The sequence below is a fragment of the Lonchura striata genome, chromosome Z, assembly GCF_046129695.1.
Source record: "Lonchura striata isolate bLonStr1 chromosome Z, bLonStr1.mat, whole genome shotgun sequence".
Classification (NCBI taxonomy): domain Eukaryota; kingdom Metazoa; phylum Chordata; class Aves; order Passeriformes; family Estrildidae; genus Lonchura; species Lonchura striata.
In genome coordinates, this window is record NC_134642.1 from 66,138,774 (window position 1) to 66,210,862 (window position 72,089).

Consider the following 72,089-nt stretch of genomic DNA (forward strand, 5'->3'; position numbering starts at 1 on the left):
TTTGGTTTGAGCAGCTTTGCCACAGAGCTGTGCACACAAGTCCTACCTTCTCACAACAATTCTCATGCTTTCCTTCTGATGTTATTCCATAGGAAGGTATGTGAACCAGTCACTTCCCTGGCACAGGAACTTTTTTGGGTTCATAGGGCAAGATTTTTGTATAACGAAATGAGTGTAGAATGACAAAAAGGAGAGAAAAATACCAGGTTAATTAAATACAGTCAAATGCCACACAGGCTTCATTGCTTTGCTGAAAAAAAGCCCTGCTAAAAAAATCAAAGCACCAGTAAAATTCCACCATTTTACTAGGTGAGCAGTTCTCTGTTTTTCTAGTCTTGTTTATATACTAGTGATGAAAGCCATTATTTCATTGATGATCTAGATGCTAGAGCATGATGGGTTCTTGGCAGCATGTGCTGGTGGAGTGATAGCCACCCCTGAAGGGGCAGTGCCAGGCAGCATGTCATCCTCCTGCACAGGCTGGAGGTAGAGTGTAAGGGCAGGAGACTCCTGAACAAATCACTCAGGGCTCACCCTGCAGCCCAGTTTCGCTGGTCACCACCTACCCCCTTCAGCAAGAATGCACAAGCATCAGACTGATGCCTTGTGAAGGTTGACCTAGGACAGACTAGATGGAGTCAAAGAATAAAGTAGGTATTTATTAGAAGGCCTCAATGTACACACCTTGGGCAGTACAAGAGCCCAGCCAGGGCTACACCCAAGAGGAACCCAAAATGGTCACAAAATGGACGACTGGTCACAAGGTCCCATACTTTTATAAGTTCTGGTCCATTAGCATATTGGAGTTAATTGTCCAATTATAGCTTTAGGTTATGAAGTCCCATCTCTCTTATTTTTTTCTCTTCAGTCCACGTTGTTTATGCTCTTTGGGCCTGAGATTTGGATCAGTTGTCCTTTGTCCCCAGCTAGAGAAGGAATTATTTTGTCTGGCTACTGTGTGAAGAGAGCTTACTATCCCCTAATACGAAGCTCAGAACTACACACTAAAGCAGCATAGAATCTAAAAAATATGAAAGCTAAAACCTGAGGCATCATTTCTCCTCTTTAGAGGCTTGACAAGCCTTTACCTTGTTGAGTCTCTATTCTAAATACTTGCTTATAATGGATGTTTAATAACTAACTAACAATAGTAAATAATCAATATAAACATCTAATAATAAACATCTAACAACACATAAATATCTAATAGTAAATAAGCATCTAATACTAGATAAATATCTAATATCAGTAAATACCTAACAGTAAATGTCTAATAATAGATAAATATCTAATAATATTAATACTAAACAATAGTAAACAGTAATAAACATGTAACAACAGTAATGCCTTGCACAGTCGCGTATCATGCAAAGAATAATGATTATTGTGGACAGTTCTTTGGGCACAGAAGAGGAATAATTTAAAACAGGTCTTCATTGTCATTAGTCTCTCCTTTTACAGTTGTTTCAGGAGCAGAATCTTTCTTAACTCTGGAGTAGTGAATCCAGGGTCCTTTGCCAGCAACTTTGACTGGGGTGATGGTGCTGGCAGAACTTGAAATGGTCCTCTCCTCTTAGTTGGTAGAGAATCACTGTCCAAACACTTAGTATAAACCAGTCTCCAGGTTGGAAGGGATGTGCAGATGTGTCCAGTCCTATGGGTCTGGATAGTACAATGTATTTCTGGAGCTTCTGCAAAGTGGAACCTAAAGCCATTAGATATTTCTACAAATCAAATTTCCCTTCCATGTGAATTTGAGCTGGAATATGTGAAATCTGCTATGGCCTGCCATAGAGTATTCCATAGGGACTAATGTTATCCCTTTGCCTTGGTTATATGTGGATTCTCAGTAAAGCTATAGGCAAGGCCTGAACCCATGTAATGGATGTTTCCTGATACATTTTGCTAATTTTTCTTTTGGGAGTCCCATTAATATGTTCAACTTTACCACTCAAGACTCCAAAGTCTTTTACTTTGGAGTGATTACCTCTGGAGTAATTGCTGACACCTTACCTCCATGCCTGATTTTGTCACTGGGATTGGAGTGTTTCATACTGCAAGCTTGTGGGAAACTTTGGAGCAACTTCACTTAGTTCCAGTGGACTTCTTACTTTCCACACATGAGCTGCTGTTATTTATTATTATCATCATCAACAACAGCAACAATGTAAAACAAGTCTTTGTGTTTTGCAAATCCATACCTTCCTGAAGAGCCAACATGTTTTTTCCTTCTCTTGCATTTTTTCCTTCTCTTAAATAGGATTAAAAGGAAACATTGTAGGATTGTCTTGTTAAAATATAGAGTGTTCATTCTATCTTTTTCTCAAGAGGCTGTTCTTACATATGCAGAACCATTTATTACAGGTGAACAGTCAGCTGGCAAATGCAGAAAAAATTCCCAGAAAAGATACAGGACTGACAATGAAGAGCATTGAAATCCTTTATCTACAGACCAGAGATGATGAATGCTTTCAGCTACTTCTGCATGTCACAGCCCCTTGGTAGCCCCATGTAATGTGCCACATGAACATGACACAGACTAAAAAAATTAGAACCAAAGCCATTTATCAACAATGTCAAATGTTCACATCAGCTAAGTAACATCACAACCTGTTGCCGGGGTTAGCCCTGCAGCCAGCAACAAATACACCTACAGCCACAGGAAACTGAAGGCTCAAAACCTCTTCTTTATTAAAATCTATCTTTAAAATCTAATTATTCTTATTTAGCTCACATTTTGCAGAACACAGAGTGTATAAGAAATTGTTTATTTTGTAAACCTATAAATATGCAAAGTACTGAAATGGTACAAATCTAAATTTAAAAAATCTTTTTGCTTTGATAAATCAGTCTTTAAAATTATTTGGTTAAGGAGCTGATTAAAAGTACAGAAGTATAAGGCTCTTAGTAATTGGACTCTCAACTTTGATCAGTCAGATACAAAAGTATTCTCATTTTAATAATGATGTTTACTTAATTATACTTAATTAAATATATTTCAATTAACATGCTTAATTATTCTTAATACAAAAAGTAATTCTGCTCCCTTCATCAATGTATATATTTAAGTCACTTTAAATTATATATGCAAGGAGATGTTGCCACTGCATTTTCCAGTCAATTCCAAGAGAAACTGACAGCACAAATGGATTGCCTTCACCTTTTAGTGTATATTTACTTTTGTAGCCAAAGGCTCTTATTTTTCTCACAATATGAACTTGTTGAATGTGGACCATTTGGCAGTATAAAGCATATACAGTGCAATGGCTAAAAATGATCCCAGCAACTTTACCTAAGTGAAAATTTGAGTCTGAGCACTGGTATTTTTGGTTCCTTCTTGGGGTGACGAAGAAATAATGAAAATTAAAACAAAGATTCAGAGTCAACCAATTATTTTACATTTCAGTGATAAGTCCCCTCTTTTGGACCACTGAGATTAGCCATGTAGATCTACTTTCTCACCAGAGGTCTATCAGTATATTCACACATCAATGAAAATGAAAATATGTGAAAAATTATTTGAAATAATTAAAAAATTAATTTTTATCTTTGAAAGTTTGGCTGTGAGGTTTATAATTCTTTCACTTCTAAGATCTTTGTCCTGAAAAGATGGTCATCTATGTTTAGAGTGATTTAACAAGGGCTTTTTCTGAGCTGTAAATTTCAAAGCAATGCACAAGAAGCTAGCAATTAATATTGATGCAATGGCATGTTCTAGGTGCAGCACTAAGTTTCTAGAACAGTTTTGTCAGCATTCCTACATAACAACTTCATTCTTTACTGTGAGTGGTGAGGAACTGGCAGTGCCAGAGAAGCCTTGGGTGCCCCAGTCCCTTTAAGTCCATGCCTATGTTGGATGGGGCTTGGAGCAACCTGGTCCAGTGGAAAGTGTTCTTGCCCCTGGCATGGGTGTGCAATGAGATGAGCTTTAAGGTCCTTTCCAAACCAAATCATTCTACTGTAGCAATAAAGCCCCACTTCTCACCTGATTTCCCTCCTCCTGTACTTATTTTTGTCATTCTTTTTTAACAAAACAGCTTAGAGGACCCAGGCAAAGCAGCCAAGACAGGCTTAACTGAAAAGAGAACTTAAAGGGAAGAAGAAGACATGTCTGCTACAGCCATAACCCAGCTGTGCACTCTGAATCTCTCAAAACTAGATGAAGGGAGTTAAATTATCTCAGAAGATGATGGGTTTGACCCTCATGCAGGGAGACATACACATCCTCTCAGCATTACCACCATGACATTCATAAGCACTGATGAATAGCTCAGTGGGGGAATGAACCCTCTATCAATCAAGTCCTGCAGCTGGGCCACAGCTCAGCAGCTTTCAGAAGGGATTTTTTTTTCCCTGGGAAGTAAAGTCTGGAAACAAACTACAGATACATGAGATGGCAGCATTTTTCTGCATTCAGAGGGAAGAAGTGGGTGGTAGATGGAAGAGAGAGCACTACATCAAGAGCTAATCTTTCTGGTTTTCTGTGTTATATACACAATCCTGCACATACATACATAGGAAGGGATCAGAGTTCAAAAGAAGGTGTGGTTAAAATGTAATAAGATGCAGAGGAGTCAACTGCTGTACTGCCCAAAGATGCTAGCAATGGCAACAAAGGAAGGAACAAGATTTAGGGGAAACATTCCTGGAACAGGCAGAGATACCCTATGGTAATGATGCTTCTAAATGGTAATGATGCTTCTAAATTCTCAGAAAGGAGGGTATGATGAAAACTTAAAGCTATGAAAGGATGAGGAATGCCTCTGGTGATGTGGAGTAACCTGTCACCCTTAAGAGGACAAACAGTAGAAAATAATTTTGACAGAAGGGAGAAAAGGTGATGGAAGAAGGCCCCTTGAAGTTGAAAGAAGGTCCCTTGAGATTGTACTTTGTACAACCTGTGAAATCATGTTGTTGGAAGCTCCAAAGTGGCCCTAAAGAAGATTAATTACTCTGATTTGTTGGAATAAATTCTAAGAGAGAACCTGGTACAGCCAGAACAAGATTTTGCAATGAATGCATCTGCCCACCATCCTCAGCAGAGAGCACACGAATCTGAGAGAAAAAATACCTGCAGCATGTCTCCTATTGTTGCACTTTCTCTGCCACCAGTTCCAGTACAGACCTTTTTTGTTGTCCTTGATGATGTATCACATGAATTCCCACCTGTCCTGACATCACTTTTTCCTTGTCTCACCAGGATTTGCACTCATGCTACACCATGTTGTGTTTCCGTGGTGGGAATTCAAATTTCCAGTACTATGGGTGCAGCCAGGGCACAGAGTAGGCATGTGTTGACTGAATGGTGGGTAAACTGCACACCACAGTAAAGGACAATGTGCCTTTGTTGCCTTCCAAGTGTCAAATTACTCAACTTCACTTAAGGGTCTGAGAGCACTTTGAGTGGGGCTCTTAGCAAGCTTCCTCACCACCTAGCTGCAACACTTCAAACCTCCTGGTATTTGTAACTTCACTACTAGAATTTCTTAAATTTTATGTGTCTGTGTGTGTGTGTGTGTGTGTGTGTGTGTCTGTGTGTGTGTGTGTAAGACTGCATAATTGTGTTTGACTTACTGTCACTTTTCTCTTTAACACTCCTCTTTGCCCTAAAACGTCAGATGTATCCATGGCAACAACTCAAAACCAGTCTGCCAGGCTTACCAACAGTATTTCAAAATGATAGCTATACAGGATATGGCATATCTGTATTAATTCACAAATGCATTCTTAGTATAAAAGCTCTAAATAGGAAAATTTAAAGATGCATTACTATGGATAGACCTGAGTGAATACTAGTACAAATTTTACATTAATACTGTTGATACTTTTTTTTATTTTTCCCTTGTGTGAATGTTCCCATCAACTTTGAAGGAAACAAAGTGCTGCCACTTGCCTCCAGGCAGCTAGCCCTTGAGAAAACAAACTCACATCTCCAAACAGGCAAACATAAGGTTAGGGAGGTAGGACTAGATCACCCTGCCAGTGATCCTTTGCAACCTTACTGTGGTTCTGTTTATGATCTAGGGTTTACACTCATTCAGAAGACAAAACACAATTTGAAGCACAACTGAGAAGATGTTGAATTTCAGAAGTTAAAAACAACACATGAAAAAAAAGACAGGGATCATTCCAAATGCGTAATGCTGAAAAAAAGTCAAATTTTTGCAACAAACTTAGTGTAAATTTGTTAGCAAATGTTACTTTATTCTGTGTAATACTGACTAGAAAATCCACATTGATAGGATTTGTGGATGCTAGTTATTTCAAGGCAGAACATCTGTATTATAAATCCACAGTTTCAAGGTATTCCTACCTGACTAGGATGGACAACTGAAATTGCTGAGCAAATGAAACTTTTCCTCATATTGCCTTTCAAAATGAGATGAAAAAATTGAGGGAAAGACATGATTTACACTCAAAATATCCAAACCACACTACCACATACTGATGTTTCTCTACTATTTCTCTACAATTCCTAAGAAAACTTTGAATAGGAAAATAACTTTATGTCCTGGATAGTTAGTAAGAAAGTGACAACTTCAGGTTTCTATGTTTGGTTGTTTTTTGGGGTTTTTTTTTTGTTTTGTTTTGGGTTTTTTTTGTTTTGTTTTGGTTTTTTTTGTTTTTGTTTTTTTTTAACTATAAATTAAATTTTTTTAAACTCATTTTTGTAAACCGTTTAGTTGTCAGATATGTGAGGGTAAAATACACTCTATTTTTCCACAGCAAGGGGGTGATGCCCCTTTCACATGAATACTGTCACCACCAAGATTGGGGTATGGTGGTGGAGCTGCACTGATCCCCCTCCCTTTTGCCTGGCCTGGCTGAGACCATGGGATGCTGCTGCTCACTGGAAATATTTATATAAGCTGAGGGAGACTTATAGCAATAGCACCAACATGAAGATGGGGAAAAGAATCAGGAAAAATTACAAGACCATTTACATGTTGTTCATACAACCTTGCTAAGAGCCCTACAAAACTCATTACAACACTGCTGGAATCACTAACAAAGTGAAGGACTTTACAAAACCTGTAGCTTTTCAATAACTGAATTGCTCTGTACCACTTTTGCTCCAAACACTCATACTCCATAAAGTCTCTTTCAACCACTGCAGATTTATAAAAGGAATTTTTGAATTGTCAATTCAATTCCGTCAATCGGAGTTGTGGTTGGCTCTGTAAATGGTTCTGTATTTTTCTCCTATAAATTTTGCTATTCACCAAATAAAAGAGTGGATTATAGGATGCAATAAAAAAGAAAGAAATTACTTTTCTGGATTTAAAAAAAAATCAGGTATCTTTTGCAACATTGTCTAAGCTACTGTGAATTCTTTTTCTTCAGTTAATATTCACTTCAAGAGCAAAAAACCTCAAAACATGAAGGGGTTGGACAATCTTCAGAGATTTTCCTTTAGTATTGAAAAAGTTTTATGGTCAGGAGAAGATGTACACTTGAAGCATGTTGTGCCAGGAACTGAAAATATATTAGAAAATACGTTAAGCTTGCCACTATTTTCTATCACACCACACAGCAGAGAGCAGCACTGAATTGTCTAGATCAGTCATTCTTAACTTGGAAGTTGTGCGAATAAGGGTTATCTCAGTTTAGCTACTAAAACAAAAGAATATTTGTGTGTGGGAGGAAAAATTTCAGAATAATTCAAAAGGACAGGAAAATTTATTCAATTAAGAAATCAATTACAAAAACATCCAAAACTCTAATAAAAATCAAATAATTAGAAAATACAGGTTTCACTACAGTTATTAATTTTATTCAAAAATATCTTAGTTCCTTGAAGAGAGTGGTCCTTTGGATTTTGATTTTAAGAAAACACCACTTCCTCTAGTGCTCCTCACTGATGAAGTATAAACTTATCTTCCCAAGAAAACACATTTCTGCATTGTTCCAAAAATCCTCCTGTCTCTGCCCCAGGAAGAGGCCTGAAGAGCCTGCTGATTATCTGCTGAAGCTGATTATCATGCAGTGGCACAGTCTGGTATATAAGCAATCCCACACTTAAAACACGCGAAAAACCAGAGCAATATGCAAGGGAGATAAATGAATACATTGATAGAACTGGATGCACAAACTTCTTTCTTTTATCTTGTTTCCACCCCTATAGCCCTCCCTGCCTTTTTTTTTTTTTTAAATCTTTCTTCCCTCCCCTCCGCTCCTACCAACTTAATTCATCAGAAAATCTAGGTCAGCACAAATTAACAAGGTGACCCAGCTGCAAACTAAATGGGTAAAACAGCAAGAAGTGAGGTAGCTGTTAGGGCATATGCCCCAGAATTCAAATTGCTAGGGAGCAGGTTCATGCAGCTCTAACCAATTCTTGAATGTGCTTGCTCTTGGTTTTTACAAGTGAGTTTAAAACCACATATTCAACACTAATTTCTGGAATATATTTTGAATCAAACAACATAATAAACCAGTCACTAAACTGCAAAAAACTTCAAATTAAGTTTCGTGTCTTTTTCAAATTAATCAAAAACCATCCCTTTTGATTCAGCAGGGACTAAGAGAGCATCTGTCTTGGTTTGAAAGACAGGTGTCAGCTAAGGAAGGCAGGAGCCTTCCTTGGAATGGAAAATGTAAACCTCTTCCCTCCAAATTATTGTAATTTTGAGATAAGGGGCTCTGAGACAAAAATATGGGGAAAAGGAGTAAAAATTTCCCACACATGTAGTCTGTAAAATATGTATATTTCTCAGTGAAACACAAATATATAAAAAAAAAAAAAGGCAAAAAAACCAAAACAAACAAACAAACAAAAAAATCCCAAAAACTGCTGCCAGAACATGCCAATTCTCTTCAAGAGTAAGAAAAAGTATGGGATAAAGGAAGACCGGAACAGGAATCTTGAAGAAGGAAAATGCTGGCAACAGTAAACTACATAACATTCCTCAAGAGTTCAAAACCAGTTCTGTGAAAAGGAACCACATGTGCTACATGGAACTACTAAAATAACTCTCATGTAGTGATCTCATACCCATCTTGGTCCAGAGCATAAAAGGGGAACTTGCTGCCTCCTAGATTGCTCCTCATCCTTGGGGCAATATCCAGCCCTCATGTAAAGGATGACTGTTCACAGGGAAATGAAGAATTCAATTGTGATTTGCAATGGGCTAAACACTGCTACATCTAAATCCAGTATCAAAGTGCTTCTACTTAACCAGCAGAAGACCAGCTGGACACATGCCCAAGAGAAACGTCTTAGCAAAACAAAATCAAGGCATCCACAAATATTTAAGAACGCACTCTGAGGTGGAAAGGCTTGAACACTTCACTCTGTAAAACTCTCTCTCCATGTTTCTAACCATGTAATGGTCTAACATTTACACACTAAAACTATTTAGTCTTGTACCTCACAATTGGTGGGTTACCAAATGTTCAGGATACAGAAGGATGGGGTCAGCGGTGATTAAAAGAAGGTTTATTGCAAAATCAGTCTCATGGAAGGATGAGACTGTAAGGTTGTTACATCTAAAACCATTGCATCAGAAGCCATTCTAATTCTAGCTATGGCTTTTGTAAATTTCTTTTCCAATCAGCTTCTCCCAAAGCTCGCTAGCATCTTCATAAATCAGTCGCTAATTGCTACGTCTTACAAATTTGCTACAATGCATATTTTTATATTCAATCATATAATCTACAGAAACTTATTGCTGTATCTTCTACTTTTTACCAACTCTATAACAAGTTCTGGTTTTAGACTTGAAAACTATTATTTTGCTTTAAAAAATTTATTTGTTTACACGAGGTATATTTCTACTTGCTTAAAACATTTCTGCTTAAACTACAAACCTTTATTCTTATTTTGTGCTTGTTTCACTATTCTATTTTAAAACTTCAAGCCTTCTCCAAGGTCCTAGGACAAACACTGTATCCATCTCTATCTCTGAACTTGTATGTTTGAGGCCTTGGGAACTCTGTGCTTTCATTCCCCACACATTGCTAGTTCAGATTCATTGCAATATTGCTTGTTCAGGAAACTCAATGGAAAAACCTTTTAATTGAGTGACCTGCTAGAAGTATATTAAAGTGATGTCATGATTTTAAAATTTCTTTAAGGAAAGGTCATTTGCATAGTGATAATTTTTCACATGCAAGACCAGTGGCTTTTTTCAGCATTCAGATTCCACCTCTTTCTTCCCACCTTACATTTAATTTCTACACCCAGTAGTAGACAGGTTAAAGAGACACCACACCCATGAAATATAGTCAAGTAACTTTAAAAGAGTTTAAAACATGGTTTAAAAGCTAATTTTATTTTTTAAGTCTATGAGGCACTTATATGATGTCATTTTCTCAGATGTAAGATATATATATTACACTGTATATATATCTATATCTATAAATATACATACATACACATGTGTATATATATATACATAATATATATGGATATATATTGTACGTTGTCATTTTCTCAGATGTGTATACATGTCTCCCAATAAAGCCTTTGCCAAAAATGAATCCTTTATTCTTCTTTGTAGTTGAATCAAAAGGTACAGAAGATAGACGGAAAACCAAAATTGTAGAGACTGAATGCAAATTGAGGAAATACATTTTATTTAAGTGACATATCCTGCCCACTTCAAAACTTACTCTTCAGTATTTCAGGTTGATGTTTACATACCTAATTTATTTGTTAAAAAGCAGAAATACTACTAAATCCACTTGAGCAAAGAAACCAACTTTCAGGGTACTTCTGTCCTGCTAAAGAGCTGCTCTATTTAGCATAGTTTGGCATCGCAGGCATCAGCAGCTGACCTTTGGGCACATTTAATTCTATGTAATGTGCATCACAGATACTGCCTTCTTGGCAAATGCTGCCTTCCTTGGTACAGCTCTGCAATGGAGAGAAAATAAGCTTTTTGTGTTGATTAGCAAGTTAAAAGAACACAGATTGAAAGCACTGTGTTAATTAAAATCTGGAAAAATAATGGTAAAGCATGACTGAAAGTAACTATTAATTCTGTAATAAAAATCCTTTTTCTGTGAGTTTAGAATAACTGTGTTTTGTATAAATGCAAACATCAAGAACTTACAGAGCTGACAGAGATTAGAGGTTTTCACAAAAGGCAGCAAGCCTGGACTTAATACAGTTTCCCAAAATGATAAATTCATGCTGTGGAGTGACTTAGGTATGTTTTAAATCTTGCAACAGCTCTTTCTCTAAAATGTCTAAGAAATGTGACTTTTGTAGTTGGAGTCAAGAGAGGTGATAATAGTCAAGAGAGGTAAATAATAGTGGACAGAAGAAGTAGTAACATGGAAGGAGAAAAATCAGTGCAAGAAGAAAGCTGCATTCCTTTCATAACCAAACTCAAAACAAAAGCAGACAAACAGCATACAAATAAGAAGAAGCACAAAAAGAATCTACCACATGAAGACAGGGAAAAAGCCAAGAAAGCTGAGAATATCTAAGGGACAACAGAAATAAGAAGGAAAATTTACAGGTGTCATTTATGATGGAAATAAAACAAATAAGCTGCTATGATGCCAGGATGATTTTTTGCCTTTTCTTTTATATACCTTTTATATAAGTTTCATGAATCCTCAGTATTCTTATATGCATACTTGTAATTCCTTAAGTCTGATAACAGCATAGTCCTAGTATTTTGTTAGGCCAGGAGAACACCCTAAAGGCTTTGTAGTAGGAGGCAAAAAAACCCCTACACTAACTTGAGAAACCAAGGACCCCTCTAGAACATATCCTATAAACTAGAGATTTGGCCCATCTAGGAGGGTATTCCTTAGAAAAAGGAGTATCATGCCATTCATCCACGCCTTCCATTGGGGCATGGGTCTATAAATTGTACATGTGTTCTGTCATGTATGTGTTTTTCAGCACATCCCACCTTGGTGAAATGGTGCACCATAAAGATCATTATTAAAACACTACGTAAAAAACCCCTTATTCCCTTAAACCATGTCTGGCTTTCAATTTTTTCAGACCAGGAAGAGGCATTAGCTGGAATACTCTTGTTTGTTTTTCAAAATGGTAGGCTAGGATACAGGAAAAAAGAGTAGGAAATATTAAGACTAATTAAATGTAAGACATAATCAGGAATGCTTGAGGAAGTCACTGGGTACCATGAAGTTGGTGGTTATATCTCAAAATATACAAATATAAATAAACTTACATACAATGCATGTGTGCATGCACTTCTGTGATGGCAATTCATTTCAGTGTTTTCTTTAAGATCTTGGGGATTGGACTAGGTGACCCTTAAAGGTCCATTTTAACACAAAATATTCTATGTTTGTAAGATCCTAGTATGTTGCTATAGAAAACAACAACAAAAAGTTAAAATTAGTTTTAATTGAAGTAACTTTGATGCATTGCAGAAATGGATTAAAATCAGTATTTCTTTAAAAAGAAACACAACAAAGTGCTAAGTACTACATTTAATAAAAATGAAAACACATACACATACAAAAAACGGGGAAACAATTGTTTTGCAAATAGCACTGCCTAAAAGGAGTTGAGAATTATCAAATATCCAGGTTAAGAATCAGAGTTGTAAAGTTGCAAAACAAGTAAAGTTAATTGTGATTTGCATAAATAAGGCTGCCTAATTAGCACTTGAGAGGTTATTATCTTGGGGGGATAGCATAAGGGGTGGGATGAAAAGACCATGAACACAGTACTATTTTGTATGAGTATATAGAGGGTAAGTAATAGTTTTGTAAATCTGTAATTATAGATTCATGGAGCATTTGTTCATTCAGGAGCATTTGTTCCTGGTGGACCCTTTGTGGGAGAGGATGACAAAGGTATGGGATGCAAAGAGAAATGGTAATCATGTGCCTGGGCTGCCTGGCCCACTGTGTCTGTGGGAGTACACACCTGGCACCTTTGGAGGTTGCTCCACTACTCCTCAGCTAAAAACTGAACTCAATGGAGCTGAATTCAGCAGCACTTAGAAAATGAATTTTCATAGAAAGTCTGCCTTTTAAGATATCATGGTCTTTAGACAGAACAAAACTTCTGTATTCCTTTATATTTATTTTCAAATTTATATTACCTTTTTACTAGATGCCAGCAAAATTTTAAAATCTTTTGCCACTAAAACTTTTTGAAAGCATTAAAAGCAATACAGTATAAAAAAATGATGATGCATAGTCTGTTAAAGAAAATAGATTTGTGCCTTTAGTGTGGCAAACCAGGCACAGTTTTGCCAATCCAAAAGTTCCAAAATTCCAATCCTAAGAATAGAAATTTATTAAATAGTGTTTTATTTATTGGTCCCTGGTACCCTAGTTTTCCCAGGTTTTCACACGAAAGTTAATACACACCACCTCATCCTGCAGTTTTACAGTATTAGTCCTACGTGTTCTGCAGTACACAATATCATCTCCAGCTTGCCTCTTGTGTTTTTTAGTAGCACTCATTCCTCATATCGAGGAAGATCTCTAGCAGTATGCATTGAAATGACAGATAACCACATCACATTTTCCTGCGGAAAACAGTTCCCTGTCAAGAATAACTGTTTTCATTTTGTAAATTGCAGCCCAAATTCCTTGATGTATAACTCAGCTGGTATCCCTTCCCCTGTTCCTTTTCCCAATTCTGTGAGCTCATGCTGTTCTGTGAAATGGCAGCAACAGCTTAATCCCACTCCATGAAAAAAGAGGAAATGGCAACCCAGAAAAGATACAGATGTTAGGGCTAAAGATTTTTGTATTTTACTCTTCTTGTCAGGCTGATACCAAGATTTCACTTCAAAGAAAAAAACAGGTTATATGACCAAATATTGAAGGTCTGTCCTCTTCACAATATAACCTAAATGAATGGGAAGCAAATAGACATTGCTGATGCTTGGAGACCAGCCTAACTCCAACAAAGAGTCTGGATTCTTTTACTTTCTGACAATGCACAAATTCTACACAGTAATTTCTGTATATCCATAGAAATGCCAGCTTTGGGAAATCATACAAATTTTATACTTGTTGAAAAGTTGCTGACAGTTGAGAGGAATGTGAGAGGTTGGTTATCCAGAACCACTGAAAATAGCTTGTAAATAATAATTCATTCTCATAATTCAGAGAGAAAAATTCTTTATTTTCCTGTCTGCTTTAAAGGTAGACACATCATACTCCCATTTCATGAAGTGAAAAGCTGACCTTCCCTCAGACTCATCAGTGCTGCACCTCCTGGAAAGCAAAACTCTAATCTCAACTCCAAAATTAAGCATAAATACTACTTTCTTTAATATGGATTTAGATGGAACACAAATATTCCTGTAAGAGAGGGATTTTCTGATGCATTTCATGGTCCACCAGGTAATAGCCTATTAAGGATGCTAGCAATAATTGTGTTGCACATTCTTTGAAAATTTGTCATAAAATCCAAATTAAACCAGCAACATCTTCAACATTTTCTCAGACCTACCTAGACCAGACAGCACAAGTCAAGGTACCAGATGCTTACCCTTTTGTCTGGAGGATAGTTACAGGCTTTCTTCTCCCACTGCACATACTCAGCTAAAATAAAAATTTCAAGAAATTGAGTACTCCCTATGGAACTGCACTGAATCATACATGTTTGCACATGAGAGCAGAGGTCAGCTGAAGACCTTTTAAGTCCTTAGAGCTACACAGCGTGGACCTGGTGGATTCAAAAGCAAGATTTCGTGGGACCCTTGAAACCCAAGGCTTGCTTTCATTCCAGAAGCATACTGCCAAGGCTTTCACTGTTATATTTTGGGCTAAACCATTCTACAGCAAAATCCAAGGGATTGTGGATTCTAAAGCCAGTGTGAAGCTTCAGGCTGGAAGGAAAAGCAGAAGGTTAAACTGCCTTCTGAGACATAAGCAGATCTCCCACTATGGTTCTGTTCTTTCCTCTTAACCATCACATTAAACCTCACCATTGTTACACTTTCAGAAAGGGGTCCCACAGCCAAATGCCTTGGAGACTTTCAAATCCCCATCTCAAATGGCTCTTCTCAGCACCACATCACACTTTGCTTCTGCAACACAATTGATGGCTATTGCTGAAGGGGTCTTTGGTACCACTTTGGGTTAGGCTAAAGAAGGATGTTTTCTCATGGATTTTTTTTTTTTTTTTTTTTTTTAAAGCTATGGAACTATTTGAGCAATTTTGGCATCATTCACCTGCATCTGTTGCACACATGGAAAGAAAATGTATGCGTAACTAAATCTGACATTCCAAACAAATTCAAATATTAAGTATACTCTTTCTCAGTGCTGCCAAGATTAAACAAATAGGAGAGACCATGTAATACTTTTAAATACATTTCTTTTTATAAGAAGCAAACACAACCCCTTTCTTAGTGATTTCCTACTAGGAAGGGCAACAGTCAAGAAGTGCAAAACCTAGAATTTCCTTCACTTACCATGGTATACAGCCAATCTTTCTCTTGACATGGTTCAAAACTTTAAATAGTGAAATACACAAAAATGAAAATACCCATATGAAATCTCAAATGGTTCTCTGTGATTAAACTGCCGTTCACATGAATAAGACACTACCTGCATTTAGACTCAAAAAATGCAGCAGAATAAATGGCCTACTCTATCATTTCTAAAAGAAGTAAGCAATTTCAGCCTAGTAGAGAAACTGATAAGAAGCCTGGTTATTACATGCTCTTTGGAGATTCTGCAAGTTGATAAAGAGTAGTATATATCACAAAAAGTAGGAAAAAAAGCACACTGGTAGACAATAAACATTTATTGATCTTTGGCTTTAGAAATTGTCTTATTTTATGGATATGGGAAATACTATATAAAATAATGGAAGGATTTTTTTAGTTCTTTACAGTGTACAAGTGCAAGGCATGCAGAGTACATGTACGGATGCTAAAATACTATAGGAACATTACTGCAATAGACATTGTATGTCCAATATGGGTTAACGTTTTACAAAGGCAAGCAAGTTGAAGGAGCCACTTGATTAACATCAGATATCACAGTTTCTCTTAGATTTGCTGTGGTATTACCATGAGCAACTAATAGACATAAATTTCATTTTAATAATGTGTGCATTATAAAAGTGGAATTAAACTGTAACATTTCAACAAAATGAATAGGAAATAAGAAAGTATAACCTTGCTTAAGTTTTGTGAAATTTACTGTTGTTAAAGAAATTTAGGCATTTAAATGACAAACCAATTCTTATTATTTTCACATGAATATAAAATGAGCAAGGCAAAACTAGCTTTTTAAATGCTCTACAGTAAAAAATGCAATGTAACTCCTTACAAATAGTGTAAGGAAATATCTAGCAAGCTTACTGTACCCGGTTTTCCCAAACAGTGTACCATATACAGTATGGATTCCTATAACCACTTTTTAGAGCTAAAAGCTTAACGTGCTGTGACAAGCCTTCCTCAGAAGAAGGCTTCCTTTGGTAGATTTGAATCAGCAACACCATCTCAACTTACAAGCACTTCACATGCAGAATGTATAATTAACTCAGGAGCAGGGGCCTGCTGTTTCCTCACTTTTTTAACCTCCTTGTTGAACTAGTCAGGTTCTACCTTCAGCTCCTGCATTCCTGAAGGTGGACAAGCAGCTATAAAGTAAGGGTAGTTTCACTATTGAATACTCTTAACAGAATTCTACAAAATTCTACAATGTGTAACTTTTGGAAGCTTGGTGTCAGTCAGCAGTATCATGCTTGGTACTCTTTGTGCTGCAAATCCATAAAGATTCAGCGACCTTCAGTGTTGTCTTTCTGAGTCCAAGCAGAACTACTCACTTGGCTGAAATCACCCATGCTCCTGGGGTACTGATTAATACCCAGGTGTCACTACAAAACTTTGTACGTCAAACCATTTCAAATCTTGTAGACACTTGCCCTCAGTCATAAAGAAAACACTGCAGAGGTGGCAGGTGGCAGAGGGAGGGGTGTTAATTTAAATTATCAGTCAGATATGACCAAAATTGTTAGATTACCATTTAAATAAGAGGAATGGAAAAGATTTCTTCAAAATCTTACTTGTTTCCAGTAATAGCACAAAACCACACATGGACATTATGTAAGCCAAAAACTATATGAAAAAAATAATTTCATAGCAAACCCTATTTCAAGGGTTACCAGAATCACCCACAATTAGGCACTTTACAGTGTACAAAAATAATATTACTGGAGGTTGTTTATTAGCTGTCGTAGTAGTACCAAAGTATTAGCCACACCACTAAAAAAAACCCAAAACAACTAAAAAAACACCCCGAAGTGAGCTTTTTCAACCTGTGTTGTGCTCTTCTGATCACAGATCCTGATGAACATTTAAAAGCATAGGAGTCAATTTGTTTTTAAACAGCAAGTAATGCAACACCAGATCCATATAATGCAAACACCACTTGACACCACCCTCACTATGAAGCATGACAGTCTTAGTACTTGTAAAGCTGTAACTATAAAAATCATATTTTAACAGTATTGTAGCAGTAAGAGGAAGCTAAAATTTACATATATAACACCAGAGTCTTTTCCATTTGGCAAATTCTGAAATGAAGAGAAGGGAACCTTTTTGTCTTAGGTCTTTATTCTAGAGTAGAAAGTATTATGTGCTTTTTCACTTAAAGACAAAAATAAAAAAGACGATTAACTGAAGAACAACACTGAATTTGTGTGTTCCCAGTAACAATGAGACAAGTAGAAGATTTAAAGTAAAATATTTACAACTTGAAAAACGTTCCCTGTGCAATTGGTAACATGTCTACCTTATGAGAAATTTTAGGCTGAAATTATTTAATAGCATATCTGTATTAATATTTGCTCACATAAATGGGAAGACTGAAACATTAGACAGCTTTCTGTAACTTCTCTTACAGAATTTTTTCCCATGTATATTCCTCCTAGAAAGCCTTACATAATGTTAACAATTAAGCAAAGGAATGACCAAAGATAGGAAAAATAAAAACTGTTGGTACATCATGACATGGGTATGAACTGTAGTTATGAAATACAATTTTTGGTGCCTTTTTCTTTGTCCTATGTTTTTATGAAAAATACTGTGAATATGTATTCTGGAAGCTTAGAACACATACGGGAAGCAGAAGAAGAGAATAAGTCTGACTTTAAGCATAGAAATTTTAAGCCAGATTTTAAAAAAATATATTGCAGCACAATAAAAGAATAATGACTTCCTACTAAGCAGTTCATAAAAAGCTATTCAATGTTCTTTTGAGATGTGTATTTTATAGATAGCAGAGTTATATGGATAGTATATTGTTGAGAAAAAAATGCTGCAAGTATAAATTCTAAGGGATCTTGACCGATGTGTAATTAAATGGAAAAATCTGGTATTTACAGGTGGATTTTGGACTTTGCTATAAAACTGCATACCTGTTAATACTTCAGCCTAAACAACAAGCTTTAAAAAAAAGTGTAGAAGTTTCTGGCTTCTAGTTGCAGGCACTGATATTAATTTAAAAAAAGAAACTATGATCCATAGTATTAGGATTAAAAATAATTTCCATTAAAAACATCACTGAAATCAAAAGTATAAAAATACATATACACTGGCATGCAAAACAACATCCAGTGCAATATTACCCTCCTGGCAGTCTACAGTGAGAGACTGGAAAAAGTTAAGTGCAGCATATACAGATGTCAGTAAAAGCAGCCTGGAAATGACATATTGGCTTAATGATCTCACCTAGAGGAGGAAGACCTTTCAGTGTAATACTCTGGAGTGCAAATGAGACATGCCATCTACTTCACTGTGTGTGCTGCACAGGCCACAAAGCATGGCAGGTGTTCCTAAAGGAGTTGCCAAAAATCACTCTGAAGCAGAGACACCAATCTGCATCAGCCTGCTTAGTTATATCAGACACCAATCTGCATCAGCCTGCTTAGTTATATCAGACACCAATCTGCATCAGCCTGCTTAGTTATATCAGACAGCTGGCTTCTAAGCATCTGTTGCCTAGATGCTTTTTAGAGCGAGGTCAAAATGTTGCTCTTTATTTACCATTTGGGATTTAGGCTGCAGATGCTAAAAATAACAGTCTTACTCATAATTCACATTTAATATTTGATTTAAGATACAAGTAACCTGCTGTTGCCTTCCTCCATTAAGATTTTGCTCAGGCGTAACAGATTTCTCCAACAGAACACAGTTTTCTTTGGCCTCGTTCAATGTCTCCATTTTGCCTGGGCACTCAATTCTTAAAGTTTAACTAAAAGCATCTAGAATCTTTATAGTGAAAAAATTTACTATGGGGTTAAGTCTGGGTGTGGAGGGGCTGTGTTGAACAAATTAATGTGCAAAATGTGTCATGAGAAAAATCATGAAGCATAGTATTTCAAAACTGATCAAAATTATCTCCGTGAAAATCACAGCTATTTGAGAATAAAGACACATAAGGCTTTTTACCTTGGAGAACCTTTCAACAGCTTTAAGATCAGATGTGTTCAATTTTCTATTTGATATATCCAAAATACCTATTACCACTTAGGTGTAGTTACTCCAACAAAGTCCAGCACTAATTGTTCCCTGGATGTTAGCTGAAATTTCTGTACTTGCTAGCCACTATAGGGTGAGGTTATGCTGCCTAAATGTTGTGTTGATGCCTTGGTAGCATTTTTGTTCTTAAGACAAATTTGACTTTACAATCCAGGGAAGAATGTATCTCTGTTTAAATACCTTGCAGTACTTGTGATCGAAATGCGGAGAACAACTGTAACAGAAATTAATTTTCTGTAAGTATCTTCTGTACAAGGATGTTCTCTTGTACAGAAGATACCTACAGAAAATTAATCTGTGGATCCTTTATGCAAGTGAATTCTGGAAGAGGGAAAGACTGCACAGCTAACGAAATGTCAAAGTCTGGCATAACCTACAGCTTGAGAAGGAATTAAAAGAGGACAAGTGCAGTCTGAGAATGTCACCTACAAAGTGTAAGAATAGGCTTTCTATAATCTATTCTCCTGTTCTTAATCAACTTCTCTTAGCTCAGAAATAGCCCAAGTGTTATGTCTGGACCTCCCTGAACTTGCTGGAAGACTTGGATTTCTCGCTGTCTTAACCCTTTGTCTAAAGGGAGACACATAATAAAAGTGCAGATTTTGAACAAATGTTAAGAAGTTTGTTCATGTTTCAGATGGAATTTTAAGTTATTTGAAGTATTTAAAAGGAACTAATCCTTCAAAAATAGATAAAATTTAAATTAAACAGAAGTCAAAATACAATCTTGAACTAATTTAGCCTACTTAGTTCTGAGAAGGGAAGCCAGGGACAGCACTATAGATCGACAATGGAACTCGCATCACTAAGACAGGAAGGGAGAATTGAATTTAAGAAAAAACAGACATGGATTCTTTGCCAAAGGAACATTTCCTTCTAAAATCTCTCAGAAACTAAGGGAGATCTCACTGTGGCCTTCCAGTTCTTAAAGGGGGCTTATAAAAAAGAGAATTTTTGCGCAGGCAGGAAGTGATAGGACAAGGGGAAACACTTCTAAACTAGAAGAGGGGAGATTTACATTAGGTGTTGGATGAAGACTCTTGCCTGTGAAGGTGATGAGGCACTAGATAAGGTTACCCAGAGAAGCTGTGGCTTCCCATCTCTGGAGGTGTTCAAGGCCATGTTTGATGGGGCTTGGAGCAACTTGGTTTGATGAAAAGTGGTCCATTCTAGATCCATTCCAACCCAAACCATTCTACAATGATTTTATTAAGTAGTGAGCAAAAAGCAAGAAAAAATGTTTAAGAAACCTGAGTAACACCTACCAACCTTTCAGTCATATTTTATTCCTTTTCCATTTCTGCAAGATGCTTTTCCCCATAGCCAGTTGCTGATAAAGGTCTCCATAACACAAACAAAAAAACCATTTGCCAGCTGCTGTTTCAAAGAAACTTACTACAGAAGTGAGTAGATATTCCTTTGAACCTTACACAATATATATAGAAGTCAGGACTATCAGGGTTGCTACTTTACTTTAAAACACATTTTTGATTACATCACATACTTGTCAGAAGCACTGCTCACAACCTTAGCAATATACTCCCTCTGGTTTCACTGTCACCATATGTTTCAAAGGCTTTTATTAGCATATTTTAGTTTTTCATAAGCTTTCTGGACTTATGTCAGTATTAAATGGATCCAAAGAAAGACCATCGCCCACTCACTGCTGACCAGAGGTCAGTCATTCAATTCTGCAGAACAATCGTCTGTAGAACAATGCAATAGCACAATGTCTACAAGCACTGATCTTCATGTTTCTAATACCAGGTGCCTATTTTTCACTGTGATCAGTGTGATGTCTGAACAGCAAGTCAGCATGAGCTCTTAGCAAAAGCTTTGTGAAGCTCAGCTACATGACCCTTATTACTTTTGCTGAATGCATTATTATATAACTACAGTTCACTTTTGCTTATAAGCTTTCAGACTGACTATGTCAGCAAAAACTGTTGCTTAACATTATTTTCAAGTATTCTCAAGTATCCAAAATTTACTCCTTCAGATTTCAACAACAGGTTACATCTCCTAAATAGTAAGCTTCATCAGGCAAGTTCACTATCAGAATCAAACTGTTTTGCATTGTTTTATTTTTCTGAACAAAAGATCAGCATTGAACACCTAACTCTAACCTAAAAGCTGGCCTTACTAATTCTATTAGTAATGATGTATTTTGTAGTAATAATGTACCTTGAACTAATACAAAAGTGGGTCCAGTATTGTTTGACTTGCCATATTTTGTCATTCAATTATTCACCTGAAAAATACTTCCTAGGAATGCTTGACATTTGAAACTATGAGATCAAATATTGTTCTTTAGGCCAATTCACAGTTAAGCCTTTGTCCCTATTAGTTACAAAAAGGTGGTGTGAAAAAAGAAAGCTGGCAGTCCCAGTCACACTGAAATACTGCAGTGAAACCAGCAGCATCATGCAAGGTGTGCTCAGACATCCCAAACACATGCAGTAGGTACTAGGCTGGTGTACACAAATCTTTCCCCAATAAATGCAACTTAATAAACAAATAAATAACTTAAAACGCTTTCAACACAGCAAGATAGTTTATAACCAGCTTAAAAGCTTGATTTTCTGAATTCATTGAGTTTGTTCTCCCATATGATAGGTTTGCTACATATTAAAAATTTAGTTAAGCTTTTCCATTTATAAATGCTTATCATATGCCAAAGCTGTACACAAATTCAAGAGAAAAAGAACAGTAACATAAAAAGAGCTAGTATTATCTAAAAAACCCACTGACCTCTGTGAAGTGTAATATTAACTGTTTAAAAAAGCTGCTGCATATAAATCCCCATTCCTGTTTTGCAAATACACAAAACAGCTGAAAAACTGTAAATAATTTTATGACTGGAATCTATCTATCCAGTTAAACAAAACCTGTAAAGTTAATACTTTGCTCTTTTTCTTATTACACAGCTATTTTATTACACATAAAATCTATTTCTGAAGCCAAGATATAATAATTACCATTATATGGTCATGTTAGCACAAATTAAAGTGGCAAAAGACGATGATCTGACAGTGCAGAAACTTTAAGAGTAATAGGTTAAGTAGATCTTTTCTTCTAAGACAGTGTAAGTTCTTTAGCATACCTAAGTACCTCTAAAGAAGCACAAAAACCAAATAGCCCTTTCAACAGAACACAAAAAAAATTAAAATAAAATGAGAAAAAAAAGAAAGAAAGAAAAAAAGGAAGAAATTAAGTTTCATTTCAAAAGGGAATCTGGAAATTACTAGATACACGTACACCCCTCTCCCACAGAACTGTAAAATACATTCAGGAATTTAAAACAAAGATTCCATATTTCATACCTTCATATATATTATATATTTGATATATAATATATATGTACATTACACATATACATATGCTATCAGTCAGCAGGATTAAACTGTTTTGTTTTGAAATGTTTGACTGGTGCCACTAATTATTTTCTATTCTTTTGTAAATTCAATGGAATTTATCTACTACCTCAAAAGAAGAAATTTAAAAGATCCAGACACAATGTGTGGATCAATACTAGCACCAATACAGATGGCCATTACTTCAAAATGACTGCAGGGACTGAAATAATATATTTGTTCTAACTCTCTTCTTACTGCACAAGCACTTCTGCAAAATATGTAGGCAGCAATATCTGTCAGGTACATACATCTACTCCTGTTAAATTTATATTTTATACATCTTTCCTTACTGTAATATACAGTATCTCTTTTGTCCTGTTGGATTTTTTAATTTTCCAAGGAGAAAAGTGATCAATAGCTATCCAACAGAATTTTTTTTAAATCCCCTTTCTCCTTTCACTTGTATGGCTCAGTTTCAAGACTTAATTGATAGGCAGCTACCATCACTATGTCCAGTACTTTTTGAATGCAGTTCAGTCAGTGACTGTTGATGCTTAAAAAACAAATTTTTGAATTTGGCTTGCTGTTTATGGAAACCAAGATACTCAGAGGTCACATCTTTTCAGCATGCTTACCACCATCTACAACACAATAATGTCAGTCAGTCCCAATACTATAACTGAATTAGTTACCTACCATTTGGGTAACAGAAATAACAAACCCAGCTGCAATTTTAAACATTTTAAGATTATTCACCCTGAGAACACCAAGGAAGTGTTTAAAAATAATTATGATATGTTTTCTCTTCACATATATAGTTTTCTTTTCTCTTCATCTCCTCTTGGGTACCTGGGTTTGTATCTAGACTCTGACCTCACACTTGTTCTGTCAGTTGACTTGTTCATGCCACAGTCAGGTACTGGTGATAGAAGAGCCCAAAAAGGCTTGTAGAAAAAAGGCAAGCAGCAATCCACCAAGTGAGGAAAGACAGGAGTCCCCGGAACAGGAGAGGAGTGAAAATATTCTTTAGGCTTCCCAGAGCCATTGTTAATTGTACTACAGTTACTTTCATCTTTCCATCAGGAGGTGGAGACTCAGAATAAACAGAATTGGGAAGCAGACTGTTTTCTACTGGAGTGTCAGAATTCAATCCTGGGTAGATGCCCCAAGAATAATTACCTGTTAAAAATAAACAAGCAACAGATTATTGTAGAATTAAATTTGAGTTCTGTTAATTCAATCACTCTACAGTCTTTGATAAATTTTTAATACACACAACACATGAAATGTTAAGTTTTTATAACTTAGTAAATACAAACTGTACTCATTTGCATGACTTCCTGGTCATATCAGCAAGCTACCAGGGTGGGATTCATCTTGTATTTTGACATCCTAACATCTACAAGTGATACAGCTGCCTTGAGAGCTCTGTATGTCCTGGGTATGATTCATCTTACCAGATGGAGATGTGTACTCCAAGGCAGGATGAATCACAACCTACTAAAGCCTATCTTTATCTATTGCCCTTTTGCAGAGATGATTCAACTGCATGGCAGGCTATGAACCACTTCTCTCACAAGAAAGAAAGAAGGAAAGAAGGAAAAAAGAAAGAGAAAGAAGAGAAAGAAAAAAGAAAGAAAGAGAGAAAGAGAGAAAGAGAGAAAGAAAGAAAGAAAGAAAGGGAGGAAGGGAGGGGAGGGGGAGGGAAAGGGAAAGGGAAAGGGAAAGGGAAAGGGAAAGGGAAAGGGAAAGGGAAAGGGAAAGGGAAAGGGAAAGGGAAAGGGAAAAAAGCGAAAAGAGAAAAGCGAAAAGAGAAAAGAGAAAAGAGAAAAGAGAAAAGAGAAAAGAGAAAAAAGAGAAAAGAGAAAAGAGAAAAGAGAAAAGAGAAAAGCGAAAAGAGAAAAGAGAAAAGAGAAAAGAGAAAAGAGAAAAGAGAAAAGAGAAAAAAGAGAAAAGAGAAAAGAGAAAAGAGGAAAAAGAGAAAAGAGAAAAGAGAGAAAAGAGAAAAAAAAGAGAAAATAAAGAAGAGAAACCCCTATCTAGAGCTACTTCGGATCTCCCAGTAACTACACAAACCCCTTATCTCACAATTTCTATTCTAAAAGCCTACTAATGATAAAAAAGCTGAAAAAATTAATTTATGAGATGTGCAAGAAATTAAATAAATCAATCATACTTTATACAGTTCACTTTTAAAATACTTCTAGAAAGATAAATATTTCAACTGAAGTAAACATTTAATTGGTTGCATTACACAATTTCTCAGAAATAAATAACACAAATCAGCATGTAATTGAAAGATATCAAAAGCAGCAAGAGAAATAACTTCTTAAAAGCCACATATGACTGTTCTGAAGTACAGGAAACTACAAAGTATTTTTGTATTGTAAGTACTCATGAATTCTAATTCTCTTTAGTGAGGTGAAAATAAAAAAGCCCTGTGTAGAACAGAATAAAATACTGTTGATCTAATTTTGCCTACCTAGTGTTTTCAAGAGCAGAGTTGTGTGAAGAAGCATCACCAATGGTGCAACATACTGCAGTGCAATTACACAGAGATAATAGAATACCCGAGCCACCTAGAAAAATGAAAGAGTATAAGTTCATGATTCCTGGTTGATCAAAGCAGACCTTTATGAATATGTCTAGAAAAAACAAATTATTAAAATACCCCAGTACTTATGCATTAGAACTGTTTTAACAACTTTCTAGTAACTCTTGGCATGTGACATATTGTCTTCAAAAGACCTAAAGAAGAAATCCCAATAATGAATTCTAGTTTCAGGACACTTACAAATCTGTGAGGAAAGGCTGAAAGAAAATAATTAAAAGCATCAATTTTGTTTAAAAAAAACAGAATCAAATTTGTTTCTGCAAACTGTATGTCATCATTCAATGATTCTTTTAATACATGAGGAACAAAAATAAATGTATATGTTTAATTTTTCAAGTCCCCAGTTATTTACAAACTAAATCCTATTTCAAAAATGAAGTAGTAGTTACAGTCCAAAGCCCCACAAAAAGTAAATGAAAGCTTGGTTAGTATTACAGTCCTTTTTCAAAAGTGAGATGTTTTTAAGATTCCAACTGAAAAACACTTGTATTTTAAAAACAAAGATAAGCTGAGCTTTCATTAGATAAATAACAGCATTTAAATGGTCTTTATTTCAGTAATACACTATGGTTCATCAAAGTCCATTCAGATATATCCCTCCCCCTGCTCTTCCATAGGTTCCATTTTTCTCAAGATTGCAACATTACATATTCTTATAAGCTATCGACCTAAAATATTACACCAAACAAAGATGGCAAAAACTGATAAAATCAATAGCAAACAAGCCTACCCGGGTTTTATAAAAGAACAGAATGCAGGCTGGCAAAAATTATTAAGGTAGACATGACAGTTTTGGGAATACCTCTCAAGCCTCAAAGGTCTTCTTAATGAGCATGCATCAAAGAACTAACATGAGAAAGAAAAGTAGTAAGACACGGACAGAAGAAAAAGCATGAGACAAAAAAAATGTCAAAAAATTGATGAAATATGACAAAAATAACAAACTAAAAAGGAATGAACAATGTAGCATGACAGACAGGAAATAATTCACTGGCAGAAGTTCCCAGAAATGGCAAAGAAGATATGATTAGTAAAACAAAACAAGACAACATCTAGTGGCAATGGCCTTCTTAAAGAGAATATATGAAGATAATAGAGAAATGGATATAAGAAATGCCACAAGGAGAAGACATTAGTGTTTTATAGATAGGAATAAAATTAGTATAAAAATTGCACATTTACAGCAACTGGCACAGTACCATCCTAATCAGCTGCTACTACATGTATTTCCTAATTTATTTTCTGAAGCAAATTCCTAGCCACTTTGTAAATAAGTACTGCACAGCTCACTTATGACCTTCAGACACTTAGTGTAACTACATGTAATAATGACAATCCTAAAAGAGCAGTCTTTGTCTCACGGCCTGCTTCAAATATTCCTCCTGCAACAGACCCCAACTCAGCAGGATCATTAGACAGCACTATCATAAAACACTAGTAATTTAAGTTTATTTTGCAGACAACACACAACATATGTTCAAGGTATGCTTTACTACTTTTCTTTAAAAAAACGAATCCTCAGAAATTTTGCCTTGTCCACAATATGATAAGCAATTTTTTAACTAGGCTGGTGCACTTCTAAGTGGTCTGATGGAATTAAACATCTGTCATTTTATTCCAAAATACAACCACCTCATCATAAACTTTCCCTCAATTTAAAAATCATAGTTGGTAGCAGTATATTATCCTTCTATCAAAATGCAATTTTTTCTTTCCCACGTTGTAGTTACAGATCACCACCCATTGGAATGGATCTTTTATAACAACTTCCAAATAACCAAGAACAAACTATCTGCATAACACAGATGATACATCTCTCTGTATTTTGGTTCACAGAATTTCTCGGTAATGACGCTATTTTTACAGGAAATATAGTCTAGAAACCTTCATTCAGATTTGAGCTCTGCTGCCACAGAAGACAATAAAATAAAAAATAATTTGCAAAAAATAATTTGCAAGTCAAAATAACACAAATACATAATCTCACCATACTTACCATTTTTTGTAAATCAACCATAGTTATTCTACCAGCTTCCTTTTTCATCTGATCCACACTTTTCTGGGCTAAATTCAGATAGGCCTGTAAATGATGACGCATCATAGCCAACCGTAAAACACACAACAGGATTATAATCCACAATCTGATGGTATCAAATGTATCTTCTGACATTCTGTGGATAATAAAAAAATGGTAATGCTGTTTTCCAAAGACCATTTACTGCTACAGTTATTTTTTTAGATCATCTGTAAAGTAATCTTGAGGGAAATTGTCAAAAGTAGTTAACAAACAAACTACAGTTATAAAGTTCACATGCAAGTAATATTTACCTTTGCCTTTTATTTCTCTTTCCTACTACTTCTCAGTAGCCCTACAGCATAGATGCAAATTAGTATTAATTTGTATCTAAACAAGAGCAGTTCTTAAACGCCTAAATTCTGACTAATGAAGGCAGGACAATAAAAACCAAGATTGTTCTGATATTTAAAGGTTTTCAGACACACAGGACTAGATAGTAAATAGTACTAGATTGCAAATGGGTACTTCAGTTGCCTGAGGTACCCAGTAAGAGCTCAATCCTCATTTTAAGATGAACTGAGGTACAGAAAATATACAAAATATATATATATGTTGTGTTCTATGTAATAGCTCAATGGTCACAGGATCACTTTAGAAGCTTATCTAACCTCTAAAAAGCAAGAAATGTATTAGCTCTTCATATTTGTTTCAAGTCTATTTTGAATTAGCAAGACTGTGACAATGACAATCAACTATATACATTATTTCAGATACCACTCTTCCTGGAAACTCTTTCCCTTTTTATATTTTACCTATCAATTTAATACCACTTAATCAGTATGTAAATATCAAGACAAACTTCCTAGCTTAGTTCTCATACCAACATATCTTGACTGTTTTCACTGAAACCACTTCTCTCCTACACCAACATGCAAGACACAAGGTTCCAGCAGGTAGTGAGGTGGTATTCCACCCCTACAAAAAAACAATGCATTACTGCCATGGAGATGTCAAGAGACACCAGTTTTTTGGGAACCATCACCTTAACACTCAATATTTTGCAACTCATTCTTTTGAAATAACAGAAGCTCCTTATAATTCAGCTGCACCTTCCACAATACCTCTGACAGAAGATGCTATTAAAGTCTTTCATGTTTCTTAAACTTTCAAAGAGCTCTAAGACATTGTTTCATTCTCAATAACCCAGAAAGAACTTTTAAAGGAAATCTTACAAAGGAATGCTCTCTTTGCCCAAAGGTGGGCTCATAATGTAGTCCTTAGTGATTGGTTTTACCCAGAGTAGAACCATAAATAAAGGTGCCAAGAAGTTTATATGTAGCAATGTTCTGAAAAAAAGAAAAAAACAGGGAACTTAGTAAACAAAAACAATGACCATAGTGTTGAAAGTATACACAGATTCAAAAAGAGAACTATTAACTTTAAAATAGTTGGGAGAAATATAAATAAGAAAATTTCTTCCCTATTTTATAGGTATGGCTTACATTTCAAGAAAACAGTAATTTTTAATTGTGAAATCACACTGGATTTTGGCTTTAAAAAGAACAGAAGAAAGTCGTCAGAGGTCAGATGACACAGTTTAATTAAGCATTTTATTTAGAAACCTTGATTAAATTAAACTTGGTACTTCTATTAAATTAAAGATACTCAGACCAAAAAAAACTATACTGCATCAAACCGCACAACAAAAATAAAAGTAGTACTCTTTAGTAATCTTTGAGCACAAAACAGCAGAATTTAAAAAGGGGATAGTTTTTGGAGTTCTCCCTGAAATTAATACCCGTCTTTATTTCTAAACTTCTAAATTTTCTTCTCTATTTCTAGATCCATTTTCCCAATCATTTTTCATTACTAAAATGAAGTGAGAACAGTTGCAGGGATTGGGTTGTCTTGTTAGTGCAGTATTTCTTCACTAACAGAATCAGGTTTGTCTCCACCTTCAACTACAGTGCTTTTACACTATAGAAAAAATTATGTAATCAAGAATTGTTCGAAAGAACACAAGACCTTCTTGATTGCAAACTATCAAGCTTCCTAAAACCACTAAAATGTTTGCACATCACAGTAGCTGTCATCACACACCAATTTAAATCTTTGGTTTCAGATGAAGAAATAAGCCCTGCTAGCTATTAAATGGTGCTAGGGAATGAACCTGCACCAAGGATCAGTCCAAAGTATTTAATTAGACTGTGAAAGCCTTTTACCTGAGCTTCTACTTATTTAAGAGATCCTATTGAGTTAATGGACTGGAGTGATGGACTGGAATGTGCCAAAGGGTGTGGGAATCTCTATTTTGGTTTCTTTTTTTGTTTGTATGTTTGTTTGGTTTTTTTTAATGAAACAGGCAGGAGGGCCAAAATACTCTTGATGCAGGCTCTGGTAAAGGAGGAAATGTGTATGAAAATTGTACAGCTTTGCTAAGAAGACTTCAAATATATGCAGGGAAGGATAATACTGCCAAAGAAAAAAAAGCATATAATTTCTCAAAACCGAAAGCACCGCCAGATGATTTTTATTGTTTACCCAAAACCAATGAACTTACTTCCTACACTCATAAAAGAATCACACTGATCATTTTGAACATATTCATGAAGTGGTACTTGATCATTAACCTTTAAGTTTTGGGGCATTTTTTGGTCAGTGTTCTCTGCAAGTTAAGTGTTCCATTCCATTAAGGAATAGATATTGCGTTGGGCTTTTTTGGGTTGTTTAGTTTTGGTTCTTTTGTTGGGTTTTAAGGGAGATTTGTGCCTTTTTTGGGATGTGGGGGCCTTTGGTTTGATTATGTTTTTTTCTTTGGTTTTTGTTTAGCTGGTGGGCTTTTTCTTTGTAGTTGTTTTGGTTGGGGTTTTTTGAGTATGTATTTGACTGCAGAGACAGACATAGTTTTAGCACCCAACTTTCTATCAGTGACAAGTCATCTGCATTTATAATCCCCCCCTCTCATCACTGATAAACAAGTGTAGTCAATAACATTGACAAAAATGCACCAACAAGGACAAGTTATGTTCTTCAGGTTTATTATTAGAACCTATCACTTGACAAATATTCTTTATAATGGCTTTACCTAATTATATGGATACCATATCAAGTTTTAATCCATTTAATGCAATTTTCACATTGTTCCTGTTGAATAGTCAAAGTATTGGCAGACTTTCAAAAATAACTTGGTGGTGTTGAAGAAAGTTATCTTCAACAACCAGTTCCAATATTGTCTAAAGAAGCTAGAGAAGTTTTAATTTTCATAACCACACTTCAGTGGATACTAACTGTCCTTTACATCTTGATTAATGGATTTTTGTTTCAAAGAGTTTGTATTTCTCCCTAGGATGTCATGTCTATTGATCAAGGAAGATGCTGGAATATTTACAGAAAAGACAAAAAGAATTAAAAAATATTGAGAGCCATAGTAATTAAGAACTAAGTGGTTTATATGTCTGGAAAGAATAGATTAGGAAGTGACTCAGTCACACACTACATACAGACTTCTGTAACAGCAGATAAAACAATCCAGCAGCTGGCTGCTACATAGAAAATTACACTGAGTGCAAGTGTACTTGCTTATAAATTTACCAAGACTGTTGGACTCACTTCAAACAGATTAATTTTTAAGCTGAGCATTCCTGAAGGGAAAGAAAAAAAAAATGCAGTTTGAACGAAAATTGGAAAACATAGTGTTCTCTTAGGAAATTTACCAGACTGAGTACCTACACTGCCCTGTGCTGGAGAATCTGTCACTTGGAGTTTCACCATCTCAACCAGAGAATGCTCAAGAGAAATAGTTAAATTGGACAGAACATTTTACTACCAAATGGAAAGATGGCTGAAAATTAAAATATTCCTTTAAATTGGTATTAACATATGACCCTAATTAAATATTCTGGGTCATTTTTTAATTTTATCCTATGCTAAATTTATTAAAGGAATAATGACCAGCTGTAAGTGTAGGTGCAAAAAAAAAAAAAACAACAAACAGTCTATGGTCATATTTGTGCTTCCTAAAGGTTATCTTAACTTCTGGAAAGACATGATGGGGGAAAGAAAGTTTGACACAGAGACATTCATGGTGGACCTTTTGCAGGAGGAAAGGAAAGCTCCTTTAATTGGGACTCTAATTTACAAGGCAAAGAGTGTAAGAGACTGGCAGAGCACAGGTTGAGCAGAAAGTGGCAGGTGGCAAATCTGCTCAAGATATGAAAAGCAGGCAGCAACAGAAGTCTTAAGTCACTACCTTCTTGATGGAACAGTTTTCTTAGTTTATTTTTAGACATAAAAGATTTAAGACTGAGTAGCATACACCTATTTGCATATATTTGTCTTACTGTGTTATTTTTTCTGTTGCTAAATTCAGAGCATCCAGATGCATTTGAGCCAGTCGCAAGCCAGGGAATGTCAAAAAAGCACCAATAAGTGAACACAGAACAGCCAGGAACAATTTGAAGGTTAGTTTAGACACAGGACCCCTAAAAGAAAAGAAAGGAAATAAGCATTTTCTTGGGGAGTAAGTTGGGGGAGCAGGGAATATCAGAAAATATCTTTCAACCCAACATTATCTAACATTTAATAAAAGAAGCCAACAGTATTCTATAGGCTTCATCCAAAATACTAGCATTATTAAAAACCAATCAGAAATTAAAATTTCAAAAAATACTTTCAAAACCAAACAAAGTCATCTATTTATTTCATAGAAAAACAGAAAACCTAAACTACTGACTGTGAGATGTTAATTTGTTAGTAGAGAAGAAAAAAAAAGAGTAATTTCATATTGTAATTAGCAACAAATTATATAACAGCTAATATAGAATGAATTTAAGGATTGTGTTTTTAAGAGGAACAGATGTCTCATAAGTTTAACTGCTCAAAGACGAAATGGATACTTTATTCTACCATTATCCATTAAAAAATATCTATCAAACTGTTACTGCTGCAGCTTTTCAAAGATTTATCTGAAATGCACATGTGGTCCAAGTGGTTAGTATTGTACCTAAGAAAAGTTACAGAAAAAGTATCCAGCATCAAACAAATCACAGAATTAATTACATAATTAACAGATGCAGGTTTACACAAAAAAAAAAAAAAGAGAACAAAACAAAACCCTCAAACAACTAACAAAAATATCACAGTTACAGTGAAATGTAACTAACAGATCAAAGCAGAACAAAACCAAATCTAGTTATTCAAATGAGTTTCAGATTCTTTCTTAACCTGTGTCACCTAAACTATCAAGAGACACCATCATTAACTCAAGTGCTGCTAAAAAAGGCAAAGCACTGCAATAGCTTAACACGAAAACTTAACACGAAAATGAATACAGAAGGTAGTGACTTTGCAATAGCTTAGAAAAGCAGATTAAAGAAAGGCTAAGAAACACATGGGATTCAGTTAATGGTTTCCCATGAATTTATTCATAAATTACAGTAATCTAGTTTGAGGAAACTTCTGTTCCTCAAGAATAAATATATGCCATGTCTTCTGCATGATACTTGAGACCTACCAAGCAAGAAATTCAATGCTGTGCTCCCAGTGATTAAATGGTCCCTAAATTTTAGCATAAATGTATAAGGAAATGTAACAAAACCCCATTTTGCAATATACAAAGGCTGCCTATGACAGTGTTTGTGTAATTATGTAACATCACAAGCTATGGCATGCTCCTTCAACAGTCTATAATGAGGCTTCGATGTCCTGTAGCAAGCAGATGTTTTTTGCATGATAGGAACACAGCTACAACCTGAAAACAGGACTGAACAACATAATGTATTGCCAATGCAAAATTTAACACTAACTCCATCTTGTAGCTTTTGCATATTCATCCTCTTGCATGCCAAAAGAATGACAAAAAAATACTTCTCAATTTAAACAATCTTTGCTAAAGGGAAATACTGTGAAAAAAGTGCTTACAGTTTTGAACTACATTTTTGAACTATAATAAAAATGTCAGAAATTATCTCCATGTCAAAATGAAAACTTTAATACAACTTCAGTTGCTTGTGGCTACTTTCAGATCTTTTCATTAAACTCTTTAAACTGTTGTAGGGATTATAACCATGTACAAAAGCAAAACGCGCAGGACAGAGGCTTGCTAAGAAAATCTAAATGGTTCATAAATTCACACATAAACAGACAAGTTACAAATTCACATATAAATAGACAAGCGTATTTCCAAAAACTTACTGCGATTCCAAACCTTGTTTTTCAAGGAACTGCATAGCACTTTCTGAGAAATTCGAGAATCCTGCAGGGACACATATATTTATTTACTTACAGTACAAATGAAGAATTCCTTTCATGCACTAAAATACTCGATAACAAGTAATCTTTTAAAGCATTTTTCATATGTCTAGCAGAGCTCTTTCTTGTGCTAATTAGTTGGCCACAATACAGTAAAACTTGATTAACAACATCTGTAATATTTGGACACTTTGGGAAGATGAAAAAAGATAACTTTTAAAATTTTTTCCAGTAAGGGAGCTACACTTCACTATGAAAGTCAGAAAGGGCTAAATCTGTAACTGGAAGGCAAATACAATTAACAAAACAAAAAAGCTAGGGAAAAATTAGTTACGAGAACAACAGGAAAATGTACAGGATGTTATTCAGAATCTTCATTCCAAAGAAAATTTTCTTAGAAGGATATCACTTACACTATTCATTTAATCAGATTTTCTCAAAAACTCTGGAAATAATTTTTTCAGATCATGCAATCACTACAGCTGTTTCAAACACTAAGGAAAGGAGTTACCTGATTCCAATCCAAACTCTAGATAGTTTTCTGTCACAATGAGAATTGCCATTGCTTTCACAAAGAAGAAAAAACCAAAGGTGACACAGACTGATCTTTCACCTCCATCCTCAACTTTGAAATAGTGGGTAGTCAATGAAAACAGTACTTTACTACATAATAAAAAAGTCAAGGAAAATTAAGTTTGTAAAATAACTATAACTAAGAATTACAATCTTGTATTTTGTTCATCTACAGGATTGTTCTGTGATGTGCACTTATTTCTTTTGAAGGTAGTATGTGTTCAGCCAATTTCAAGTTAAATTACAGAACACATTAAAGCATAATAATCACATAATGCATAGCCAGGAATACTCTGGAGTAGAATTTTGATCTAGGCTAACTTATAGTAAGAAAGAAGACACATGAAAAGATGAACTTGTATTTCTCTTCTTTCAGACAGAATAATTTCGTTCAGAAAATACTTTTAAGATCAAGTCCAACCATCAACCAAACACCAGCAAGTTCACCACTAAGCCATTTCCTCAAGCACTTCAACTATGCATACATTTGAAACTTTTAGCTCAAAGACAGTTAAGACAAAAGCACACTGAGTCCTGTCTAGGAAAGAAAAATCTATCCCATGTTCATCTTGGAAAAACAAAGACAGTCTTAAAACCCCTCCATGATCTTGTATAACATATCAAATCCTTTTATCTAGCCCCACTGCCACAAAGACAAACATTTAAGACATCACCTGCTCTGTTATTAGGGTGTTTTAAAAATATTTATTAAGTATTCTTTTTCTACACATTTCTAAATCAGTTCTAAAGTGTAACAGATTAGGATAACTTTTCATGATACACAATCAACTCTTATTACTATGAACTGCAGGTCATTATGATTTAAATGGTAGGCAATATCCAGTCCAGATTTAAATAAAGTATTTGGAGATAACTCCAGGTATTACCTGATTTGAAAAAAATACAGACAAAAAGGAAAAAAATATTTTAAGTGTAACCTGTACCACTTTTTTCCTCCACTATGCAATAATGCAGTTGTGTTTCCCTATTTCTAATATTGAAAGAATTTTATTATGCAGAGTACATGAAAAAATTTTGGAGATATCTAATCAGTAAAACATTTGAACAATCTCTCAAAAAATTATGCTTCCACAGGCAGCACACATTTAACACATACACTGCTGAATTTCACAGATATGCAGAGAGATTCTAATATACACAATGTGGTCTAAAGACATCTAGTAATTCTAAACTCATATAGCAATTACTTTCAGACCCCTATATATTTTACGGAAAGAACTGATACATCAAAAGGAAGACTTAACTCATCTCAAGAAGTACATAAGAGATCATACAGACTGTGTTCTGGACTTTGTTTCTCTAATAACAAATGCTTAAGCCAAGGCTCTTTTTACAGATAGGGACATTAATCACAAATTAAAAACATCTTGAAGTTATACAAAGGACTTAATAAGTTTGTGATCAACAAATCCAATATAATCTATCATCAGATTTATGACCCCCTAGATACTTCATGACTTCAAATATAGATTGTGCATGAAGGATTTGGAAAATTCAAGGAGGAAAAAGAAAGCACACTAACAATAAATTACAATTATAGTGCAGATTCAGAACTCAATAAATAGACCCATGATTATGCAAACCATACATAACCAAAACCCTCTGTAAGTTACATAATCACCACTGCTTCTATTTTTGGGTTGGAGAAGATTGAAGAATTATGACTTGCTTCATCACTTCCTTCCACTGCAAGACCTAATATTCAGGATCTATTGAAAGAATAATTTGGCAGTATTTAGTGCTAAGTTAATAGAATGCCTGCACCAGTCCCCCAGTTCCATTCACATTTTTCTGGCCACAAGAGGCATTATAGAATAGTATACTTTGCATATTGTATATAGTTGCAGGAATTGTAGAATTAATGGTATACCTTTTACAGAAATTATTTTATTTTTTAAACTGCTGCGATTATGGAATTCTTGAATTTTATAGTCCATACATTGAAGTGAGAAAGATCCATCTTCTGTTCCTACTAAAACACATGAAAACTCTGAATTCACAGAAGCAGAGAACATTCCGAGTTGGATGGGACCCATAGGATCATACAACTCCTGGGCCTACACAGCACCATCCTCAAGAATCTTGCCATGTGCCTGACACCACTGTCCAAATGCTTCTTAAACTCTGTCAGGCTTGGTGCTGTAAGCACCTAGGGAGCCTGTTCCAGTGACCAACCACCCTCCATGTGAAAATATTTCCTAATATTCAATCTAAACCTCAGGCCATTTATTCGAGTCCTGTCACTGGGCACCACAGAGAAGAGATCAGTGTCTGCCCCTCCTCCCTCACAAGGAAGCTGTAGACTGCAGTGAGGTCTCCCCTCAGTCTCCTCCAAGCTGAACAGACTGAGTGACCTCAGCCACTCCTTATACAGCTTCCCCTCCTTTATCATCCTTTTGGCTTATTTAGACACTCTAATAGCTGAATGTCTTAGTGCCTTGCCTGGCTGGCCATGCTGGGTCAGTTTGCCACCCTGGCTGCCAGGGCACTGCTGACTCATACTCAACTTTCTGTCAACAAGCAGCACCAGGTCCTTTTCCATGGCACTACTTCCTATACTCTTCTTCCCTGGCCTGCCCATACAGCCAGGGTTGCCCCATCCCAGGTGCAGAATCCAGCATTTTTCTCTTGATGAACATAGAATAGTTGGTGATTGCCCACATCTCTTTGGGTTTTAATTTTCTGAGGTTGCTCTGCAGGACCATCCTGCCTTCAAGGGAGTCAACAGCTCCTCCCAGTTTTCATCATCTGTAAACTTGCTTGGTATCCTTAGTACAACTTTTCACCTTTCAACACACTAGCATGAAACAGTAGAAACAGAAGAAACACTTGTCAACAAAACACAAAAATGCTCTATATTTAACTTCAACATATCATGTTGACTGCTTTTTGTCAAAAATACGTAGGCAACCAAATTCTTCTGAATCTTCCATCATCACAGAATTATTTCTGGTCTTGACATATTGAGTTAGTGAGTAGTTGAATAAGTTTTAAGTATTCTCTGCATCCCAAAAGCCTGACGTCACAACACAGGAATGAATCCCTCCTGAAATCTCATCTAACTAGGTCCCAGTGACCACAGGAATTGTTACCAATACCCTCTGTATTGTACCTCCTTCACACAAAAAGTTGTAATGCCTTGAATAAGTTATGTTATCACAATTATGGAGATGTTAAGGCTAATATAAGGTTTAGAATGTGCTTCCTGGTACTGCATCCTTCTACATTGCTACTAACTCCTCATACAGCTAATAAGCACATACTAACAGCTAATTGCACATTCACACTACTGAAACAAAAATCTTGAACTGACAGGCAACTTAAATATTTTTGAATGTTTGATCATTTGAATTGATGACCAAATGAAAGCAGTAATAGAGCAGTATACAAAACCATGATAAGAAAGTGTTACTGCAGTGGATTTTCCTACAATATAGAATTCACAGCTCTGTTTCACCTAGAATTGCAATTACCATAGTGTTGTTTAAATTGGCTACTACTGAGATACAAGAGATGAAGCAAACAGGGCATTGTCACCAATAAATCTAAGAGTACATTGTGGCTTTTGTACAAGAAGATTTTTTTTCCATTACTTCTATTAAATTCTCCCTCATCCTTAAAAATCGGAGTGAAAGGTGTTGGCTTCTGATTTTTGAAACAGTAGGCACCTCTTTTCGCCTTCCTTCTGCAAAGACTAAACTAAAATTCCCAACCTCACACCAAAAATAGTAAAACAAAGGACGTGCAGTAACAATTATGTATTACCTATACTATAGCTATAATACAATTAAAAGGTGCCCAAGAGCCAGACAGTGATTTTCTTCTCACAGTAGACTAGAAAAATTACCTTTTGGACCATGGAACTGTTCACTGACTTGTCTAAGCGGAAATACCTGATCTGGAAGCATGCTACTGACATTCTTTTTTCCAAATGTGAGTTGACTTTCCTCTTCTAGCAAGTTTTTATACATTACAAGGAAAACATTCTGGAGAAATTCTATGATTTATGATTCAGTCTACTTAGAAAAGGCAGCACACATTTTGATAATTGTGTGGAGGACAAGGACAGGCAAGTATGATGTATATTCAGAACTCTTAGGCAAATGTAACCAAACATTAGAGTTCAAGGTTTTATGTAACACCACTAGCTACTGCTGATAGTACAAACCAGCTGAACAAACTAGAACACATTAAAAATCTCTAAAGCTAGCATTTATATAGAGGAAATTTTGAATATTCAAGAGTAACTTAGCACTTTGTTCTCAGCTGCTGAAGGAGCAAAAGAGCTGTAGCAATTCACTTTCCAGTTCACATATCTATAATTTGCTCTCTTAAAAGCCTTTATTCAATTCCACTGCTTTATCTCCAATCATATCTTTAAACTTTCCTCCCTAAAGAGTGTGTCTGGATTCATATGTGGTTAATTACCATGTAAGCATCTATATCTGATACTGCCTTCTCCAGTTAAAAAAAAAATTAAAAAATTAACTGCCTTCTCCATAACAAAACAAACATTTTATGATTTGATAATGCCTGTATCCTAAATACTCCACTTCTGTTTCCCTCAGTTTCAAAGGTGAGTTTAGCTTTTCACAGAGCTCAGTTCCTATAATTGTCTACATACCTTATTTTCTGTAAGAATGTCTTGAATGTATTTTAAAATTATGAATTCACTCATGTATTTTTGCTATAAACTTGTATACACATCACTGTGCTATTCTGATCAGGAAGCACCAGATTAAACATATTGAAAAAAGAGGACACTAAATTTCCGAACTTCTTCAAAAACTGTACTTTTTGTACACATAACTATTTCTGATTGCCAATCTGAGCAAAATCAAGCTAGTTTAGAACCACTGCATACTAAAGATAAGCACTAACTATATTTGCATACAAATATTTTTCTCCTAAATGGTCTGGTATTAATATTAGCAAGCTAATGATACAAGCATTTGCTGGTATAGAGCATATATAGCATATACATTATTCAACAATGGCATTAGCTTACAGGATCCTTTTTCCAAATGCCAAATATTTTTGTATCCCACCCATCAGTGGCATGAAGATTTATATGAATTGCAGAATGATGTAAACTATTTGAAACAGATAGAGGGGGATTCCACAAAACAGAAAAGGATACACTGCAAAAGCCAAGACAAGTAGACACCATACTATGCTGATATTCATTTCTTGTGAGGGCTTCACAATGCTGTAATAAGCTTCTGTCACCACATACACAACTGTAGCTGCAACAGTGAAATCCACCAACCACTGATATTCTGGAAAGTAATGCAATGCTGAAAAATATAAGTTTGTAAATGTTAGATGTATGTTTTAAGGCAGCTACTAATATATATAGAATGGAGCAGCAAGTAAAAAAGGTTTTCAATTATGTATTAAGTGTATTAAAGTGTAATTTAGGTAGACCAAGATCAACCAAGTGAAATCCAACAATGAAAAAGTTACTCAACAATGTGAACTTCATTTGCTTCTGTTATACAATACTTAATAACTACTCAAATTTATAAGGCTATGAGGTTTTACTATTTCATCACCTCAGCTTTTATACATTAACATCCTAAATCCAAAAAGCATACTTAATTTAGATTTCACAACACAGAGAGTAAACAGTTTTCCAGTTGAGTCTGGCTGCAATTCCAGGTAAGAGGGCTTGTTTTGACCCTTTGTTAAAGATTGAGATCTCACTGAGATCTCATTTGTTATACTACAAATAAACAGTTTTTATTTTACAAACCCCACCATCTAAGATACTGATGGTCTGCCCATTGAGATTTTGTTACTACATCCTATAAAGCATTAATCGTTGTGTAAACTTCACTGTAAAAATTCTGGGTATCATACTGTGTTGTATACAGGCTGGATGTTATGGAGAGAGTTCCCATAATCATTGGAAACTGCAAAGAACAATTTGTGAGAACACAAATTGTCTCCCCCAAACACCTTCCCTACATGTACAGAATCTGAAAGTGAGAAAATATTACTGAACATAATTGACTTGACTACAGCTACCTGTTGGCAAAGATATGAAATTGGGCAAACTTAAGTATTTCCAAGTCCTACACTTATTTTGAAATAACAATCTGGTTAGATTTACAAACAAATTGTATATATTACTTTTCAAATACAGTCAAATCCTATCTTGTATCACTCAGGTAGACAATTATATGACATAATTTCAAGAAAGTAATGCTAATGGAAACTTGTGAGTGCTTTGTTTATTTACATCAAAAAATTCATTTCTGTTACAGAAATGCTGTCTCCTAGAATTCAAGCTGAGAAGTCTCCTCCATAGGAATATACATCCTTTCTTTCTATATGCATCCCTAGTACACATAAATATAGAAATGTAGGTAGAAAGAAAATACGTATCATGTACATACTCATATATGACCTTTCTGTCACAGAATGACTGATTATGATTTAATAATAAAAAATAACCATCTAAAAATTAATAGTATCTTCCAAAACACTTAATTCTGCATATTTCTATACTGTCACTTGCCATTTTTAAGCATTTTACCTGAATGCTTGAGATGTATGGCTGAAAGGGCATAGGTTCCAAAGCTACAGCACATACCCTATTTTAGATGAGCAGAAAGTATGACTTGACATCTGCCAATTGTTATTTTCTTGTACAAAGCTAAAAACTCCATTTTGAATAGACAAATACGAAATTCTTTCAGTGTTGTCTCATATTGCTAAGGACACCTGATACAATAGTGTGCTTTATGCTGGATTTCATCTACTCGTCCTTTTCCACAACACAGCTATTAAATGTCACTCAGAACACAAAAAGAGACATAGCCCTACTACCTGCTTTCTCATTAATGACCAGTTTTGCTTCTATTAAGTCATTGTCTACAAAAAAGATATTTCAGCATTAATTACAAATAAACACTTGATAGAAAGAATCAGGATATATTGGAAATAATGTATTATTGTTTGTATACTCTTACCAATAGTGTCCCTTTCAGTTACAGATTTTGTTTCCAGATGAAGATCAATATCTTTTGGAATGGTTAAGGGTTTGTTTTCAATATGACCATTATATTTTCTGTAAAATAAATAAAGAGTACAAGCATGGGTATGACAAAATAATTTTTTTCAATACAGAATGACATTTCAAATTTTATAAAAATGCAGATTTTTCTTCCCAAATACAAATATTTCTATGTGTCTAACTAAAAGTAGTACTTAAAGTTCAAATCTTTGAAAACAACAAGGTATGTCAATGGCTTCTAGCTATAACTTGACAGACTCTGACATAATACTGTGGTATTGATTTAAATGGCTTCCAGATGCTTCAATTTGAGCATGTATGTGGTCGAGATCCAGGGGACAGTATCTATTTCAGACCACTGATTTTCCTCTATTCAGAGCTACACAGTGTTCCCAAAGTAAAAAAAAACAAAAAAACAAAAAAAAAAAAAAAAAAAAAAAAAAAACCAAAAAACCTTCCATTAGTCCTTGTCACAACAAGCAGGTATATCACATGAGCTAAACTAACCTAGATCCTTGAAAGGTCTAACCTACTAGCCATCAAGTGAAGGAAATTTAAGGTGTCTTTCTAATCTAAAAAGATGTGTATCTAGAACAAAAGGTGCTTTTTATCTGGAGCTCTCAAACTATACCAATATCATTATTTTCATTTCCCTGAAATTAAGTTACACTAGAAGACTTCAAATTAAAAACCCCAGCACACTCTTAAAAGAACATGAACAAAGTAAAAGTATTTGGTCTGCATTCGTAACTAATGTAAAACTTTCTTCTCATACTATTAAAAAAAAAACAATAATTAAAGGAGATCAGAAGATGTTTTGTTAGATTAAAAATCATACCTAAAACTTAAAACCTCTAAAAGGCTATACAAAAACAATAAACAGCCACATTTTAGAATACCAACTCTGAAATTAGAAAAGGAGAGGTAGATTTTCCATAGGAAAACAAATTATTGTGATATAAGCATTAAAAGGAAATCAAATCAATCACGGAACTTAATTTTCAGGAATGCTTTCACCGTAGTTTATATGTGAGAGGAAAATGCAAGCAGAAAGCATTAATAAAATTTTTCAGGTTTTATTAATGCTTAGTGTAACCAGAAGCACAAGAATTTTAATGAACAAACTATAGGTAGGAATCAAAAGCATTACTCAAAAAATGTGCGAATCTACACAAGAAGTACCAAACACTGTCCAAGGACTAGACTACCTGCAAGCTCCTGTGTACCTCCATGCCCACAGCTGTACTCTTGATTATTTTCCTACTGCATGTATCCAGGAGTACAGATAAGCATTTTTACCACTGAAGCCATTTCAGATCAACAAAACTTGGTGTTCCTACACTTTAATTATCCCAGGGCCCCACAATCCAAGAGGCACAGATGGCACATACACAGGACCATTGAATGCTGTAGTTCAAAGTAATTCAAAGTAGCTATGGACCTTTTTATTAGCCTAAAAATTTCATATAATACAAACTATGCAGAAGCAGGAAACCTGACTAATATTCCTGTGTTCCTAAAGCCTACAATATAATACACTGAAAGGTAACATGCACTGAATAAAATTAACTAAAATTTCACACTACAGCTATTTCTAAGGCAAATTTTCAAACAAGCTCCTTGTATCTCCTTTAATCATTTCTCTTTAAATTAGTTAAGGAGCAAGTATAACACTTTGCAAGACTATGGTCTTGACAAAGCAGATTCTTCATCTTGCAAAGTATTCTTTATCATGGGGAGTATCAAACAGATGCATCCTTATTTCTCCCACACTATCTATTTCACATCTCCTTGCTGGGATGAGTCATAACATGTACATTCCATTTTGTGCAACCTAAATCAGTAAATCCAAACCAACTCAACAGGAACAATTCCCACTTAACTATGGTTCTTCACAAACCAGAGTCACTTCTTTCAAGGACACAGAGGACATTCATTCATTAAGAAGTGATTTATTATTAATTCAGCTGTTAAACAAGCACAGCAAACATAATTTAAGCCTCCACATTACTGCTTTAGTTTCTTTGAAGTTTTACATTCTCCTTTGATTAACATTAACCCTGGTACAACCACTACTACTCCTATTGCAAAGGTCTGGCAAGGCTGAGGAAAGGCAGTAAGAGCAAAGGCAAAATTATTATGTGGCAGTGCAATTGTGTTTTTCAGTTTAAGGCCCCTATGGGTGAACTTAAACTTATAATTACATAATTGAAGTTATTTCACATATGAATAAATATCACTGGTTACATGGATAATTATAAATTATGCTCTTATTCACAATTATACTGCCTCATTTTTATCAAGAAAATTGTTAAGATAAAAAGAGATTCTTAATTTTAAGGAATGCTGCAAAAATAGTAATGTTTAGTATTTTACAAGGAACAACTTAACCCAGAGAACAATGGTAAATGATGCTGCATCCAGCTGGCAGCTGGTCACTAATAGTGTTCCACAAGGCACAGTACTGGGCCCCATCCTGTTCAAGATCTTTATAGATCATTCAGACAAGGGGATAGAGGACACCCTCAGTAAATTTCCAAAACTAAGTCAGATGGGAATGTTGATCTCCTGAAGGGCAGGAAGACTCTGGGGAGGGATGTGAATAGGGTGGATCAATGGGCTGACACCAATGGCATGAGGTTCAACAAGTCCAAGTGCTGGGTCCTACACTTGAGTCACAACACCCCTATGCCATGCTACAGAATGGGACAGAGTCCCTGAGAGATGCCCAGCAGAAGAGGATCTGGGGCTGCTGGTTAATAGCGACTGAACATAACCCAGCACAGGCCTAGAGGGCCAAGAAGACAAAGGACATCCTGGCTTGTGTCAGACATAATGTGGGCAGCAGGACCAGGGCTGTGACTGTACTCTGTAGTCAGATCTAGAATCCTGTGTTCAGTTTTGGGCCCTTCACAACCACAAAGACATTGAGGTGCTCAAGCAAGTCCATGGCCATGGAACTAGGGAAGGGTCTAGAGTACAAATTAGATGAGGAAAAGCTGAAGGAGCTGGGGGCACTCAGCCTGGAGAAAAGGAGGCTCACAGGGAACATTCTTGTTCTCTAGAACTGCCTGAGGGAAGGTGATAACTGAGTGGGGGATGGGCTCTTCTCAAGGTTAACTACTAACAGGGTAAGAGGACCTAGCTTCCAGCTGTGCCAGGGGAGGCTCAGGATGGAACTCAAGAGGAATTTTGTCATGGAATTGGAATGGGCTGCCCTTCTTGGGCAGTATGTGGTGGAGTCATCATCCCTGGAGGTTTTCAAGAAATTATGAGATATGGCCCTTAGAGCCACAACTGACATGTGATCAAAGGTTGATCTCAGAGGTCTTTTCCAAACTAAATGAGGCTAACCATGATTGCTAACCATGCCACTTAAGAGCTAAGAAACTTTCAAGAATAAAAATTAAATTACAATTAACAGATTATATGAGCAGTGCAGAGATTAATTAAAGTCTTAAGATTTATAAGAGTTCATACTGGGATGAAAGAAACAGAACTAGAATAAACCTCCTGTCCTGCCAAAAAGAAAACCAGAGTGGGTTGTTTGGTTCAAAACAAAGCCAGTTTAAACATATTTCATCAACACGGCCAGCTCCAGCACCTCAAGATGTCTCAGTTCTTGATACAGCTGTACTTATAGTATGGCTGTTTAGAACCTCATGTCTGAATACTGGAAATCTATTTCCAGCTTAAGCTGCTGAACAACTATTCCATGCCCTCAGTTGTCTTTTGACAGATTCAGCAAGCCCAGATCTTTTAGCCCCCTTGAGTAAGACAGACTTTGTTTCCTGGATGATCCTAGCAGTTCTCTTCACCAGTTCATATACAAAACTAATTTTTCTTGAACACAAGTGATCAGAAATGCACATAGTAATCCAGATAAAGATCTATGTTGGTGTTTTGTCCAAGAGGATTAGTATTTCTATCACTCTTCACAGTAAACATTTCATAAAACACATCCTAGAAGCCCATTTACCTTTTTCACAGTTGTGTTAAGAGCGGTGGCTTATAGTAATCCTATGTTGAACTAATGTACCCAAATCTTTCTTCTCTCACTTCAAGATGAAAAGCTACAATCCTAAGATTGCCACAAGCAATCCACAGTTTTTATCTAAACACATACATTCACTAAAAAGCTTGCCATATAATTAGCATTTCACAGACCATTTTGTGGATGGAAATTAACCAGTTCTGAACAATTTAGGAATGTCCAACTGTTAAACCGAAAAAACATATTTTGATAAAGAACTGTGACAACTAATGGAAGCAGGGCAGTCATTTGAAACTAGTAGTTTTTAATTCATGCTAAAACAAAAGTAGGCTGGAAAAGTTACTAGATGAGCCATATCATGCTGAAAAAAACCCAAAAGGTGGGGGAAGACAAGCTTAAAACAAGTATTTACCTATCTTTTTTACTTTTCCCTCTTTGCTTCCCTGCAAGAATCCGCAGTTCTTCTTCAGTGGGATGTTGATACCACCGTAAGCTAAAGAAAAAGAAAATTTCAAGTAAAACAAAACCGTTATTAGCAATTTAGAGCATGGCTTTCAAAAACTGTATCGCAACACAAGATTTATGTATTTATTAAGATACCTGTCATTTGTCACTCCTAAGCAAGACACCTTTATGTGCCAGTAATGGCACACAAAAAACCTGCCTGAACTGAACAGCTAGAGTTCAGTTCTCTACAGCAAATGAGGCATTTATACATAATTTAAAAGCTTTGCCACTTTGTCATTCACATGAAAGCCCTTCAGTTCTCTAAACACCAACTGTTAAAGATATCATCAAATACAGCAAACACAGCCATATAAAGCGCAAAAGTTCACTACAATAATTATACCATTACAATTAGTCATTAGAACCATATTCTAAACAACTTAATAAAGTATATTATATCCCCACCAAACCCAGTAATTTTTTCCAGAATCTGAAATATCTATTATCTAATAATCATTACCAATGTTTTTTCTTAAGCAGAGCAAATCATAACATCAACATCCCTTTCCTTAAACACCTTCTCAGTGATGTCTTCAACTTCTCCAAAAAAAGCTCTATTAAAAAAAATCACTAATTTACACATAGTTGACCCATAAGTCTTTCCACTTTCACAGATCAATGCAGCATTCATTGTTCATTCATTTAAAAGGCAAGAAATGGCACAGAAATTTTGAAGAGGACAGAGATGGTTAAGTGTCTAACATGATACATTTTACCTAAATTTCTAAGTATTGCAAAAACCTTAGTAGCTGAAACAAGCCTTTTCCACATTCCACATGGGAAGGTTACTGTCCAGATACAGGAAGTCACAATGATCTCCACATGTCACTATGATCTCCACTCTGAAATGCTGTGGTAAAGGAGACCAAGTATTAACAAGGATAGACTTGAGAAATGTGTGTGGAAGTAGCAGGCCACTAATTGTCAACCATGGTGACACGGGTCAACACATGATAAAGGAATCCACAACCACCACCTCACATAAAGAAAATTTCACCCAGTAGGACCATTGACATCCATGTTGGTGAATTAGAGACAATGCCAGATCCAATTTCAAAGTTAGCAAAGGCAAATTTGGAAGGCATCAAAACTCAAACAATCTCAAGCCATTTAATAACACTTGATTCCCAGCTTTGTTTTAGAAAGGCTTCGTTCATCTTGGGAACTCTTCAAGAGAAAAGAACGCTAGTACCAGCCAACAGAACATCAAACTATTGCCCACTGCAAATTTCCATTGAAGGAATTCACTACCAGCTCCAAAACTGAAAATGGCAAATATTACAAATGAATGAACATTTGAATGTTATATATATTCCTATATATATAATATATATATATTATATACCTCCTTGAGGTACCTCAAAAAATAAAATCTCAATATTACAAATTGAATGAACATAGTTTTGGATGGGGATAAAAGGAACTGAATTTTGTATAAGTAGAAGTGAAAGTCAATTCATTAATTTACTTTTATTATGTGTAGTACAGTTGAGGAATCTGTGATTTGATAACTTTCCTGCAATAGAGACTTTAAGACAGAGACATAAACAAACTGAAGAAACAACCTTCTCATCCAAGAAGTTAAACTTCTCTGCAGATGTTAACTTCTATCTTTCACATGACCCAAAGCAACTGTGAAAAGGCAGAGATATATTCTCCTGTTTTGTCATTTACCACATCACCCTGATCTGCATGTGATATGATAACGATGAAAGCCACCTATGAGGCAATGAAATTTTTCAGAATCTTTCCTGCACAGACAGAGAAATGGTACCTAATGCAGTAGGAACAGACAATATTCTTGCTCGTGTAGCAAGCTAACACAAATCAAGCCACAAATTATACCACAACTTGGTCCTAATTATACTACAAAACAACATTGCAAATGATATCTAATTACAACTAATAGGATAAAGAGTTTTGGTATTTTTCAGTTGATAAGCTCTACACATCTTGCATTTAAAATCGCAAAACCAAAAGATTTGAACAAACATTTTCATAAAGATAATAGAAAGTAGTATATATCTCTTTTAGTTTACATATGCTTAAAACTGAAATCCCATAACTGATTACCTTGTGGCTTTGACATATCCAAGTCAGTCTGAATAGCAACAGAGACACAGACATGGCCTAGTTAATTTGAATAAAGGTCATTAACGAATCTACAACAAAATGTCCATTTTCTCCTGTATCCTGACATGGCCTGAAAACAGTAGGTGAAATAGGTGAGTGACTTAAAAGCAATGTTTTGGTAGAGAATGTTTTATTAGTTAAAAATTATGCAAGGCCTATGCAGATATTTAGGCTGCCAAATATTTCAATAAAGCTATTTAGTTGCATTCAAGCTTTGAAAATAGCACTGACTGAAAAAAATTCTTATTCCTTAACAAATTTATGTAAATTGTTTTTCAAGAGTCAATGATAGCTATTTATTCCACTAACAAGTAACTACCTTAAGTCTGTCCGTCCTAACAATTCCAATCCTTTTAGACTTTGAGAAGTCTTTGTTTCCTTTTAATAGACTTCCCATAAACACATACAGCCATCTTTAAACAAACTAGTCACTTAATGCTTCTGTTTGTCTGACAACATGTTTATCCTCCCTCCTATTTAGCAAGGACTATCTACAGACATTTCAGATCCATCTTGCCTGCCAATCCTTTGGAAGCAGGATACGCAAACAAAGTCACTTAAAAACCACTGCTGGATATCAAAGACTAGTTGACATTTACTAACAAAGGTAAGAAGGAGCAGGTGGTAATTTTTCCTTAGACAGTTGGACTGCTTTAGGAGTGTGCCTGTACCTGCACACACTTACATGTATAAAACCCTCTACCACCACCGACACAGGTCTGTCAAATATCACTGGCAAAAAGACAGCACTATGGAGAAATAGGCTAAAGATAAAAGGTAGTTTATCTTTTATCACGTTAACTAAGAAAATAACTCCTTTTCTTTCTGCCATTAAAATTCATATTCTTGTTGCAGTGAATCTTCTGACTTATTTTTATTTCTAGAACACAGGATTATTTCTAACTATTTATACAATTCCTGTATTCAGGGAATTATTCAGACTGCCTGATATTAAAATGCACTAAAATAGCTACCAGATAAATAAGAGAAAACTGAAAAGCAGTAACAGGCTACTAACATGGAAGGCAATAATAAAATTCCCACTGACTTCAGTAAGAGCATAATTACCTAAGCACAAGCGCTGAAATCCTGCTTGAAGTATTTATCAATCTGCAGATGCACAAAGATAAATGGAGAACTGGATTTGAAAAATATTTGAACAGAAAACTTTTCCCTATCACTGGCACATGGCATGCCTTAAAACAAGAATACAGTGAGTGAAATCTTCACAAGAATGAGGAACATGGGCATTATAGTGACAAATTATTTTGCAAGAGCAATTAGATATTTAGATTTTCAAATAAAAGTTTTCATCAATCTTAGATATAAAAGGTACAATATGTAATTTGGATTATTGCAGATAAAAAAGACTCTCATAGCGACACACCTTAGTAGGCAGTTTCATATTCATCAGTGTCATGTTCTTTTTAGATCACAAGCAAGGTGATCGACACCCTGTCAATATGCTTAACAGTGAAACTTCACACAACAGTTAAGAGGATAACTCCTGTTTGTGTTATCCACCTGACAATTACTGTTTTCTGTTATATCTAACATACATCTAAACAACATTTATAGTCACTATTCATTAGCAACTTGATGGGTGATGAAATCTGGAATATTAAAAAGGAACAAGGTGATAATTATGAGAAGCAGACAAAAAAGTCAATGTAAAGATTTGTTAATACTCCTTTGGAGTACATTATTATTATTCAAGGATACTCCTTCAGATTATTCTCAAAATTTAACAGTTACAAAAGACAGCACACTACCTGCGAATCATACAAAGTGGTCTTCTTACCAAATGAAAAAACACAGTATCTGTGATTTCTTTTAATATTTAACATACTGATATATATTCAAAACAGCTGTTGTTTTTCTTTGTTATTATGGATACAGCCACAAAGGGAATGCTCCCCTTGCAACTCATTATGTCTGTTTGATCTATTGATACAAGGAAGTACTGTACTGAAACTTATACTAATCTTGTCATTTGACGTATTAAAAAGGAATAGAATTTTTAATAAATATCTAAGCACTCTTCATATGCAAGGCTAATCAGGAAGTAGATTATCAACAACACAGAGACAGCACAGAAGAAAAGAAAACCCTTTTATTCTTCAGTATATTGTATTCAATTTAGCTTCTTAATATTAAAGGATGCACCTTGTACCTTCAATATAAGAGCTGAACTACAATTAACTTTATGACTGATACAATTAACAGCAACAAACAAGCATGTTCTTTTACAGCAACACTGTTATTTTGCCTTGAGCCCAGAAATCAGGTGTAACAATGCTATGGTAATAAATTTAATAAAAGTCAGTTACTTTAAAAAACCCCAAACAAAATCAGTATATTTTACTGTTACTATTCTGATGCATAATTGCATTACCATATTCACACTTATCTTACCTGCCACTACAGAGAAGCCAACGAGCAAGAGAATAGTGAGGTATGATCTTCTGTATGACACTAGCCATTACCATGGTAACCACCAACTGTACACCTATCACACCCTGTAGAGAAGTTAATAATAAGTCAGTATGTGTTTTAGAAAAGTGAAGTATCTTTAAAAACAATTTGTAACAGTCTGCATAGCAGCCATGATACAGTGAGAAGGAATGGGGGGAGTGAGAGGAGGCAGAATACTGAAGCAGTTAAAAACAAATTCTCTGAAACTTGTTACAATCACTTACAAAACTGCATCAAAGGGAAAAGGCATTCTCAGGTCACCACAGCTAATCTCCCTGAAGAGATCCAAGATCCTCTCCCTCATAATGCTGGCCTCATTATATATGTACAGATATTTCCTCTTTGTTTACCGACATGTGTGGGTTTCTATCTTCTCTGATTAGTCATTTTCAAGGACTCCTCCCCATGTGGTCCTCATCCGTACTTTACCAGCTCAGTCCATCACCTTTTCCTCTTGATTTGAGGGTCATCACCTCCTTCCTCTCTAAGTCCTAGTCTAAACACTAGTTTGGCCAGACTACTGGCAAAGATGCTCTTGTCCCTCTTGGTCGGGTGGATACTGTTCCATCTTAGCAGTCCTTGCACCTCAAGAGAGAGTCCCATGGTCACATAAGCCAAATCCCAGCTAATCAATACCTGCTATGCCATGAGCTGTTAACCTACAGCTCTACATCAACCTTCCCCCTCCCTATCAGCAGTATAATCTTTCATCCTAAATAATGCACTAAGGAAAGTGCATACATTATTTTCTCCCTTCAATGCTTTCTCCATTAGTAAAACACAAATTGTGCAGATGCTGCTTACATTAAAAAACATAGGTAGATTAAATGTTTTTGGATATACATTATTATCCATAATTCAATACGATGGAGGGAGAGAGAGCACAAATAATCCTTTAAGCATTTATAAACACTTTCAATATGTTACCATATGACTCATAAAAAAGTGCCATGAATCAATAAAAGGAAGTGCTACTTTTTTATACTTTGAAGTAACACATTTGGAGGCCATCAGATACCATCAAGTTTCTCTGGTACGCAAGAGTCCCTTCACCTTCTCCCTCCTTGGAATTTCTCCGCTTCTACACTTTGGTGCCATCAACTCCTTGAGGTACCTCAAAAAATAAAATCTCAATTTTGGTTATGTTCTAGTTCACTGACATCAGGATTATGCATATTTCTGCACAGAGATTACTCAAACCAGCTCCCACCAGCTCCCTAGCTAAGGGAAGTGCAGTCCTAATGAAAGTGTTACCAGCTGCATGCATGGTATATGCATATATATATGCTATACTTATATTACTAAATTGCTAAGGAAGTATATATTCTTTGAGTACAAAATGAACCATTTTAAAATCAAATGTTTCTTCTGACCACCTCACACTAAGCCCTATAACCACTTCCACCCAATATAGGAAATTACTGTCCCTTCATTTAGCCTCTCTACTGAGCCATTATTCTCAGAATTCACTCTCTTAGGGTGAACTTATTTAATTAATATTTCTCTAGAATAATATATTTATTAGAAGCACAGCCTAATCAGATGCCAGTATGTCTCTTTATTTACTCCTAGAGCTTCCTATCTGTAAGGGAAATAAATTGCCTTAACTCAAGGCAAGAGAAGGGAAAAAGATGCAAAATGAGGCATTTCTATATAAGGCAGCAGCTCCACTAGTTGAGTTAAAATACTCACAATTCAAGAGATTATTTAAAAGTTTACTAACAGAAACTAATTTCCTTACTCAAACAAAGGCTGCACGTTGGAACAGAACCCATTAGGAACAATTTATCTTAGCCACTAAATGTCTTTCTGCACCCTGCATACCCGTCTCTAGCAGAAATTTATAGTGCTCATTCACATAAAGTTACTGATGTATTTGATTAAAAAAAAATCTACAAACCTTTCTTTGTACAAATAAAAATAATCTAGCAAGTTTTAAGCCACTTAAAAAAAAAAAAAAAACCAACCAAACATAAAACCCCAATGATATCTCTATACTTAATTATAACTTTGTGGAGGAAATATACTAATATCCTTCTGGTATTTTTCTAACTTTAAGCAATTTAAAATGTATATACATATATATATACATATACATGCCATATGTGGGCATTTTTCTCGATTCCTGAAGGTTAGTAATCAATCACAAATAATATACTAATGGAGAAAAGCTGCCACAAGAAATTATTTAAAAATCCACTGCATTAATCTTCCTGCAATCTACCAAGAACACTAGTCACAAAAACACACTAGATGACACAGTGAGTCAAAATAACATGCTACATGCACAGCACAACTTTTTGCCAACTCTACCTTTTTGGCTGGATATGTTTAGATGTGTTTGCCTGGATTCTACATGTAGGTTTACTGACACACTGCATAAAAATCTACAGCACCCCAAACTACCCCATCCTACAAAACCAGAACACATTTTCCCTCCATCACCAAATATAGGGTTCAATTCAGGCTCTGTCTAGATCCAGTCTTCCCCACACTTCTGAGTCTTCACTTTATACTAATATCAGTTTAAATTCAAAACAACTAATTTCAGAATCATAAATGAAAACTGAGTGCTGGTTTCCACCAGTATTTTACATCTTTTACTTGTACACTCTAAATTAGAGGACACAGGAATCAGATCTTCGTCAGAAATCTAAACTTTAAAAATCTACAGTATGAGAAATAGAATGATATGTGTTTGAGGAAGAAGATGCTCAATGGCAAAGCCGACACCACAGGGTGTTTTGAGGACCTCTGGTAAACAAACCCTGGAACCCACTACCAATTTGCATTGAAATAATAAGAACACAATCAATTATTGGGTTGACTCAAAACTAAGAGAAGCACTAATCACTGTTAAGAGATGAGGAACTGCTGCATAGATTAAATAAAGTGTCTGTAGTTACAGAATACTTTGTGAAATTGAAACTATTTCATAAGGCCTTCAACACTAATTCCATATACATCCATGTTCCTATCATGCTACAGGCTTTGCAGCTTGAAACTTGAAACCAAGTTCAAGACACTAGAGAGACAGGTCTGTATTCTGCTGACCAAAGACATTTCTGTCAATCTCTCTAATACTGGGAAGCACAGGGACCAAGCCTGACTATGTAAGTCAGTTTTTCTGCAAAACACAGGCTGCCAAGCAACCTCCTGGTCAAAAACAGGACTGAAATGGTACAGCCATGCAGCAACAACACAGGCTAATAAACTGCAGTCTGGCTGTGTTTCTGCCAGAGAGGAAACTCTCTCATGAGAAGTGTCTCAGAAGTCTTGAGGACTGCGTTCACTTCCTGATCCTCCAGCAACCATGGCATTCCTAGCTTTGTTTGAATAACTTAACATACTTAACATAAAAGCTTTAAATAAAACATAGCAGAGAACGCATTAAGAATAGTTTCAGCAATTACACTAGAGTGAAGATTGACAGATTTCTTAAAATTGGTAAGAAAAATGGCAGGCCAAAAATGCAAAATTGTAAGGTTGAACAAAGTATAACCTGGACTTTGGTTTTCACAGTCTTTCATAGTACATACCTGGAGACAGAGTTGCTGATTAGTAGAAGGACAAAAACTAAGAATAAGCAATTAAGATAAAGTTACAATACTCTTATCTACACAGTAAGTGTAATTATAAAACACCAACAGCTATCTCACAGTAGCAAAAAAAAAAAACCAACAAGTTTTTAAAAGTACTTTTATCTAAAGAACATTTTTCTTTTCATCATAAAATGATTTATAGAACATGAAATATAAAGATACACAACGCTGATTGTATTATGCAAAGACACCATTCCAGTCTCCTTATTTTGACCTTGCCCAAGGTTATTTCTCCTTACCTGTAGTAAAAGGGCACAGGTTTCCGTCTTTTCTTCCCCTTATCACCTATCTAACTATAACAAATAATTCAAATACCCAGCTTTACACAGGACTTTGAAACTTTGTTCTCATATAGCAACCATCTCTCCATTACAGAATGAGGGCCTTGAGCTGAAGCCAACTGCTGTATGCACCAGGACTGCAGTAGGGACACAACTGCATGACAGAAAAACAGCTGGTAGAATCCCATTCACAACTTCACCTTCAGATATTTAATGCCCACTGCTTACTTTCTGAAGTGGCAAGTCTTGTAAAAACATTTTAACACAACTGCTCTTGAGTATTCTACAGATATTAATACAGGTCATAACAATATCTTTCAATGGTAGCACACAAACACACTAACATGGCTGATGATTTTTCAAGTAAGAAACTGAGAAGGTATTGGAACAGTAGTGGCCACCAAGATTTGTAACAGAATATAACAAATACAACTATCTCCTGCAATTTTAAAAGTGCAATGGTATTTGCGAAGTCTGGAAGACAAATCCACTTTGAAATGCCATTTAATAGCTGGCACATTATTGCTTTTACTGTAAATAAGACTTTTCCCCATATAAATTTTTCTTCATGTGCAAATTTTTCTGCTTATGCTATGTCCATGCTAAAGCTCCAGCTCCCAAAAGCAAAATAGTGTTCTCCTGAAACATAAATGCAATTCAAAGTTGTTTCCTAAACAGTAGAAACTATTATATGGATGGCCAAAGAAAAGTGAGCTTGCTGTTCAACATCTTAAAGCGAATACTTACTGTGAAAAGAATTACTTTCACAGAATACCTATAGTAGTTATGATAATCTAATCAGCAATCTGAGACAGTTCAAATCCTATGGTTTGTAGAAATCAGACATTCATACAGCTAATTTAGGAAAAAAAAAATCTATGAGAAGAGAACTCTTTAAGAAACTCAGATTTTTACTTATTTTCTATTCTCATGACCAAGGCTTCCCTGAATTAGAATTTTCACACACCTATCATTGTTTACAAAAGCAGATGCTTAAAGTGGCATGAAGAATATACAAGATGTTAAATAATACCACCTAACTGCTCAACCTCACAGAGTCTTTCATATCCAGAGGTCACTTCTCTCTTGACCAGTGTCCTTCCACAGAGTCAAAGGAGAGCCATAAACTGCTGTGTGGAAGGACTCAGATGTGCATGACTCCCTTTGAAACAAGGTGATCTGTTTGAAATCAAACTGCTTTAGTCAGTGAATAGCATTTTACCTGACAGTCCTTCTTCATGTACCAGTGAGGCTCTCTAAGTACAAAGATTACAGAACTAATGGTCATTAGGCAAATCACATTATTGCTACAGAAATCTCATGGACAGAACAAGGGCATTTATAAAAATGCAAATTTATCATTATTACTAAAAAGGCAATATAGAATACCTGTTGCAGTGAACACCAATATATATGGAATATTATTAAATTACACATAAAACTAGTTCAGAGAAATTATGCACTACACAGGAAAAAGAAGGTTATGCTGCATTATTATTTTTCCAAGATTTTCAAAATTTAGTTTTGCTCAGTATTTCCACAAATAAGACAAATAGGAACTACATAAGTTCCCACTCTCTAGAAGATTTGTTTTTTAAATAACAGGCTCTGCCATTGCAGGAATCATTCCAAGTATAAGAAGTGAGAATACTTTAATGCCTCTGCTGAACAGTCTAAAACACCATGGTCTTACAAAGTATTAAGACACTTGTGCAGAGCTTAAAGTCATGGCCTAACTGGCACTGCAACTGCACAGAGGAGTCCTGACAGTCCCAGCCTGAAAGGTGTTGACCTTTATAACCTGATTCCTAAGCCTCTTGGTACAAAAGAAACTGATCAATGTTTTATTCTCCTGTTGCTTTGGAACTGGAAAATACAGCTTCCAAACAGCATAGAAGTAGACTACCATCTTTTGCCTTTGCTAATGTCACAGAATCACACACAAAGATTGTTTGCCCACACTGCCAGCACCCAGTAAAGAAAACTGGACTGGTCTTTCAACCCATTAGGCAACACAAGCAAGTACTCAATTAATTTACATAAGAACCAACACTGAAAGGAAAAATTTTTTTGTTTGCAATTTTCCAAATGTAGCTTCCCATATTAGACCACGGCAATCACGGACTCCTACAAATGAGAGGAGCATCTCAAGGCCTTTTGAATAAATATTCTAACCCCTGCAGAAAAGTAAAAAAAAAAAAAAAAAAAAAAGACTTAATGAGGAAAAATTCAATTCCTTTCATAAACATGAATTTACACTATAAAAACTACTTTCATGAAACAACATGATTAAAGTCCTAAGTAGGAGAACAGTTAAAAGGCAGGTTTTATAAAAAAATATACTTGTAAAGTGAATTTCTTAACACTTACATCAATGAACACTGGTGCCATAGCTAAAATGACCTATTGACACTTACATTCATATAGCCACATGGAAATGACATATATTAATGGCACATAGAAAATACGTTTTTATACCTGCAGACCCTGTTCCTTGTATCTCAAATATAAGCACACTCAAGGCTAAGCCAATCAATTCCAGTGTTTTAAATGCTAAGACCTAAATACAAAATTCAGCGTATCTCTGTAGAGATGTATCTTTACAAATTTAATATTCATGAAACACTTAGCCTGCTCTATTGAAGCAACACATATCCAACAATGTTACATTGTTAGTAGGAATTACACCAAACTTTGTCCCACTGTGTTACAAGGTAATTTACTGTGCACTACATTTAGTCCAATAAATCGAAGCTGTGCTGAAATACCTGCTGTGAAAAGCAATTTGAGGTGGGACTTTTTTTCATTATATCCTCTCCAGCTCCAACTGCTCTGTGATTCTACAACACTCACGTGCTGCCACAGCACACATGGCAGCTGTGACATGACCCAGAGTACCAAGAGCAAACTTGTGGCAATGAAGGACAAAGCGTCTGGCAAAGGTTCCTGAATATATCCAAGATCACATACACACTCCGTTCACAGAGGATTTAAGGAGACCCGACAAGGCAGTTATAGAATCAATGCTGTAAAAGAACTTAGGGTCATCAAGACCAAATGTCAACCTACCACTGCCACTGTAATCCCTGAACATCTAAAACACATCACCGAGCACCAGGTACATTCACGAGCGCCAAGTACAGAGCTCGATGGTGTCACCCCGCTGCCTCCCTGGCCCCACCGCGCCCAAACCCCCGGGCTGTCTCCACCGCCAGGGACATGCAGCAGCCCAGCCCCGAGCCGAGGGAGGCGAGCGGCCCCGGCTCACCATGGTGCCCGCGCCGGCCCCGCCAGCCGCCGCTGCCGCCCGGCTCGGCCCCGCCGCCGGCACATAAATCCGCCCGCTGCCGCCGCACAGCGCACCCGCGGGCGGGCACGGCGGGATCCCGCCCCAGCAGGGCCGCGGCTGTCCGGCCAGCCGCCTGCGCGGGCGGCGCCCCGGAGCGCAGAGGTGCCGCTGCGCCGGACAGCCCCGGCCCCGCCGCGCCGCCCGCGCCGGCTGCAGACAATGCGAGGAGGCAGCGGCGCCCGCCGCGGCGCACGGCCCACCGGCCCCTTGCAGACAGCCCTGTCAGGCGCCGCGGAGCCAGCCTGTCCCGGCAGGGCACCGCCGCCGCACCAGCCACGTGACGCGGGAGGCCGCCCCGGCGGCGGAGTTCCGGCAGCTCCCGGCCCCGCGCGAGGCGCGGCCCCGCCGGAGCCCCGCGAGAGCCGCGGGCGGAGCGGGGACGGGCCCGGCCCGGCCCGGCGCCAGCAGAGCCCGGCGGAGGAGCTGAGGGGGAAGGGCGCGTGCGCATGCGCCGAGGTGACGGCGCCCCGTCCCGGGCAGGCGCTGCGCTTGCGCAGCTGCGCGGGCTGAGGGCGGAAGGGCGGCCGCGGCTGCCTGATGGGAGGGCGGCTCTCCGAGGAACCGGCGGAGTGTTGTGGTGTTCTGCTCCTTGTAGAATAGCCGGTACTGCGCACCGCATGGACCTGTCCGAAAGGGACAAAACCGCACAACAGTTTTGTCGTAAATCTTCCCGTTTTAAATGCGTCGCTGTGGTCCCTTAATGTGTGAGCTGGAAACAAATAGGAGCATTCTGCTTGAATAGATAAATAGTATTTCTGTGGAAAATACTTGACGTCTGTTTGTATTTTGTCAAGCTTTGTCTGCCTCCTGAGAAACCCAGGAGGGCAATCACGGGATGGTTGTGAAAAACGTCAATCACTTGGTTTTTAAAATTTTAAAAGTTTAATAATAATGAAATGGTCATAAAAATAGTTATACAATTAGAGTAATAAAATTTAGAGTTAGAACAGTTACAAGACAATAAAAAGCAAATAATTACGGATGTCCGGATGCTCTTGGACACTTTTGCATGCCTTGTGAACAAAGGAATAACCTTAAAAGCAATAGCCTGTTGCATATTCAAATATCTCATACATGATGCATAAATTCCTTGCAAAAATTCTGGTTTTTGTCAACTTCTTCTTAATCTTGTGGTTCCAAAAAGACGGAGAGAAGGTGGAAGAATGTTTGTCTTTTCTGATAAGGAGGCCGTAAATTTTTATGGGCCCCCTTCGCTGACATCTCTGTGTGAAGGGTTTATTGATTTTCTCATCTTCCTGCAAATCCTATATTGCAGTCTCTATTTTAACATTATGTTGTAACCTAACGCTACATTTGACACACTACTTAAAAGAATTAATACAGCATAACTTTCGAACATTACATGTACAATATTCATCATAACATTTGCGAAAAGCCAATCATAAGATGCGCATTTTTCACAATGGTGATCCCATTAGTGCCCATTTTCTCAAGTTTTGACACAGCAACCCATTGCTCTTCACTGGTGAGTGTGGTTTTGTCCCTTCCCTCCTTCCCTCTTAAAAGCACTGTCAACGAGCCTCGCTACCTCCTGTGCTGCAGATCTTTTTCTCCTCTGAGACATCCTGTGAGATGTCAGTAAACCAGGTGTTGAGTAGATCCTTTCATGGTAAAAAAGCCCCAAATTCTTCCAATTATACCCAGCTCTGAGCCGCATATTGACTTCATATATCTGCCTATTCCTATCAATATTGTTCCTTTTTACTAGAAGGATCAAGGAAGTCAACACTTGTATTCCTGATAGTGATTTGAGCAATAACAAAGCATGGTAACAGTAAATATAGGAATTTCTCACTGCTATAAACTAACTCCTATGCTAGGGCAGGGCAATTTAAGAAAGTTTTTTTTAGGCACATCCTAATTACAAGGTTCAGTGTGAGCATTACTCTCTGAAAAATATAATTAAGGAACTATATTTTTAAAATTGTATGCTAAATGGTGCATAATATTTTGTTTGATAACATGCCTTTAGTCAAACACTTCAGCTGATGTTATAGATTCAAAAGGCAAGGGAAGAGAACAAATTTTTTTACCAGTGTCTAGAAGTTAATTTAACTGGTTGTTGCATGCACATCTGTAACATCATTTACATGGCAAGAAAATAACAAAGAATTTTTAAACGTGGCTTAATACTTCAAATTCTGCAGTTGCAGATCTAGAACAACTATATAATCTCATATTAACGAGGAAAAATGTAAACTGGTGATTTTTCAGTTTATACGTTTTTGCAGAATTAACTGAATCTGTTAGAGTTAGTGATCCATTTTCAAAGATGCAAGCTCCCCATGTATGCTTCACATTAAAAAAGTAAAACCTAAGCAAAGCAAAAAACACCAAAAAAATTAGGTTTCAGTCTTTTAAGAAGTTTCACAAGGACTGAAAGGACCTTTATTTAAGTTCAGAATAGTATTTTTCCTTCTTCAAACCCTTAAATGTAAAATATGTGCAATTTTAATTTACATTTTTTCATACAGTTTTTTTCTAAAATTTATGTTCATATTCTTGTTTTGATCATGTAATACAGAGAATTTAAAGAAAAGCAATTTTTAAAATCATAAGTAATTTTTTTCTTTTTTTCAACAGATATTTTTGTTATACTAAGATTACATTTTGCAGGGACAGATACAATAAAAAATTTAAGGTTTTTCTTACATTTTTTATTGGTCTGATGGTTTTACAGAACTATCTGGTGCAAACAGATAAGAATGGGACTAAGACAATTAGGATATAGGAATTTTTAATTAATTTGAACATATTAATTGTGCTACTTGAAAGTGATGGGACAAAGTGTTTGAATTTAATTGTCTAAAAATAGTCAGCTAAAACTGTCTTAGATAATTTTTCAAAGCATTCTAATTTAAAAGGGAGCAGATTCCTGACACTTCCAGTGCAATTGCAGAACATATTAATAAATTAGTATCAATATTGTCTAACTGTGTGACTTATTTACTACATTCTCATGAGAAAGATTAAGTTGATCTTGCCCTCTTACAATATTCTGCATATTCTTAATGACCTTAATTAATATGTATACTTTCACCAATAGCCCAACTTTAATACTAGTCCAAGTGACACTATTTTGCAATAGTAAGTCCAAAGTACAATGAATTATAAATCTTGCAGAATACATCCAACTTGTTGATTACTTCTAAAGAGTCAATACATCACCTGGGTACTGTGAGACCCAACGTTGCCCCTAGAAGAAACTCAGTGTAATAATTCATGATATTGGTGTATATAAACACACAAACACACTTCTATTCTTACAGCTATGATTTGATCTAAGTTCAGTGGAGTTTTCCTTGATTTACTTCCCTCCGACATAAAGCTTCATAGTTGCATGACATGAAGATGGTATTTGCATTAGTCTCAAAACAAATATTTAATAAAATATGAAATGCATACAGATTTGTCACTCAGGCTCACAACTTGAAGGTTATTGAGATCCTTGGACTGTATTTATGTCCCATATGTGTGAAGCATGTATGAACATATTATTTATACATGTTCTGATCAAACACTTCACATGATATGTCTATTTAAAACTGTGGTTTTGCTCTACACCTGAACATAGGAGGAAGATACAACTACGTCTTTTCTATACAATGCTCTTAAATACAATTATTTCACTTCATATTATTTTTGAGGGGAAATGGAGTTTAGAACTAACAATGCACATTTGTTAGGATTCCAAAACAGATCAACAGCTTCAACATCTAGAAAAAAAAGCCAAATACAATAAAATAACTGTGACTTAATATGATTTAATATCAAGAAATTAGTTAAGAGCAGTGGGAAAAAAATCCTTGATCCTTTCTTCTTAGAAATTTTAAATTATTTTATAATATAACTGTTGTAGCTCCTTTGAATTAGGTCTATTCATCACAGCCTGGATGGAGAAACAGCTCTTCCTGAATACTATAGAGCCATAATGTGAGGAAGGCTTGTGACAGAGGACAGAGGATAATAAAAACCTACAGACCCCATTCAAGAGCCTGTTCCTGCCATTGTCTACAAATTCTTTTGTTTCTTTACTGAAACAACGGGTACCACTTCTTGGTCTGATATACACTGGGATGCAGCATCCACATCTTCAAAGTGGTTTTGGGTCTCATCAGGCAAATTTTGACCTTCAGCTATGCCTTGCAGAGCTGCTGCCAAACAATGTGAATTGTCTTCCTATACATTGTATGGAGAGGCTCTGGTGGTACTTCACTTCTTCCCTACTCTCACACTTTTTAGGTGTTTCATATGAAGGAGACACAGCAACTGAGGTTTAATCTCACTTCTGACACAGCTTCACTGTCTCTTCCTTCTTCCTCTATTGTACAATCTGCAGCCACTCCCTTTCCAGCCCAGCAAATCTAAAAAACTTTACACAGAAGCTGTGGGCTGAGGGGGTGTCCTACCCTGGGGCATCAGGTGGTTAAGCCATGTCTTGAATGGCTGCAGGAAGAAGTAAAGCTCAGAGAGGTAAAGGTGTGACATACAGCTATTTTCCTATTCTCCCACTGAATTACCAAAGAACAGGTGGGAGATACCTCTGACTACACTGGTTTTTGTGTCATGTCCACATCCTGTCCTGCCCATACTATTGCTTTCTTAAAGATCTCATGAGATGGGCAAAGCTGAGAAAGCCCCAGGGACTGCAGACCATAGTATATTTTGGAGCAGACCTTTAAAGATCATCTAGTACAACTCCTCTGAAATGAGCAGGGACATCTTCAAGTTGATCAGGTAGCTCAAAACTCTACCCAAATTTACCTTAGATATTTCCAGGGATGAGGCACCTAGCAACTCTGGGCAGTCTGTGTCAGGGCTACACCACCCACTTCATACAAAAAGTCTTCATTATGTCCAGTCCGAAACTAATCTTTTTATAGCTTAAAACCATTTCCCCATCCTATCACTACAGGACCCACTAAAATGTCTGTCCACACATTTCTTTAAAGCCCTCTTTAGGTCTTAAAAGATTAAAGTCTACTGTGCTGCAACAGAGCATACTTTGCTGAGAACACACAAGGTAAGTACCTACAAGGCTTGATGAGACCCACCAAATTTTATATTCCCTTGTTTTTTCATATTAAAAGACATCTTTACCTAATGTGTTCTCAATTGGTTACCTATAAAGTGATGACATCAATAGTTCTATAGTATCAATATTGTGAAGAACATTTGACTGATATAATTTATGTTCAAACATAAAATAAATTTTAAAGAATTACATACATTGAGTTAACAAAATTATCCCCTAAAGATAATAAAGCTTCAATTTAGGTCATCTGGTAAATAAATTAAAGGAGCGGGCATTTATTTTCACAGATCTGCTCTTTTATCACCATCATCTTCGTCATCATCATCATCATTACTTTACATGAACATAATTACTCTTTATGTAATGTATCAATTTAGATACAACCTGTAATTGCTAATAATTGCTGGGAAGTAAATTCTTACTTTCCATAGCCTGATGAAAATGCTTGTCAGTATGTATAGGAGTAAGTCTGTGTAAGTCTGTGTAAGAATGGGAACTATTATTTTAGAGACCAGTATTAGAAAGCAAAACTGTTGTCAATTTTCCATAGAATTAAATTTAAAACCAATTGGGTCTTAGCCAGTTCTGTTTTGCAATGAGAGAGGAGGCTAGGCTGCGCTCACTGACATTTTCACAAACCAAATTTTGTTGATTTTTCACTTCAGATAAAAATCACAGACAGCTTGGGGCTCCTGACATGAAAATAAGCTTTTAAAAATTTGGATCAATTCTGTTTTCAAGGTTTTTTTACTAAAACTGCAGTGGGACAATATATAAAGAAGAAATACATTCTGCTAAATGAGACCAGCTAGACAATTATAAGAAAAATCCCATACTGTCTGCCTGTTCTCTGTTCTTCATTGGAGATATCTATAAGCTACTCAGAAAGCCATCCCATTTGGGGCCATGCATTTTATTTTCTTTCCCTTCCAAAGCAAAAAAGCACAAGATGCTATAGGTGGTATAAACCTGCATCACATCTATGTGACGTAGGCAAAGAGAATATTTTTCATTAAAATCCTGTTAGATGTTCATGAGAAGTTATAAAAGTAAATCACAGGACTGTCAGCATGGTGTGAAATAGTGGAAGATCAATACATAATAGGTTCTGATTTCTCTATCACTCTCTGTATTAGAGGAATGGTCTCCTTGTCTCCTTTTCCTGCTATATTGATGGGTGTGATGTATAATGTTGGGCAGTCAGGAAGGACTGGTCCTGGCTTAGGAAGTCAGAATAATCTCAGAGCAATTCCAGGAGTTCCGTTTTAACGGGGCATGAAGATCACCACAATTATCTCTCAAAACTTTCAGCAGGCTGTAACAGGTACATCATTAACAAGATTCCACTACTAGTGAGGTATCCCTGCTTCATGGAGCATTCTCAGAAAGAAATATCCCCCTAGGGCTATGAGGTGTGCTGCCTGCAGAACCGAGCACTGGCTACCTCCTGCTACAGAGATGCTAAGTATCCAAATCGATGTCATTGATCTGTGCTGAAAGTTGCATAATATTCAAACAAAATAGTGCATGACCATAGTGCTACCATTCTTCATTCATTTTTTTCACTTCAGTACTTATTGATTGGTTTAAGATGTGTGAAACGTTATCTAATGATTGTAGTAATCACATTTTTTTTAATACACAGTCACGTATAGATACTTTAAAAAGGTGCAAAAATTAGGGTAGAATTATGTTTTCACTCTTTTTTTTTTAGCAAAAGGGGAATTCAGAATGCAAAACTCCCATCCTAGTGCCATCCGTTCAATGCTGCAGTTAATTTTCTATTCCAAAATTAATTTAATTTGAATATATTTTAGAATGGGAAGTGTCTACATGAAATTATACAAGTAATAATAATTATGCAGAATATTATGCATAATATTCTACAATCACAGTGAAAGAGGGTTGCCCCTAGAAGAAACTCAGTGTAATAATTCATGATATTGGTGTATATAAACGCACAAACACACTTCTATTCTTACAGCTATGATTTGATCTAAGTTCAGTGGAGTTTACTTCCTTGATTTACTTCCCTCCGACATAAGGCTTCATAGTTGCATGACATGAAGATGGAATTTGACAGCTCCTGTGGACATGGGAGATTGCACCAGGTGACAATCATGGTGACAATAATTTTTAATAGCTTTTGCTTGATCTTTAGAAATATGAAACATTTACAAAAGTTCTTGTGCATTTTGATTTAAAAAGGCATGACTAAATTTTGCTTATTCAAAAATATTGGGTAAGGTGTTTGCAACCACCATTTTTAATTCATCTGCTCTTACGTTTCCTTCTGCTAAAAATCCTGGAAGCAAAGAATGTACCCTACCATGGGAAACAAAATATTTGTTAGTTCTCTGTTCTCTGTTATAAAATTTTGTAGAGACATGTGAGATAACAATATGGGTTATCATTACTAACATCTTTAAAACCATATTCTAAAAGACAGAAGGGAATTGGAGAATACCACCTTTAGGCACATGGAAAACCTAGAGCTGAGATACTCTCTCATACCCTTTTAGTCCTCTTTCCTTTTTTCTGTCCATGTCTCAGATTGTTTTTAGTCTTTGTCATGTCTGCACAAATGCTTATAAAACACTTCATTTCATGCATCACTTAGAAAAAAAATTATGAAAGTTTTTGGGTTTTTTTAGTAACAACACATTCCTGAGGCTTCCCATGTGCTGACAAACTGCAATAGATTTAGACCTCACTCTTCATTGTGTCTTCCTTTCTAATATCCTGAGAAAGAGACCTAATAACGAAATAGTATTAATTGATAAAAATAGAACAGTAGCTCTGGGAAATTTATCATAATCTCTTGTGGGTGGCTCAGTCTCTAAACTCCCTCTGTTAAACTGCCTCCTCCTTTCTTCATCTGTCATACTTAATCATCATTTTAGTGTAAGTGTAAAAAATTAATTTTCCATAAGAAAATGGATACAACCAGGGCAAACAGCAGCATGAGTGTTACACAATACAGGAGAAGTGAAGATAACATACTGCCGTTTTGATACATCTATTCAATATTTACTGTCAACTTCAACTAACATTTCTATAATATGAATATTTTAAAACAAAATCATTACTATACCCACGTACTTACTTGAGTAAATATGCTATAATCAGCTCCACCATCCCATATACCTTTAGATACTTGTGATTTTTCTGTACAAGGAAAATAAGAAAATGAAGATATAACCAAAAATGAAATTGTTTTGATAGCTCTGATTTGACACATTGCTTCTTCATAGCAAGAATTGATCCTCTTTGTTTATCAGCAGAGGATCTATTGCCTTAATTGTCAGAATTGGCACATTTAAAATTATGATCATTTATAGTTATGTGATCATTTTACAGTTTTTATTTGAATTTCAAATAAGGCATTTTGGTGTACAAGTAGGATAAATTCAAAACAGCCGAAACAGCTGGAACAGTGAAATAGTTCCATGAATACATAAGGATTGTGGCTGTACTTTCAAAGTGAACCGGGTAGTCAGAATAAAGATGGAATTATAAATCTTAAAGATTACAATATGTACCTAAACCAGCTTTATGTTCTGGCATGTATTTTTAACTCTTTTCCTGTAACAGGGCTGATGTTTTGTGGGGTTTTTTTTGGCAAGCTGAAAGGTGGGGTGTCAGCTGACTTCTTAAATTTAGGTTCAAGTTTATGTTTCACTCCAGTTCAATAACCTGTGTTGATCAAAACTGTGACTCTTACCATGGAATATGCTATTGCTATTTAGAACTACTGAGTTTAGCATGTGTCACTGAGATATTCAACATTAGGCCATCTTCATATATTCATTATTTGTGTTTCTTTTTTTGTGTGTGTGGTTTTTTTTCTATATTGCCATTGATTAATTTCTCTGGTTTGTTTGTTTAGCCTGTACTGAATGAACATCCCAAGTCCTAAAGCATAATGCCTGTGATAAGTCATGGAGTATGAGTACACAATAGAACACAGTGAGCTTTTTCTATGAATATCACCTACATAATGTGGCTCTGAGGGGTAAGTAGTGTACAAGTGTGGAGCCTTATTAAAATAGGTTGGTTAACAAAAAACACTCAGGTAACCCCTTTGAGGACAATCACTGATCATGAGTAGGCTCTTGATAAATTTTTATGAGTTTACAATGGGCATGAATGTCTACCACCAGTGAAAAAGGAATACATAGCCTTTACTGTGGGACAGAAATCCTTAGCTGATACTATAAAAAGCAGGGAAACCTAAGTGTCTATTTCTGCACTGGTCAGAAGGAAGACTGGGAGCTGGGTCAAGATGCAAGGAGCTTATCAAGACCACTAAAAGACTTGTGGAGATGAGCCTAAGGTAGCTTTTGGTGTTTCTAAGATAGGTGGAATTTATTTAATTTGCAATCTGTTTACTAGTCCTGGAAAGCTGTTAGGCAACCAGCTATCAGGTTATGTTGCAAAGAGTTACCTGTGTGTCTGTTCAAATGGATTTAGGAGGTTGCTGCTGGGGGGGGACTTCTCTTGCTGAAAAGCATGCTCATGCACTGTTGTTTCCTCAGACTAGACATGGTTAAAGCCTTTATGTCATATTCTTCAAAACTACAAGTTATGGAGCTATTGCTCTGTCATCTTACTGTAAATTATTCAGAAAATGTGGGTCACTATTTTTTAAGTTTCAAAAGTTAATGTGTCCCTTTGGTTACATGTACCTGTCTCATTCCCCCAGCCTCAAATCACCAAAGATTATCAGTTGCAAAGAAAGAAAATACTTCTAATAGAAGGAGGGAAAATTGCATTAGAATAGGACCAGTGAAACATTATTGCTGTTTTTACAAAGTTCTAGTTAGTTTATAAGAAGGTTACTGAGAAGTCAAGTAATCTTTGATTCAAACCGGATGTCCTCATCTGGGTAGAAACAGAGAAAATATGACAAAAATATAGAGCTAGAGATGTATATCATTACAGGAAATGAAATAATCACATACTCCTCATTCTGTTCTCACAGTATATAGCAAAACTGAAGTTCAGATACAACCTAAGAAACTTTATCTGCAATCTTTACAGGGTATGGATAGACTTCTGTTTGAGAGAGTGTATTTAGGGGTTCTCTGCTGCCTAATTGCACCTGTTGCAAAAAGAGCCAAAACGTTTCCCTGCACAGGGGAGAAAAAACAGCCTGAATAAACAAAAAGCCCCAAACCAAACCAATAAAAAACAAACCATCCAATCAAATAAGCAAAACCCTAAAAAAACCCTAGCACAAAAGGGATTTTGGAGTGAAACATAATTTTAATTTTTAAGACACCTCAAGAGAGAGCTGCACCTGGAGGATGCACACCATCTCCCCTGAGCCTACCAGGGTCCTGCAGCAGCCATGACAAGTTGAGCACCTCCCCAGTCCAGAGCTGGGGAGGTTGTCTCATCCCATTTAGAGGGGACACGATTTGAAAGATGACTTTCAAGTGTATTGATTTGCAGGATGCAGCTCTTTTCCAGACAGGCAGAGCTTGTTTTTCTCCTGCAGCATGAGTTGCATCGGTGTTTAAAGATAGTGCATTAGGGAAGGATCGGAAGGTCTTGGGGGAGGAATCAAAACAGAACAGCACAGAAAATAGATTACTGAAACACATTTGGGATCCTTTCATGACAATAATCTTGTCTACGAGTCATCAGAGTGCAATGATTCCCAAGGATCCAGGATGTCCTTTTGGGTATGCCTGAAGGAGATATGCTGGGGGCTATAAATGTTTTACCAGGCAAATGTTTTCCTTGAAGATGCCATGTGTCAGCTGAGGTTAAACTCTCTGGTGCTGAATTCAGACCGGGAAAGAGTGTGAACACTCCTGTGAGCAAATCGACTGTCACACGTGATTTGCTAAATTCTGATTTGCTTTTACAAAAATATCTGTAAATCCTGTTAGAGGGAGGGGAGAGGGTGAGGCACAAGTGGCTGCAGACCAGGTGTCTGGTTGCAGCCACTGTGGGAATACAGGATTCTGATGTCAGGTTTACTTGTCACACTTTGGCCTTGCCCACGCTTCCTGAAACCTGTGAACGAAGTAGACAGAAGGGGTAGGATGTGGAGGGAAGGGGGAAAGGAAAATCTGGTGTTTCCTTTTGCATACTTTGCAGAGGTTGGTTTTGCTCAGTTTCCCATCTGAAGGTGATCTCAACGTCCAGTCTCAGGCCCAGGCTGCCATGATACCAGCCTCTGGATGAAGTGGAATGTATAAGAAACAATCCTTCAAATCAATGATTATGAGTGGCCACTCTCTGCCTGGAGTGAGGGAAGCGACAGAGCTCCTGCTGCCTGAAACTCTGGTTCTCTGGAGCCAAATGTTGCCTCTGACAGACTTTTTTGCATCTGGGCAGGGCTACTCAGGCTGTAAGTCTCCCCTTTGCCCTGCCCAAGGGGATTTGCTCTTGCTGTAAAAGCTATTTTTTCTCCTGTTTTGCATTTATAGTACTGTGTGTATTATATTCATAGGGTATGCACTTGTATTACATGTATTATATTGATAAAAATCCCCTGGAGTGGCCTTTGGATTTTTATAGACCCTCACTTATTCTTTTTCAAGGTAGCGTTGTTCTCCAGACTCCTGGACTTAATGGAAAGGCAGGCAGAACAAACCCTAAAAAGTGGGGAGCAGATAGAGGAAGATTTTAGTAAGGGGTTTCCTTAGGATTTTCTTGAAAGCCGGGAGGAAGAGGCAAGTGGGTGAGACACACCACAAAAATGGCTCACCTTTTTTGATGGGATGGGTGGTAGGGTTAGTGTGCGGGTTGGGGGGTCAGGGCAGTGGTGGAGACACCGCAACAACTGGAGGATCATCCTTGAGAAAAGATGTGGACTATGCCAGTAATGACTGGCTGTGGATACTTCCTCATCGGTCTTCAAATAATTTATTAATTGTCACCACTGTAGACTTTCACTCATGTTCTTAAATACATATATATGAATTTTCTAAACACCCAAAGCAATGCTTATCCTGCATTAAAAAAAAAAAAAAAAAAAAAAAAAAAAGTTTTTCCTCTGTTTGGTCTTTTTGGCAAAAGGCTGTCTTTAAAACTGGGGGAACATTACAGTTGTTTTGCCACTTAGCATGACTTGAAAGTGAGCTTGTGTAGCACTGAAGCCTGCCCTCAGCAATCAGGCTTTAGACTTACAAGGCTTTGATTATAGGAGTTGCCTTATTTGCATTGATGTGGATGAATCAACTGCTGGAGCATACAGAGCTACACCTGACACAATCACTAACTTCAGGATTAGCACAGGGAATCAGGAATTCACTGTGCTACGTGGCAATCTCAGCCCTACATTAGAGTAATTCATGCAAAATGACCCAAATTTGCAATAAGTACAGTTAGTATTCCAAAGATGCATTTTAATTTAGTGGCTGACATTTGATTGCATTTTAATAATGATTATGTGCTCCTTGGTATGCAAGGCTGAGGAAGATGAGCTATTTACTCCCCTGTGAGACCTACCAAAGTGTCCTAACTGCAATCTTTGATATTTAGGAAAGACAAGAAATTTTGTGCTCTGTAACCTAAAGGGTTTCTTTATTTTGTTTAGTGATTACATGAATACAATAGAAAGGGTCTGGGGTTCGTTGACAATTTTTTGTTTTTCTCTCTCATTCAGCAATCAGTTCCAATTTAAAGGACAAAATGTTGCTGTCTTATGTTGAAAGCACTCCCATATCTAAATCACCTACTATTCCTGTCCTTAAAACTCCTTGCATGAGGATCTATCAAAGTAGTTTCACTCTTGATCACTCCTGACACCCAAAGAGCTTGAATTCGGAAAAGAAATAAAAATCTGAACTCTATTTACCTTGCTTTCGTGTATCTAGGTATTGAAATTTCTGCCTATGATACAGGGAGAGAGGCCACAGGGGGACAGACAGAAGTGGAAAAAGTATAGATTAAGCTATAATTTGGAGCAAAAGCATGCAGTTCAAAAGCTAAAGCTCACATTGGAGGCAGAAAATTTAATGCAGTTTGTAATGGAATGCAATGCTCAGAGTAGTAAATTATTTGTTAGTTGACGATGCAATCAGCATGCTGATTAGGGTTGCTTGGTTTTTTACTAAACATTGACTGAATCAAAACAATTAGTCCTTGTTGTTCTGCTTTGGAGTCTCTTGTAGAACAAATGGACATTCGGAACAGAGATTGTCAATAATGGTGAGTGCACTCCAGGTATCATTTAAATCTGGTGATAAAATTCTCCTGATAAATATTTTAAAGTGTTTTAAATCCACAGTGTTTGCCTAGTGTATTGTGAATTCTGTTTAAAGAAACAGTAGGCCTAGAAAGGCCTTCTGTCAATCTTTGTTTCTTTCTTGGATGGTGGATATTAGATTTTATTTGGTAATTTTTTTAGCAATACCTTCAAAATCACTTTTGGACAAAAATACTGGCAATAAACAGAATTTGAAGATTTAAATCAGAAGAAGAAATAAAAATTACATAGCGGAGAAGATATTATTCCCTGGATAAATTAAAGGTGTAATTAAAGTTTTTGTAAATCTACATGAAATATTTATGGAGGTAAAATTAGACATTTTTTTAATATCAGTTTTATGTCATAACTGGTGGTTGCATGAGAGGGCAAACAAATTGTAAAAATGCTGACATTGACTTTGGCCTTTAATCAGATGCTGTTTGATTTTTTTCTTAATGTCATTAAGAAAAAATGTCATTAATGCCATTTCTTTAAAGTGACATTCTACTGTGAAATGAGATTTCTTTTTACTTTAGTGAACTCAAATAAAAGCAACAAAAAGAACTCCATTGGTATTTACAACAAATGGTGAGGGTGTCTATTGTTTCTTTATGTACTCTGACGGTAAATATTTAGCCTATTGAATGCTCAAACAAACCTTGGATTGCACAGGTCAATTCTCTTATTGACACAATATGCACCTGTTTTAAGACGATTATTATAGTTTTGATTGCCTATCTGCTTTAGATTGTATAGATTAACAAGAGACACAAAAGTGAATGAAAAGAAAAAAACCAAAAACCCGTGAGAATTACAGACCAGAAGCTTTGCATTTTATGTTAAGGAAGTTCCTATACTGTAAGTCCCAATTATATAAATCATCAAGTTATTCACTCATGATGATCAGATGCCTTTAAAATCCAATAAATAAGTATCTATGTATTTTATCTATTCCTGTTGATGACCCAAGAGGTTAAAAGCTTTTGACTGGCATTTGACTTCTGACCTCATAAAAATGTTATCTTACCAGTACCTGCTAGTTAACTTGTATTGAGTACTTGTCCCTGATGGTTTTTAGATAAAGGGAGCTTTATTATGTTTCCTATTGAAACCAAACCATTTGCTTTGTTCATCATCTGTAGTCTTAGCCTACTGAGTAACCTTGTAACCTACCAATT

The 72,089-nt window shown here is 36.2% G+C and overlaps 1 protein-coding gene across 3 annotated transcripts; it reads right to left on the reverse strand.

The window, feature by feature from the left end:
• Nucleotides 1–15,691: 15,691 nt before the first annotated feature.
• Nucleotides 15,692–57,663, reverse strand: TMEM161B (transmembrane protein 161B). Of its 3 annotated transcripts, XM_021541591.2 has the most exons (12): nt 57,566–57,663; nt 50,355–50,458; nt 45,712–45,792; nt 41,262–41,359; nt 39,425–39,581; nt 34,202–34,353; nt 33,634–33,694; nt 31,782–31,922; nt 28,674–28,787; nt 27,421–27,595; nt 25,293–25,389; nt 15,692–23,989 (listed from the first exon to the last, which is right to left on the reverse strand). In XM_021541591.2, the coding sequence occupies exons 1-12, from the start codon at nt 57,566–57,568 to the stop codon at nt 23,712–23,714; spliced, it is 1,461 nt and encodes a 486-aa protein (XP_021397266.1). In that variant the 5' UTR covers nt 57,569–57,663; the 3' UTR covers nt 15,692–23,711. The 3 variants fall into 3 exon arrangements, with proteins under 3 accessions (XP_021397266.1, XP_077646148.1, XP_021397267.1); XM_077790022.1 differs by lacking the exon at nt 50,355–50,458 and having other exon boundaries at nt 57,566–57,647; XM_021541592.1 differs by lacking the exons at nt 41,262–41,359; nt 45,712–45,792; nt 50,355–50,458; nt 57,566–57,663 and adding an exon at nt 40,826–40,841.
• Nucleotides 57,664–72,089: the final 14,426 nt, after the last annotated feature.

What these genes read in the sequence shown, in the direction of transcription:
- TMEM161B (XM_021541591.2), bottom strand. An exon ending in AACTGAAAGGGACACTATTG is followed by an intron (nt 39,582 to 41,261) that starts GTAAGAGTATAC and finishes TATATTTTTCAG; the next exon opens with CATTGCATTACTTTCCAGAA. An exon ending in TGGTTGATTTACAAAAAATG is followed by an intron (nt 25,390 to 27,420) that starts GTAAGTATGGTG and finishes TCATTTTTCTAG; the next exon opens with GTGGCTCGGGTATTCTATTA.